General features: G+C 39.6%; 1 protein-coding gene across 2 annotated transcripts; it reads left to right on the top strand.

Annotated features, from left to right (window-relative positions):
* Positions 1–31,680: 31,680 nt before the first annotated feature.
* On the top strand, positions 31,681–66,773 carry NEIL3 (nei like DNA glycosylase 3). 2 transcript variants are annotated; one of them, XM_089526999.1, is made up of 10 exons: positions 31,681–31,939; positions 41,049–41,176; positions 46,558–46,692; positions 47,889–48,102; positions 51,935–52,009; positions 52,988–53,154; positions 55,996–56,165; positions 59,815–60,196; positions 64,078–64,252; positions 66,087–66,773. In XM_089526999.1, exons 1-10 carry the CDS (start codon positions 31,691–31,693, stop codon positions 66,267–66,269), a joined length of 1,878 nt encoding a protein of 625 aa, XP_089383125.1. In that variant the 5' UTR covers positions 31,681–31,690; the 3' UTR covers positions 66,270–66,773. The 2 variants fall into 2 exon arrangements, with proteins under 2 accessions (XP_089383125.1, XP_089383126.1); XM_089527000.1 differs by having other exon boundaries at positions 64,078–64,287; positions 66,087–66,221.
* Positions 66,774–72,089: the final 5,316 nt, after the last annotated feature.

Genomic DNA, 72,089 nt, shown 5'->3' with positions numbered 1-72,089 from the left:
TTAATTTCATTTATTTATCTATCACCATCAGAGTGCTATACATGTACATGTTTACAAATAAGAAGTGTAAATTTAACAATGGAGAGAAAAGGAAAACTCTTAGTGTGTTGAAAAAGATTATTTTATTCTTCAAAACAGCCCAATGTGAATAATAAAAAATGTAACAGGAGACAAGTTACAATTTGCAATATCAATTTTGTATGCATATATCTTGCACCATGTTACATGTAAAAGGTCTCAATTTTAAAAACACCTATTAACCCAAATAAACTTTTACAAACACAAAGTATTACTTACAGTACAACTTTAAAACCACCTGCAGTATTCAAATTTTATACTGTATGCAAAAGTATACAAAATGTATATTGCAAATTGTAACTTGTCTTCTGTTATAACTTTTTATTGTTCATACTTCTAGCTTTTAATGGGTCCTGAAAAAGGCCATTGAACATTTCTAGACCAAAACAGATCGAGCTGTTTTTAAGAATAAAATCATCATTTTCAGTACTCTTGATTTCCTCTCTACATCCGTTCTATTATGTGTTACCAGTGCTCTTTACTTTTAACAATCTAAAAAGACATCATATACAAGGAAAAAGGGACGATAGTGGAGGGGATTTCAATTTTTGTCTGTCTTTCTCTGAACCTAGGCCTCCTGTTCTAAACACACCCAACAAGAAATTCACTCAAAGTTAATTCAGAGCTTGGAAAAGTTACCTTTCTGGGCAACAACACAACACTGTTGGCTTGGAGATTCTGGGAATTGTAATTGTTTGCTACTAATGGCAGGTGTCTGCAGTTTCTAATGAATCCAGGTGAGATCTCTGTTACACAACTCAGTTCAGCTTTCCTTGGTTTGAGTGGAGTAGAACAGATCTGGTGGGCACTAAAAGTTAAGAAAGCTGACTTATGGTCTTGGCTACTGAGTTTTAAGAAACACAAATTACCCAAGCAGCTGCCTGAAGTAAGGGCAAGTTGGAGCATACAGTTCCAGTTAAATAGACCAATGATTGTATAAGGCACCTTCAGATCTTCACCTGGGGCTAAACTAAATGATGTGTGGAGTCGAAGGCTTTCATGGCCGGCATCCATTGTTTTTTTTGTGGGGGTTTTCTCTTCTAGAACATGGCCACATAGCCCAAAAACCCTACAAAAAACTATAAATCATGTGTTTTGTGGGGGGGGGGGGGGAACATGGTCCAGTGGTAGAACACATGCTTTCTACGTTCAGTCTCTGGTGCTTTCACTTGAAGGTTCTCATTTAACAACTATCAAGGAACACTTGTCTGAACCTTTGGAGAGCAGTTGCCGCTCCAGAATAAAGAGTTTGGGCTCAGATAGGTTGTTGTCAAATCAGTGTCTGGAATGTAACCTATTTTACTGAGGACTCTTTTCTGTATAAAGGGCTGTACGAGTCTCATTTTATTTTTATTTTTAAAAAAAGCATCAGAAGTGAGATGAGAAAGGGACCACAAATTTACTCATTTACACATAGCAACTGAACAATAAAGTAGGCAACAGGGAAACATAACACTTGGTTACCTGGCATTTCCATTTTATGTAAATCTCTGATCCCTTTTTTTGGTGATGCATGTGCTCAGTTTTGGCAATGCAGAACAGAATGGACCATGTAGCTTGGAAATTGGATTTGAAAAACAGATTGAAAATGAATACAGATGAGGTTGACGTTAGCATGAAGTGACCCTGGGCTGAAAAAGATTACTTTATTTTACTGCTCTTGAGATTACTATTTCCTTATCAAATATGGTGAAGAGGCAATGACAATTCTGGGACCCAAGTTTGTTCTGCGAAACAGAAACAAGAATATTCAACCTCTCCTAACCCCTTAATAACTAAAACAAACTTATGCTATTCAGAACATAAAATCTTGACTACTGTAACGCATGATATGTAGGGATACCCTTGAACAGTATCTGGAATCCTCAACTACAGCAGAATGTTTCTGCCTCTTTTCTGAATAGTATTGTACGGCTTCATTCCCACTACCTTTTAAACCGGATCGTGATTCGGTACAAACTGGTTTAAAAGGCCCCAGCCTTCTCTCGTCACTGGCCTCGTCATCCTACTTTCGCTACTACTTCTACTTGTCTCTGCTTGCTCCATCTTCCTGGCCTGCCTACTCCGTCCTCTTGGCCTGCCTCCTCCCCGGCCTGCCTCTCCTGGCACAAACATAGAGCGAATCACGCTCTGCTGCTGAACTGAATCATGGATTTGGTTCAGAAACCGATTTATCGGTAAGTGGGAATGAGGGCAAGAGATACTCATATGCAAGCCATTTTGCATCAGTTATGCTATTTTTATATTTCCAGGCCAGTTCAGAATACTGGCTTAAGCACTACTTAATTTTTATAGACAACGCTCCATGTGAGGGGCAGCATAGGTGGACCACGTATTATGTGAGGTATTCATTCCAGGACCCTTCATTTTATCCAAGTTTATGTAAATCTGGAACCCTATTTCTCTTATCTTAAATTAATAACAAAGTGCTCTCTACAGGCATTTTCTAGATCCTCCAGTGGAATTCTATGGTATACCTCCACTGGAAATTGAACATAGGGTTGGTGTGGAGGACCTACAAATGCCTAGAGAGAACACTTCTCTAGACATTTGAAAGTCCTCCAGTGTGCCTCTGAGGAAATCAGCAAAAAATGTATTAAATGCAAAAGTGGCCTGGCAGCTTTCTTGTGTTAATGCTAGAAATACGGCATCACTGCTGCTAGGTAATCTGAGAAGGGGATGTTCAGAGTTTTGAAATCCTACCATATCAAATGAGAAAATTAGGATAAGAAGGTTTACAAGCACCCATTTCTTCCTGAATTTTATGAATGACTGTTCAGGACTAGTCAATCAAGAATTTGTAAAACTCAATAAACCAAATTTTTAAAAAACGTAAGGCGTAAAGTATGAATTAAAATACATTGAAATGCATTAAAATGTTTGTGTGTGGGAGTATATAGGAAGAGAGAGAGAGACAGAGAGAAACTAAATGAGACTCAAAATCATATCAGTGTATAATTCAAGAGGTCTCCATAAGTCAATGGGTGACTTGCAGGCACACATACACACATAATAAAACTGTCCAAATGATAGCATATTATTGCCTGAATAACCATTTGTTTTGTGTTTATTGCACTATATAAGAAAATTGCCAATGTTTTGGTGCCAGGGAAATCTCTATTTTCATGAAAGCAAGTTACTTTTCACCCACTGAGACAATCTACCCAGCAAAGAAGCTGAGAGAAGACATCATAAAATGAGACAACCCCCTCAAAGCCAGGACATTAGGGGCTTTTTCAATTTTGTTCATACCACAAAGTCAAAAACAGTTATCAAAACATTTTTTCTTATAATATCATCTAAAAACAGCTGAAGGAAGTTTTAATGTCTCAGTACAAAGCTTAAACCAAATTACATGGAGTGCATTTAGAATCACCTATTTTAATATTCACATAGGCTTGAATTGATCAACCAGTTGTCTTCTCTATTCTCTGATTAGCACTAGGATTGTCCAAATGGGCCAAATAAAACATCCTTCCCCTGTCCTCTTGGCAGGTAATCTGGACATTGTACAGCCTAATCCCTGGTTCTGGTGCAAACAGTCCAGATGATGTCCAGCCAATTCACCACCAATCCCACCATATACCCCCTTAAAACAATTTTTAAAAACTAATGTTTTGCTCCAGATCTTCCTGGTAGACCTGGAACTCCCTGTTGCAACACCATGCAAGTGTTTACAATATATCATGCTGTGTAGTCTGGTGCAGTTGTAGGCACAATGAGTTGCTTACTCTAAGGTCTGAATGAGGTGCCCAGCCATGTGACTGAAAAGCGAATGACTCAACATCATGGCAGTCATGCCAAGTGGCACAGAGGGAAGTGCATGCAAACATCTCCTTACCATCACAACAGATAATAGGGTGATGTTGGGGCATCTCCGGGGCCACAATATTCCAAGCTGCTCCCAGAGTATTCTGGCTCCTGCAGACACAGCCAGTGATGCTACTTTGATCATATTTACATCGCCACCGGAATTGCTAAGTATATCACTAAGGTGATAATTTGGACACCTTAGAAACACCCTGTTGCCTGATGGTCAATTGCAGCAAACAGCTGCAAGCAAACAAGCAAAGTTTATTAGTGTATTGTGACTGAGTAGCTGTCAAAAGTAATATCCTTTGGCCCTGTCAAAGTAATATCTGTGATGTTTTATATAATGTGGAAATCATATGGAGTATATAAAAATCTGCCTTGCCTGCTTTAATAATTTCCCCATCTCTCTGCCAGGAAATTTTCTGCCAACAAGAGTTGTTTGCTAAATTAAAGAATCCCTGACAATGCAAGAGTAAATGTCCATACCCAGTTTTTTCTCATCCAGTAAATGTCACTATGTATTATACCATTTATTACTTCAGTGGACCACTATACTTGTAATGACTGATTAAGGCTTTTTTTTTCACTGTGGAGAAGCTTCTCCCCCTTAATTACCCATTTAAATATTTTATTTGATATTGCAGCAAGTAATGCTAATATGTTATAAAAAGATTTAGTGTGAAATACAATACAAAGCAAGGATGGCATGCTTCAAAGAGTGTTACAGCTGTTATATAGGAGCTCATTTATTTTATATCCGTAGAAACATATACATTATCCTCTCTGTCCAGCTATCACACAAAAACAGAATCTGCTGAAAACTGCAATTAAATATCCATATCGATGGATTCTGAATCCATGGATTCAATCATCCTTGGCTTGAAAATATTTTTTTTAAAATCCCAAAAGCATTGATTTTGCCATTTTATATAAGGGATACTCTTTTACTATACCACTGTACATAAGGGGACTTGAGCATTTGTGGATTTTGGAATTCATGGGGGGGGGGGAGTTTCCTGGAACTCCAGCGGTTATCCACTGTATCGAAAATTTCTAAGGTGCATTTTATCCTTCTATGGAACATTAAAAAGGTGCATGAGCCAAAGCACATATTTTGTTATATGGGGATCTGCCTAATTTGATTTGGATAATAATGGATCCAGCTAAGAAGTTGACAGATCACATTCTTGTCAAATTGGAGTAAACTTTGTGACTGGTGTATTTTTAATGCTAGTTAAATTTTGTACACATGATATCATGTCTGACCTGATTCTTGTGACCCTTCCATCATAAAGGGGTGCATCTACACTGTAGAAAAAATGCAGTTTGATACAACTTTAACTGCCATGGCTCCATCCTAGAGAATCTTGGGAACTGTAGTTGTCTGAGGCACTACCATTCTTTGGCAGAGAAGGCTAAGACCTCGCAAAACTAGAAATCCCAGGATTCCACAGAATGGAGCTAAGCACTTAAAGCAGTGTCAAACTGCATTATTTCCACAGTCTAGATGCACCCAGGGAGAGGGTTTCTTACATTTATTTTGGAAATGTGTTTTGAAAAGTATCTTACAATATATTAACCAAATGATTGGCTCTGAAATCCCAATGGACAATTAATGGATCGTATAGTACCCTTATCTAGTATCAGTCTGCTTTGAAAGTTTTGTTGAATCTGTTGGCAGTGATTAAGACAGTAATTACCCATTGTTAGAAGAATGCTTTTTTACTCTACAGTTTTATAACATATGGGATATTGCTACAATACTGCCAAAATGCATATTATATGCTAGCCCAGGAAGGATTTACTTTTCCAAATACTTTTCCATGGATCAAACTAGGTATATTAAACATGTAGCATCAAGCTTTAAGAGGGTTTTGTCTGGCTGTATGTGTTTTTACTTGCGAGAAAACAATGTAATATTTACTATACATGTGTTAGAGGATTAGCTCTCTGTTGTTGTTGTTGTTTAAACAAAACAAAACATTATGACAGCCCCCTGCTACCACATATATGTAAAAAAAAAAAAAAAAAAGAGAGAGAGAGAGAGAGAGAGAGAGAGAGAGAGAATTCCATTGGAGTCAATTATTCTGGAATAATGGTATATACAGCAACTGTGCCAGGATTTACAGATTTTCCCCAATTTAATAACACACTCTCTCTCGGTCTCAGGGAAAAGTAATGGCAAACCTCCTCTGAACAAATCTTGTCAAGAAAACCCCATGATGGGTTTGCTTTAGAGTTCCCATAAGCTGGAAATGACTTGTAAGCACACAAAAACAGAGATAAGAATCGACCGTAGTGTTTTGGATGTAATCTTTGTTGTCTTTCTCTCTTGTGACTATTCTATGACTAGAAGAAGAGTCCACTTTAAAAGCCTGTTCTGTTTACGGGAGATGACTTCGGTTAATGAAAGCTCTTTCTGTGAGGGTAGGATTACCTTGCCACTGTTTTTGGGGTTGTTCCCACTTAAGATTTGAAACGATTTAAAATACAACGTTTTTAATAAAATCGATTCAAAATAACACTGTTCTCATCCCGCTATCCGAATCGCTTTGTTCATCGTTCCCATCTGGTTATTTAAATCGAAGTTTTTACCTGCAAGCGTTCCTACTTGGCATGAAATCGGTGTTTAAATAAAGCGATTCTTCTCCTCCATACCTTATTTGGAGCTGTCAATCAATAGTACGTCAGAATGACGTAACGTTAATCCGGAATATTTGGAAGCGATTTATCTTTTGACATCGTTTCCATTTCATTGACAGCCAGGGAGAATCCCTTCAGAGAGCACAGAGATCAATGGGAGAGGCTTCTGGCAAAAAGCGATGCTCTTTCCAGAGGAACTATGGGATAGGTTTTGGAGGGCAGCATCCTGTCTCCCAAGACAGCCAGGGAGAATCCCTTCAGAGAGCACAGAGATCAATGAAGGAGGCTGCTGGAAAAGCAGGGAGGGAGCACTCTTCCCAAAGATTCTCTTTCCAGGGTTGGAGGAGAAGGCAGATTCCATTTGAGAAATGGAGGGAGAAAGGCTCTATTCCCCCCCCCCCCCCATTGATCAGAGCCCTTCCTTGCCTGGGCGAGATCAGATGCCTCCTCGCGAGGAGCTTTCCCTTCCCTGCCTGGGTGAGATCAGATGCCTCCTCGCGAGGAGGCTTCCCTTCCCTGCCTGGGCGAGATCAGATGCCTCCTCGCAAGGAGCCTTCCCTTCCCTGCCTGGGCGAGATCAGTGCCCAAGCGGGCAGGGAATGCCTCTTTGAGAGGAGCCTTCCCTTCCTGCCTCTCCTCTGTTAGAAATGGGCTCTCCCCACACAGAGGGGAGGTTGCAATCCACCGGGGGAAGCCTTGTACTCCTTTGGCAGATGCAGGCGCTTGAGCAGCTGGGACTTCAGGCGCTTAAAGCGCTGAAGAGATTAAGCGCCTGTAAACCATTAAAATAAAAAATAAAAATAATCCTTATCTCTTATTGAAAGACCACAGCGGACAAAGGGGTGAGGGAAGCAAAAATGGCGACAGCCAGACGGATGGGGACAGAAAGGGCAACTCCCCCAAGGACAGCCCCATCGCACTCCGCTCCTCCCATTCATCTAACGCAATTTCAAAGGCTGTCGTTCCTATTTAAATGCTCCGGTTCCTAAATCGAATCAATGGAAAAACGTAGGTCAGACCCTAGTGGTTTTTTAACACGTGTTAAATGAGGAAAACTCGAATCAAAATTTTATTCCGCTCTACAATTCGATTTGTAGTGGAGACGATTGCGGGTTGCTCTAGAACCGTTCTAGGTTTAAATCGGATCCTAATAGGAACGCCACTCCTTGGATTCGATTCAGAACGCGGGGTTTCACCTAGTGAGAACAACCCCTTTGTGGCCTCCAACACACACGCGCGCACACCATTTTGGGTAGGTGGAAATAATGCTCCACTGATCCAGGAGAAAGCTTCCAAAAGCTGTAGATGTTTCTAAAATCTCTCTCCTACTTTAAAATGTCTGATAATAAAACTCTCAGAAATCATAAAGAGGAGTCACTTCCAATAGTGATTTTTCACCAATCTGGCTGAAAAGGGACAAATGTGGCAATTGGCTCCCATTGCAACTGATCACACAGCTACAGTAACGGAGAGAAATCTGGCACCCTAAAACATGCTTTTAATTTTCATTGCTTCATAACTGCAAAATAATAATACACGTGCAACTGCATAATGTATATTTACTTTTTAAAAACAAACTGTAAAAAGTTTTGAAACTTTTTTTGAAGTAAGAATTGAGCCCCACACGTATGTATGTGGTCTGTATCTTACCGCTAAAATTGTCGTAGAGTGAGAGGAAACATGTCTGGTATTCAAATACATACATACATACATTAAATGAGTATAGAAAGTAAGTTAGAGCAGGTATTAGTGTCCAGAGATTGGAAAGAAAGAGCATATAAAGAATAAAGTGAAAGCATGTAAGATAAGGTAGTAAGAACTCTTAAGTCTAAAGTCAGAGGTAGAGTAGAATGTGAAGTACAACATAAATTGTTCAACATATGACATTATAATAATAAAAAGAATGAAACTTCCTTACCAAAATTAAGAATCATTGGAATCTATTTTCCTCTCAGCTAATCCATGACTTGTAGGATGAACACATGCCCAAAGGAAAGAGCAATCTTTTGCATTGTTCTAGAATGCAAGGTCAGCAATCCTCAGCAATTCATAACTTCCCCAACTGAGTACCATTCCTGATGTTACTGGGTCTTTTAAAATTCTGATAAATGTGTTCTAGTTACATCAACTATGAATAACTAGCACCAATGGTATTTTTGAAACATTGGTTCACATATACAGTTCCAGAAAATGATACACGGGGCACACCAGATTGCCATCATTGGTCCACTATCAATGATAAACAGAGCATTAACTGCAGATATGTTCCCCCAGAGGAGTTAATACCAGCAATGGTTTAATACCAGAGAAAAGTTCTGAAAAGTAATTGAGTTTTACCACTTTCAGTCCTGCAGTTCTGCCTTGGACCAAGACATTATTACAGAGATGGTACAATCTTTGTTGAGCCACTGAAGGCAGACATAAAGAGAAGAACAAGTATTAACTACGGGTTGTAAAGGTTCTTTTCATTAGGTCCTAAGTAATAATGAACACTTATAAAAAGAAAATAGCACAGATAAAGTATCTCTACAGATAGGCATTTTACATGGAAGGTTCCGTCATTATTAATGTTTAAATACAGGTCGGGCAGTATCAATTCAAATATGCATCCATAATTCCCTGCATAAAAATGTAATTGTGTCAAATGTTTCCCCCTTTCCTTACTGTGCTATCTGCTGGAGCTCTAAGATCATTTATGACAGTAATGCCATTTCCCCTTTAAAACTGTCTCTGCCTGCCATGTCTCAAGTGGACTACTCATTTGTAAACAAAATGGTGATTCATTATTGAAGCTGAAGGGCATAGTTTTACCTGGATGTAAATTTATCATTTTTTAATGCCTCACAGCTTGATGCCTGAAAATCTCATCAAGGCCTCTGAAAGCTTCTTTGACACAGATTGATGACCCAAACAATTAACTTAATAAAGGAATCAGCAAGCGAAGGCTGGCAGTGAGCACATGAAGCATGGGCCAAAGTGATGCCTAATGCAAGTCCAATGAAATTAAAAGAGTTACATGCAGGATCTGCGTCTTTATTTGCATTTGTAGAGGTGGATAAATTGAGACACTTTTCTTGTCCCTTTACCATGCTCTTTGCAGGATATGGTTGACCTCCATGAATCTATATTTTGCAGACAATGAGCAAAGTGAGATTAATTTATGCGCAGCATGACTGTGTCTGGAAAAGGGTGGCATGGTATTATTTTCAAAAAATGCGTAATTCAACTTCAAAAAGAATGGCTAGAAATACAGTAGTATCTGGTATTCCAGAAGGCCCAAGAGTTCTGATAGAGGGATTTGAAATCCTGAAATCTTTTTCTTCATTTCAGAAAATAAGCCAAGAGGCAATATTGGGGGAAAGGTCTCCTCTTCTAACAGAACTTTCAGCATCCTCCATTCTCACTAGTGGATAGTCAGAAGACAATCAGCTCAAAAATCAGTACTAAGTGTTGAAGTGAAGATCATCACATATGTAAAAAGTTAATAGCGGGGGCTGAAGGTAGCCATTACTGGATTCTGCAGAACAGAGACACACAATAGCTAGGCTGGCATTGGGCACCCTGTCTACTCTCAACCTTTTCTAGGTGAACATTTCTCAAGCAGAATGCTTTGCTTCTGCCTCCTTGGATAAAGTTACTCAGGTCTTTGCTCTCTTGCATTTGTTGGGGTAGTCATATATAGAATTTTGCCTCCATATTGACTACCAGCTTGCCTAGGAGATTATCTTAGGGCTTCTGTAATCAGATATGGGGTTTTCTCTCCTCCCTTTTTTTAATGAATATCTTGAAATAGTAAAGGTATTTTTTTTTATCTTGTTAGCTTACTATGTATACTCAGTGTAGTTCTTTCTGATTTATAGCCAAAAGCTCTCAGTACTAGTCTGCTGTATTATGCCACCATACTGTACTATTTATTCTTAAACACAGGAAACTCCTTATAATGATCTAGCTACTGGTCACCAAGCTGCCTCACAATGGCTCTACATTCATTCATTCAATCAATCAATCAATCAATCAGTCAGTCAGTCAGTCAACTAATCACTTTATTTACACCTGACATTTCCCCAAAAGTGGGGCTCCTGGAAATTTCAGACAGGAAACCTCTCTGGCTTTATCACAACATACAAGCAATCTTCTTCAGCCTAAACCCATGTCTGTCAGGGGTTAAGACACAATTATTTCCTGTCTGAGACACAAAATTCACTCAAAAGTTAAAGAAAGGTGCTTGCTTTTAATATGCTCATGACAAAGGCCTTGCAATTAATCGTGTGGGAAAGTAAAGTCGAGGAGCATATTCCAGAATTGAGATTATTATAGAGTTCCTACAAACATCCAATGTTTGGGGATGTTTAGCCTGGAGGGGAAAGTATAAGGAGAGATAGAACAGATGATTATAAAATTATCTATGGTATAGACAGAGTAGATAGGGATAAGTCCATTTTCCTTTAATAATAACTAGGATCTTACAGTTATCCACTGAAGCTAAATGTTGGGGAGATTCAGGATAGATAAAAGGAAGCATATGAAGCATTCTTCATTCAGCATATATTTAAACTGTGGAATTTGCTGCCCCAAGATGTAGTTACCGTGACAACTTTGATAATTTTTTTAAAAGATTGGATAAATGTATTTATGATGGATAAATTGGTCAATTTATTGATCAATGGGTATAAATCAGAATGGCTATGTATCATCTATATTGATATCAAAGGAAGTATGCCTCAGTTAATGGGAGTGTGAGATGAGAGTTCAATTGAAATCACACACTGCTGCCGGGTCTTTCAGTGATTTTCTGTGTGAACATAATGTAGGATTAGAAAAGTCTTTGGTCTTATGCAACATGGCTCTTAAATCCTTAAAGATAAATTCAGTTAGTTTTAATATTACTGATAATATGACTTTCTGGATATAACATGCAATTAGACCTTTACTGTACTGATGACAATTTAAAGACTGAATAGTGCATATGTACCTTTACCACACAGCCAATTCATGACGGGCTCTTATGTGGATATTATGTAGAACTGAAACCTATAGATTATTCAGGGAGGAGAGAGTTGTATGCATTAAATAAAATTACTCCCTTGGAAGCTGCCATGGCCTGCAGTAAGAAAGAGGACTTTGTCCTGTTTGCAGCCGTTGTATTGCTTTGAATCTAGTAGACTCCATCTTAATATGAAGGCTCCCTTAGTAGTGGGAAGATGACTGAATACATGATTTTAGTAGGGGAAACATGAGTCAATACTGGCAGTCTCCAGTACATTGTGTGAATGGGGGGGGGGGGGGAATGACTGGTCCCCCACAGCAGAGAAATTAAGAGAAAATCAGTGTTGAGAAATCCAGGAAGATGTAGTCCATCAAACTAACTCCATTTTTAATGCAATTAACTTCATTTGACAAACTGGACTGTGTCAATACACTAAAGGAGAGAAAGAGAGAGAGAGAGAGAGAGACCAACCAGCCTCTTGGTGCTTGGCAAGTGGGTGGGTGCAGAGGAAAGACTCAGTCCTTACTTGATCTACCTATACATGCTGCAGAAGGTGCTTGGGCAGCTTCTATCTGAGAGTACTGCAAAACCTACATCATGACTATGTGTGGTTTCATTTCTGATCTGGGAAACATCTACCAACCATTTTTGATCCCTCGCAAGCAGACTGCATCATTGCCACTGTGTGCAATTTTTCATTCTTTCTGACATTTAGGAATACTGCTGGATCCAGAACAGTGAAATGGGTTACAGTTGTAGTTTTTGGAGGCCTCAGAGGTGCATCCTCCCTTTTCAGAGACAATTAGAGACAAGGCCCTCACTGGCTATCTCTACAAAGCTAGCTGCTACAGCAGAATGGTAGGAGAAGCAGAATTCTATAGGGTCTGTCAACAGCAAACAAACAAACAAACAAACAAACAAAACAGATTTACTTAAAATAAAAAAAAACTAATTTACTTAAAATAATTGTCTCTGAAAAGGGAGGATGCACCTCTGAGGCCTCCAAAAACTACTATTCACTATTCACTATTCTGGATCCAGCAGCATTCCTAAATGTCAGAAATAATGAAAAATTGCACACAGTGGCAGTGATGCAGTCTGCTTGTGAGGGACCAAAAATGGTTGGTAGATGTTACCAGTAACTAGATCATCAGTAGCCATAGACTTTTGTAGAAGTTTTCAATAGCCAGACTAGCTATACCACAACCATTGCACTGGGTGAATTGAGTTTGGGGATGATCATATGTTCACACAATGATTAATAATGGGCTTCCAGAAAGCCAGCTATTCCTTTTAGGTAGTGCTCCTCCAATTTTAGCAGTATGCTCAATAGTTGTTGTGTGTCTTGAGGTTGTTTCCAACTTATGGTGGCCCTAAGGCAACCCTATCAGAAGGTTTAATTGGCAAGATTTGTTCAGAAGGAGTTTGCCATTGCCTTCCTTGAGGCTTAGAGAATATGACTGTCCAAGGATACCCATTATAGGCTTTCTTCATTCAGCTGAACAAGGAGACCCATTAGATTTCTTTGATTAAGTAGGAACCTTGTTCCCCCAGAGTTCTAGTCCAACACTCAAACTGCACTATGCTCACTCTTCTATTCAATGGTACTCCACTTGAATGCTTAGAATTCTCATCATCTTGAAAATGCAACCCAACCCTAATTTCTAGATATGTCTTGGGGCTTACTCAGTTTTCCTTTCCATACCTCTCTCTTTCTTCCTTTTTGTAATCATCCTTGCTTTCTCTATATCTGCTATGTTTGGGTCATGGTAGGGTGAGGGTCTTTGTCCTGAAAGAGTGAATAATGGTCTAGGATGGTTTCCTTTGTCCTTCTTATGCTAACCAAAATTTTCAATAAACTTTAGTGTTTTTTTAAAGGACAATGTTATCAGAATCTGTTACACCTGACATTATAATATGCAAGTAGTACTTCAGAGATGGCGCCAACAATATTATTATACAAACAGGTAGTTGCATGTTTCAGAAACTGAGAATCAAAGTGAAACAAGGTAATTTACATAGACCCTATCAGGGAAGAAAACACAGAGCGATAAAAACTTGCCATCTTGCTGATGACACTCAGGAGAGATTCTTCACAGATGTTTCTCTAAGCAAATATATACTTTGTCTATTCTGATTGCACTGATCTTGAGAATTCTTGATTTGCTCTGACACTTAACAATTTTTCACCAGTCTCATTAAAAAAACAACAGCCACTCCAAGCAACTCTTATAAAAACAGGAGCACTGGATTTTCTCCTTCAAAAGTTAATGTAAGTCCATAACACTTTGTGATAAAAGTTTATTACAGTATCCTTGGTATTCTACAAAACTGAACTAGAACTAGAGAGGTTGGCAGTGTCTTTGAAATCAGCAGATAGATCCAAGCCACCCTTTTCTGTCACTATGCAACCCACTTTTGCTGAAGTGACTGGGGACCACCATAAATCATTTTGCACTTGCTATGCTTTATGATAAATTGCTTTTGCACTTATTACCTGAAAAGAGGTTTGATGGCCATTCATTACCCCCTTTTGAATACCTAAAAATGAGATATTCTTGCAAGACAGGTATGTCTGTATGAAGGTTAACAATACTGACAGAGAATAGGAATTCTCAGACTTTGGAAGTTCTCTGACTTTCTGGAAGGAGACAAAATATCAGGCCTCTTACTTTTAAAAACAATTCATTTTACAATGTTTTTCTCTGACCTTTAATTTCACACGGGGACCCACTGTGCCAAGATCTGACAATGCTGTTTCTGTGCCCTGAATATTCATTTAGATGAGGCTGGCATTATGGTCTTATGACTCTCTCCTTGGGAAACTGAATCCTTGAATCTTGGCCAAGATCTTGTGGGGCTGCCCAAGTTTCATGGGGTTTTGGCAGGCTTATATAGGTTTGCCAGCCCCAGAGCTTGGTCATTTTGTGTTGCCTTCTTATTTTAGAAACTTATTTTAGAACCCAATTTTGCTCAAAAGGAATGAGTCATTGTGGTTTATTTTCACCTTCTCTGGTGTTTTCCTGTCCATTCTTTCTTGGTTTTGTGTTTTGCTGGGGATGGGCCACTATAGCATTGTATGTACATGGTAGGCCTCCTCCTTTGGCTCCTTGCCTGCTTGATAAAGCCACGGGGTTAAATAAATGTACACTTGGGTTTTTCCCCTCTTCTCTTTACACTGTTGTAATATTACTACTGTATTGTATATAAACTTGTAACCTACATGTTTCTCTTGTAACTGTGGAGTCTCTCTAGAAAAAAATGTAATTTCTAAAACACAGAAATCATTATTGTACAGGAGAAATAGCGTATCTATAGGCCCATCTTGGACATAACAGACCTGATACAACAACAGACAAATGGTTGCCCTAGAAAGCTTACACACAGAATAACACGCTTCCATTCACAGTTCTCAGCAGCAACTATACCTAGTCCAGAAATTTCAATTAGTTCAAAACATGGTGACCAGGTTAGTCACTGGGAGATCTAGAGGTGACCACATAACACCGATTTTAAAATCTCTTCACTGGCTGCCCATTAGTTTGCGGACACAGTACAAGGTGTTGGTAATGACCCTTAAAGCCCTTCATGGCCTGGGTTCAGTCTACTTGCGGGAGCGCCTTCTTCCATATAATCCGCCCCACACACTTAGGTCCTCTGGGAAAAAATTACTGCAGCCAGCAAAGACTAGGTTGGCTGCGGTTACACAGAGGGCTTTTTCATCTGCTGCTCCCAAATTATGGAATGGTCTGCTGGAAGAGATCTGACATATCACCAGTCTTGGTGGATCTCTTCTGATAGGCCTTTCCCTAATAACCCCCTGAATAACTGACTAATTCACTCCCACTGATATGGGTTGATAAGGATTATTATTATGTTGTTTTAATAATTTTACTATGTACACCGCTTTGATCACTGCGGAAAAGTGGTATAGAAATAAATTTTATTATTATTATTATTATTATTATTATTATTATTCTAGTGGCTACCCCAAGATGTTCTGTTTCCTGTCTCTGACTGTTTTAATTGATTTTAATTGTATTTTAATTGTAACTGTTGTCATGCTAGAATTATGGTCTTGAATTGTTTTAAGGGGGAGGGGATAATGGGACTTATTTTATTGTATTGTATGGTTTTTATCATTGTAAGCCACCTCAATCTTATAGGAGAGGCGGGTAGAAATGATGATGATGATGATGATGATGATGATAATAATAATAATAATAATAATAACTATTATTATTATACAGAAACATAATGAAGGTAGTATAGAGTCATCTTGAATAGTACTGTACCATTGACATCATCCATTAACCAGTTTCCTGTGATGTCCACACTAGCAAATTAAGTTTAAGCAATCCTTACAAAGGAGATATCTATGGTTTTATATTATGTCTTATAAGGAACACTTAAACCAGACTTTTTTAGTTCAGATGTCATATCATTTAACAAAGCAGGAAGTACTGAGTTAAAGAACACATAGGAAGAGCAAAAGCGACTCATTCCAGTTTTATTGGCCCAGAATTGTAACCAGACCAGATAGTCTTACATATATGAACTTTGCAAATCAATGATGGGCATGAACATTTTATGCATTATCATGGATATTACATCTTTTCACACAATTCTTGCTGGAAGCAGAGTATCAAAACCTAGTTGGAAACATGCTGCATGCTCCAGAAATTCTTAAGTTGAAGATATTCCACATATTTTGAATTTAAGCTAAGCACATCTTGTAACATATGAAAGTAATCAACCAATAGTAATCTGTTGAGAAATGATAACAGCTTTTTCAGCAGACTGGATTTTTTTAAACCTTGTATACTGAAGCTATACCCCAACTATGCCCCAGTTTAGGTATTCAGGAAAAGGTTTATCTGAATGAATCAGGAGAAAGACTAAATTAGATTTGCCAACACTTTTTTTGTTGTTTTGTTTTTTGCTGATTGCTATGTGTGGAAGCTTTCCATGAGATCTGGCTCCCTGAGAAAATAAAAATCAAGGCTTCTGATTTTATGAACTGGCTGATTTTATGAAATGCTGTTCCCACCAGACTATCACTTTCCACAAGAAGAGAGGGGTAGGAGGCAGGGCTGGCTGCTGAATGCCTGGATAGGGCTAATAAGAGCTTAGACAAGTGAGATTCTTAATGTTTTTAATATGGATTCATGTGTTGGAATAACGGCTTTGTAGATGCACCAAAAACTAGACAACAACCCTGCCTTTCATTGGCCAAATATATAAATGCTAAATATATACACTCGGGAACAGTAAAATATTTTTGATAAAATACAGTTGTTATACATACACCATTCATTTGCCCTGGCACCAAAGATTCACACATACCTCTGAAGGGTTTCTTCTTTGTCCACATTATGATCAAGGACCACATTATGGTTAAGGATGTGAAATGTGATGATGCTGGACTGAGAGCTCATTATCCCGAATCCTTGGCTATGCTGACTGGGACTTGTGATCTTCTGTAGAAACATGATACCCTATCCTATGAGGGATTTTCTTTCTGCCTGTCTTTCTGTCTATCTAAGAGCCAGAGTGGTGCAGTGGCTTAGGCACTCTGGAGATCAGAGATCAATTCCCTACTTAGCCAGGGAAACCCACTGGATGACCTCAGGTGAGGCACACACTATGAGCCCCAGAAAACCCTGGGATATGGTCACCATAAGACAAATGATCTGAAGGCACATAGCAATTATTTTTCTTCTAGTAATTTTGAATATAACAAGGATAATTAAATCTCACATTTGATTAAAATTATTTGATTAAAAATAAAATCTAACTCTCCAGTATATTTCATAAGATCAATTGCCTCTTTCAACATGCCTCATGTATTGACATTAATAGTCATTTCATTATTTGGATCAAAAATCAAAATAGTGAGTAATTCAAAGTGCTAGCTATGACTTGGGAGAACTGTTGGAAGGTTCTGTGGAGAGTCATGCTCATTAGTCTGATCATCGGGAAAGTTACCACCAATATTAATATGTGATTCAAGAAATGGAAAATTAGGGGGTTTTCCCCCCAAAAAATAATCTTTCTTACACTTTTAAAAGTTTAAAATGCCCTAGCTGCACACTTTGTGAATATAGGAAAGTGGAGCTGGAGCTTTCACATTGGTAAGGATGCACTGATCTCTATGCTTTATATCCTGTAATATCTAGATGGGCATTCAAATATAAGAACAAAGACCAAAGAACAGTATCTTGGCAATGTTATATTGATGGGCAGCACAAAAAAAAAACCCACACCCTAATGTTTGGGCTTCTCCCGATAGCCTAAAACCTACACATTATAAAGATTGCTTTGCCTTCACTCTCTCTATAAATCACTAAATGCCACCTTGTCTTAACATGCCTTAACCTGCTCAAATTGCCAGCATCATTAACTCATTTTATATTATGCTATTCCTCTTGCTGCCCAGCCTGTCACTTCTTTGCTTTTCCCAGCCTCCCTCTTCTTGACAGATGCACTTACTCTAAAACCTCCATCACTTTTCTTCCTTTCCATAGGTTATTCTCAGCCGGTGCTATAATGCCAACTACCTCCTGAGAGCGCTGCTGCATCATCTTGAGAGCTTGTGGTCATAACAAAAGCCACTGTAGTCTTGCAAAACCCAGCGTAAGAAATGTAATATTGCTCACTGCACATACATTCTTGAACGTTAGCTCACTCTGGAGGATGTGGATTTTGGACTTTTATTCGCAGAAACCATTTGTTACTCTGAGCAAAATATAGACATTGCACATTAAAACTGCAATATACCAGATCTCTGTGTCTAGGTGATGAATTTTCTTCCCCTGCCGAGAATGTACTTTTCCTCTCTCTTTTGGTATTAAGCCTCTCACATTATCAGTCAGTGTGTACAAGAGAGTCACATCTTCCATATATTCATGAGCAGGAAGCAGTGTGGAAGCTTTGTTTTCTATCTTAAAGACCACATGAGTCTGGATTTCAGAGCTTCCAAATATGTACAACTCCAGTTGAGACAAATGAGAATGATGCTTATGAAGAAGAAGAAATCCCCACACACTTCAGGGGGCAGGCTGGATTTATTTTTAATGCAAAGCTCCCAATGCTGTTTATTCTTAATAAACAAAACAAAACAAAACAAAAAAACTCCACATTTTTAAAGTCTGTTTTTCTAACATGATATAATTAATGAAGGCTGTGATCCTAAGCATAGTTACCTGGGAATTGGTCTCATGAAATCCAGTGAGCTTGTCTGAGTTTATTTATTTCTCAATAAATATATACAAAGAGTAGATTGAAAAGGGAGGGATACTTGTTGCTCTTGTTTTATTTACTAAAGAATCTGAAAGATGCAAAATGATTCCATCCAAAATATAAAATCAAAAATGATGAGTAGCACAATGGTTACATGGAATGGGGAATGAAATTCCGTAGCTCATGAAAACGTATGCACAATATTTCATCTGCTTTTGTGCACATAAGGAACTTTCCATACCTGGAGCAGTTCCAAAATGTGTCTGTTCCATTTCAAAGAGTAAATTTGGAAACAAAAACACTCAGGAGTATACAGAACAAAGTGCATGTGCAATCCTTGTGGTTGTATGCCTTCATGTTGTTTCCATTTTATGGGGACCTGAAGGTGTCCCTTTCATGGGGTTGTCTTGGCAAGAGTTGTTCCAAGGAGGTTTGCCATTGCCTTCCCCTGAGGATGAGAGCATGTGACTTGCCCAAAGTCTCCCAGTGGATTTCATGGCCGAGCTGCGAATTGAACCTTAGTCTCCCGAGTCATAGTCCAACACTCAAACCCCTACACCACACTGGCTCCTCGCAATCCATGTTGGAATATATTTGTCTTGATAATAAACATATTTGTGAATATTATATGACATTAGACAGAAAGTATTTAAACAGGTTTTAAAATGTTTGAAGCAATAATAATAATAATAATAATAATAATAATGAAAATTATAAATTTGCTAGCTTACTATTTTATGGCCCTGTTTATAACCTGTCTAGACATTTTACCTTGCTATTACTTCTCTGAAGAATATGCCAGTTTAATAAATGCACAGCCTAATCTTTCTTCTAGATCATTAATGAAGATGTTAAATAAGACCATCACTAACACTGCTCCCCCTGGAACTTCGCTAGACATCTTTTTGCAGCTCAATTCATCACCGCTTGAAAATTACTTGGAAGATACAGTTGCTACACAACAAGCCAACCCACCTGCTTAGCTGTATTAACCACAGGGAGCATATTACACCAATTACTTAAAAACTTCACCAACTTCTTATTCATTTCTGGCTTCCACTCAGAATACTCAAACTGTTGACATTGAACAATAGATCTCCTTGAGTTTTTACATCCCATTCACTTAAAAGGCTATGCTCAGCTTTTTCAGCAGAATGCCAGCTTTACCAAGCAATCTGATGAGTGAACTGGACACCTCAGAAACAGGTATAAGCTATGAGATCTTGTAGCACCCTTGAGACTACCTGTGTGAAAGAAGTTGCAGTATAAGCTTTTGTAGATTTTGGGATAGTCTGTATATAAATGTATAATGCAAATTGCTGGGCATCGATGCTTAATTCACTTTCCAATACAAATTTGCATCTGTTTGCCCTCTCTCTGCCACAAAGGTGCAGCCATGCAAAGTGAATGGATGGCCACATGTTAAGTTATGCACATCCATGTGGATACGCTGGTAAAAACCACAAATCCCTTTCCAACAAAATCTATGGAATTTTTTGCAATCCCTGCCCCTGCAAAAAGTTTGAATTCCTCCAAATTGGACTATTTTAATCGTGTAGGCTAGCCCTAGGTCTACTTCCTCAAATATACAGAGAGAAGTGTTGCCCAGGAAGGACTTTTATAAATAATGCAACTACATGAGCATCCATAGAAATGCAATACTGTTTTACAGTGATAAGATGATAGAACTTCACTCCAGCATCACCCAGATTAACTGGGACACAAAAGAAATACCTTGAACAGAAACTAAAAAGTCCCTCTTTTCTTTTCTTTTTTGTTGGATACATTTATCAGATAGATTTAGGGGCTGAACAGACTGCTCCTAAGAGGTGGCTCTGTGCTGTTCCTGGAAGCGCTGGATTGGGGACGCAGCAACCACACACCACTTGTCCAACCTGGTAGTTCCATGGTGCAAAAAGAAGCTGCAAAAACTGGCTCCTTTTTGTGCCATGGAAAGGGTGCACTAGACATTGTTGCCATTGCTTTTCCATGGCTCTTTGGCACAGCACATGTATACAATACACCAAACGGTGAGGCATGTGGCATCACGCCAGCCTTGGGGTGGAATCGGAGTGTATGGCATACGGTTGCCACATTCCCATGCCTTAGTTTATCCTTGGTCTGTTTAGGCCCTTAGTAAATGGGCCACAAATTCAGTGTTTTCTGAAAAACCTACTTTTTTTAACTGCCAAAAAAAGTTGATAAATCTAGGTAAGTTTAATCAAAGCCTTTTAAAGTAGTTAATACTTTTAACAAAATAATTTATACAGTCACATGCTGTCAGATTTCCACCTGCTTGGCAAATAGGCTCTAGGTTTTCTTGGAAATATTTGTTTAGAATTGGTTTGCTTTTGCTTTCCTCTGAAGCTGAGAGAGTATGATTCGCTCAGGGTCAAAGTCCATTACGAGGGAAGCCATCAGCCCCGCAAACCCATCAACAGGTGTGTTTCTTGTCATCAGGAAACAAAACAGAAATGCCATGTAATTTTAATGGCCTGTTAAAAAAGCACACTCTTTCAGTCTTACACCTTTTATAGTAGAGATTTGGCATTGAATAGATGTGGTACAATATACAGTCAGCTCTCAGTATGGCCCTGCCCCATTCTCCTCAATGGCAGTGCATGCAAGCAGCCCCACCAAGACGATCATATGCACATTGCACATCCATTGAAAATAAAGTGATGTCAGGCCCCATGTTTTTGGTATCCATGAGAGGTGGGGGACTGCAGAATGGAAACCCCACTGATATGGAAAGCAGACTGTAATTTATCTGCTGGTGAAAATTAAGATAATTGATTGGCACAGATTAGAAATATGTTGCTCTTCAGATGTTGTTGGATTGCAGTTCCCATCATCCCATGATTAGCTGTTAAGGAGGATGGTTAGGGGTGATGGGTACAATGTTTGGCTAACCATATATTTCCTAAGCCCTGGCCTATGGAAATTGATCACCTTCCTGGATCCTGTTACAATGGTCCGAAACACACTGCAGAAATAATCCAGTCTGGGACTGCTTTAACTTCCTTGGCTCATTGCTAGGAAATCCAGAGAATTGTGGTTTATTGTGGCTCTAGAGCTCTCTGACAGAGAAGGTTAAGTGTCTCACAAAACTACAATTTGCAGAATTCCCTAGCATTGAGCTAGAGTTAAAGTGGTCTCGGACTGGATTATTTCTGTAGTGTGTTTTGGACCAATCATTCTGTTTGATGTCAAACATTTTAAAGGCAACACTGAGAAAAGTTCAGACTTATTACTGATGCAACAGCTGGGCTGGGATATGTCTGTAACAGTTACTTTTGATTATATGAAGACTGTCAGCCTTTTAAGTGTCATTATCAATAATGTAGCTTTGATTCTTTGTTGCTTCCAAGCGCATTCAGGCCCTTTGTTAATTCAAGTCCAGCCTGTGAATACCAATAATTAAAACTATGGAGTGTACATTCTTGTAGAATGTTGCCTATTTATAATGATCACCCATTACATGGGCAGATGGTTAAAATGCTCAGTTTTCCCAGAGCTTTCTAAAATCATTAACAACACTGTGCTACTTAACTAAGCCTATCTTCCTTCACTATGGCAGTCTTGCTAGAAGAATGAATGAGTTCACTCCTCCCTACCATCAATACAGGAAGAAAATAGATGAGTGCTGTACTTGTGCCATTTAAAGTATCCATTAACTTCTATGCATAGATGAGACATGAGACAGAACACATGGTTTCTATATCCCCCAATTTCCCCCTCTGTGGAAGAACCACTCAGGTCACTTACTTGCAACAGGACTCACCGATCACAATATCTTTTATTTCCCAGTCAAGATGCTTAAGTTATCACCATAAAGATCACCAAGGAAAAAAGCCAACACCTGTTGAGTACTAAAAAATGAGCACTCCATAGCTTTAAATATTGGTATTCACAGGCTGGACTTGAATTCAGTACTACTGCGTAGTAGTCAGGAATGAAGTGAGGAAGCCCCATGCTGTAATCTTAGGGACCATATTATTATTATTATTATTATTATTATTATTATTATTTATTCATATAGCGCTGTAGATTTGCACTAATCCTCTTAGTGACTGGCGCTAGTTCAATCTGGGGTTATGTCAGAATATGTACTTTTGGGGATGTTCAGCAAGGAGATATTCATTACCTCTTTGTGAATGTCCCCCATGCCAGCTCAGTAGCTGTATGGCACCAAGCCCTGCTCTGTCTCTCCTTGACCAAGGCTGCATCTTCACTACAGGAATAATGCAGGTTGACAGCGCTTTAACTATCTCGGTAGAGAATTAATTGGGATCAACCCTGCCACATTGAGGCAGTTGTAGAGTATGAAACATCAGAGAGGAAACTGTTACAAGTTTCTGACAATGGCTGCATCTGCTCTGAAGCCACAACAAACTACAATTCTCAGTATTCCATAGCATTGAGCCATGGCAGTTAAAGTGGTGTCAAACCGGATTATTTCTACAGTGCAGATGCAGCCAATGAATACCAAACCTTCCCCAAAGGAAGTTGTTAAGGGTCCCAAAGTGTTAATACAACAGGCAGAAACTTTTTAATTTTCTTCTTTGGTTAATAACCATGTATACTAGGCATTATTCTTTTAACCCCAAAAGCAGTTTCGGTCCATTTATTCCAACTGTTCAGTACATCTAGCAGAGAGGAGATATCAATGAGATTTAAAATAAACAAACAGTTTTTAGTACACTGTCCCACCACATTAATAGCTACAAACAACTTACTTTTTCAATAGGTATGGTGTTGAGAAAATACTATTGGGAAAATAAATCCAACCATCAAAATAATGGCTTCATAAACAACAATATTATCCCAGTATGTACATGTTGCACAAGTATGTCCAAGATAGACAGGCAATGTTTTAAATTTGCCCAATTTTTAATAAACACAAAGATGATTGAAACTCAGATCCAACAAGTCACTGAAAAAAACCCTGATTTCCTTATCTCCCACTTCTTCAGTTTTTCTCCTTGATTGTACTGTTGGCCTCTGACTGCCTAATGCCTTATTCATTCCTCATTTTCTGGGCAGATCACTAGTTTGTGAAGATAATTAGGGACCCCTGCTATTCCATCAGAGACTTGGATCTTGAGGCTAATTAAAATGAAGTGCTGCACATATGCAAGCCGCTGATAAAGGCTTGCAACAAGGCACCTGGAATCCTGGCATTTGGATAGCAGCAGAACGCCAAAGAGAAAATGCTCTCTTAGCAGCAAAAAAAGAGAGAAAAGGCAGAGAAAGCCTTGCTTGCTGAAGGCTTCCAGGGCCACTTCCAGACAGGTGGTTTTTACCACTGCCAATCATTGTTCTTCTATTGTAAGATGCAAAAGGAATTGCAATTAACTTTCCACACTGTAGGGAATATTGCATTTTTCTGTGTAGGCATCCCACTACTGGTTGGCAAGGGGAGGCTGCCAGTTCACCAGAGAAGCCACTTTAAGCTAAGCACGCATTCAGTATAAGCTCTGAGTGTGGCATCGTTCTATCATTTTAAAAAATCAGCCTTTTCATTAGAGCAAAATATTCTAATACAAAAAGAAAAAGGAAAAGGAAAATATGTTTTACATGAAAGAATGTTATTGTATATATTATAGCATACAGGTTAAGTCTCACTTCTGGGGCCAGGAGTGTTTGGGATTTTGGAGTGTTTTGCTCCAAAATACAAAATACATAATACAAAAGATGGGACCCAAGTCTAAACATTACATTCATTTATGTTTTATATACAACTTATACACATAGCCTAATGGTAATTTTATACACAATGTTTTTAATAATTTTGTGCATGAGACAAAGTTTCTGTACATTGAACCATCATAAAAGCAAAGAATGTGGATGATTAGGAATTTTGGAATATTTTGGATTTTTGAATTCAAGATAAAGGAGGCAACTATACGCATTGGCTAACTTATAACAGGACACTCACTAAAGTGCTTTCCATAATGGGGATGTACGAGATCAAATTCTTTAACTCTTTGTAATAGTAATAATAGCATTTTTGGCTATTTCAGTGTTGAAAATTAATCACACCCACCATCATATATATGAGGAATGGGCACGCCACATGCAACCCCCAGCAATCTCCAGGGGTCAAAAAATGGTTTTGAATTTATCCCCCCCCCCCCAAAGGTCCTCTAATGGATATATGAATTTTGAAATTTGACTTTTTAATTTTTTTAAAAAAAAATATGGGGCCTTTCCTTTCTCCTCTCACTGAGCTTCATCCCACTCCTACCATCTCTTAAAGCATTTTAAAGGGAAACAGATGAATGCCACCGTCAGTTTCTGCCAAAAGGTAAGTGTTTGAAGAACAGTGGTGTCACCTGTTGTGGTCCGCACCCCCCTAGTGATGCTACTTGGAATAAAAATAGTGCAGTGGTTTCTATATACTTAAAGATATTCTTAAATTGTGGGAAGTATGTAAATTAAAAGAAAAACAAACAAACCAATAACAACACACCAACAATGGCCTGACTAAGACCCTGTGAGCTTTCAGAACATGCAGAATATGGATGTGTCCCCCCCCCCCCCCACACACACACACACACAGAGAGAGGGTGGAGGGGGAAGCTGGTGTGTGTGTAGAAGGTTGTGTTTGTTCCAGCCTTTAAATGCTTATAATTAAGATTCTGTATTAGGGTTGAAATTTAAACAGGCATACAGTGAGGTTTTAAAAGTCCTTCTTCCTGAACTGTTTGAAGATATTTGATAAGAAAGGGAAGAGCAATTAAAGATTTTCTCCTCTGTATTTTTATACACCCTTCTTTTGCAATAAAGAAAAAAACACAGGTTCAGAAATGGCAGCCTACCCCAGCCCTGGTGCAATGGAGTTTTCTTTGTACGTCTGAGGTTACCTTTACTTCTTCTCCACCAAAAGCCCCTAGTCACTGACATCCACTGATTATCTCAAGATGCCGTTTTCCTGTCTCTTATTGTTTTAATGATCTAAAACTGTATTTTATTATTGTCATGTAGGAATATATTGTATTGTTGTTTAGGGAGGGAGGGGATAGAGGGATTATTTTTTATAATATATGAATTATATGTTATAAATTTTATACATTATACATTATGTGTAATGTAAGCTGCCTCAATCCTATGGGAGAGGCAGAATAGAAATAATGTTGTTGTTGTTGTTATTATTATTATTATTATTATTATTATTAAAAGCCCCCTTTTTGGCTTTTCTATAACCAAAAAGTCTCCTCACTGGATCCCTTGATCCCACTAGTGGATCAGTTGATCACACCACTGGCTCTATTGATCCCACCACTGGATCATTTGATCTCACTTTGCAGTGGAGCCCTTGGTATCTGCTGGGGTTTAGTTCCAGAACCCGGCATAGATACCAAAATCCATGGATGCTCAAGTCCCAATAAATACAGTAGTGCAGTATGGTGACCCTTATAAAAAATGGCAAAATCAAGGTTTACTTTTACAAATTATATAATTTTTAAATATTTTCAAGCCATGGATGGTTGAATCTAAGGATAAAACATCCATGGATATATTGGCTATCTAGTGCTGAACAACACAGGGCAGGAAGCACAGGGCAAAGAGGGGGGAAATGTCTCTTGGTTTTTCCCTTTCCTCCCTTCCAACCTTCTCCCCAAATTGCTCCATAAGCAGAAGCACCATTCTTTTAGGGGTAGAGATACACTATAACATGGTATAGTTGTGGTTTGAGCGTTGGGACTATGACTCTAGAGAACAGGATTGGATTCGCAGTTCGGCCATGAAACAGACTGAGTGACCTTGGGCAAGTCACACTCTCTCACCCTCAGGGGAAGGCACTAGCAAACCTCTTCTGAACAAATCTTGCCAAGAAAACCCCTCAGGATTGCCATAGGTCAGAAATGACTTGAAGGCACACAACAACAGTACAGTACAGTACAAGAACTTTTTCCAGGTCCTAATATATCCCAATGTAATTCTATAAAATAGCCAATCGTTGTTATATTCATATTACAGATGAGCAGCTATCAGTGGTCTAATACCATCTTGCAATTCAGAGTTGAAGTTAGATTTGACCTGGCAACCTGTCACGTCAAAACCATCCCCACTCTCCAAAGGGAATTACTGTACATTACTTTGACTCTCTCCATTGCAGGAAACCCACAGACTTGCTATCCAAGGCTACAAACACAAACGGTCCAGTAAAAAGATATCATCAATTCCAAACCATTTTTATTTTGTTTGAAACAACACAGTAACTACCTCGATAACCACCTCCCCATGGTCTCTCAGTTGTTTCCCACTTTCTCCTCCCTAGTCATCTCTGTTTCTGTTTCCTCTCAGCTCTCTTTTCTGCCCTGGGGAATTTAGCTTTCCCTCTTCAACACTACTCTTTAGATCAAAACAATAAAAAGTTTGATGACCGTTCTACACCACACAGAAATTGCACCAATTTAGATACCCTTTCTCTGGACTCAAGGGACACTGAAGCAATGGCACAATAAAGCCATAGATTTTCATAGGCAGGGGTGAAATAGCAAAACAACAAAAACCAACAAGGTTGGAATGGCCACAGCAAACTATAAAGAGGATGTGATGCCATCCTTTTGTGCTTTGACTCGCAATAAGTAACTAAGATTCAGGGGACCAGATGGTGGTTTTCAGATTACGTTTCTGAACCCATTGCTCACACATGTGGCTTCTTTCAAAAATGCTATAGCTGTGTATTCCTGGCAAGTGGTTGGATTAGATGGCCCTTTCCAACTCAAAGTTGATTCTATGAAAAGAATTAGTTCCAACCCAACTTGCTTTCAAAAAACTTTGTTGTTGTGTGCCTTCAAGTCATTTCCAACTTATGGCGATCCTAGCGTGAACCCATCATAGGGTTTTCTTGGCAAGATTTGTTCAGAGGAAGTTTGCCATTGCCTTCCCCTGAGGCTGAGAGCATGCAACTTGGACAAGATCATAGCCGAGAAGGGAATCAAACCCAGGCCTACAGAATCTTAGGGTCCAACACTCAAACCACTACACCACACTGGCTCAAAAAATCTACTGTTGCCCTTTTTCAGTCATAAAATCATAGAATCATAGAGTTGGAAGAGACCACAAGGGCCATCCAGTCCAACCCCCTGCCATGCAGGAACTCCCAATCAAAGCATCCCTGACAGAAGGCCATCCAGTGTCTGTTTAAAGATCTCCCAAGGAGAGGTTGAACTGCCCTTACTGTCAGGAAGTTCCTCCTAAGGTTCCAGTGGAATCTCTTTTCCTGTAGCTTGCAACCATTGTTCCAGGTCCTGTTCTCTGGAGTAGCAGAAAACAAGCTTGCTTCCTTCTCAACATGACATCCCTTCAAATATTTAAACAGGGCTATCATATCACCTCTTAACCTTCTTTTCTCCAGGCTAAACATCCCCAGCTCCCTAAGTCGTTCCTTATAGGACATTGTTTCCAGACCTTTCACCATTTTAGTCGCCCTCCTTTGGACACACTCCAGTTTCTCAATGTCTTTTTTAAATTGTGGTTCCCAGAACTGGACACAATATTCCAGGTGGGGTCTGACCAAAGCAGAATAGAGTGGCATTATTACTTCCCTTGATCTAGACACTATACTTTTATTGATGCAACCTAAAACAAAACTCAACATGATAGCCAGGGCCACACTGGTCAAAGTGGCAAGGATGGGAGATGGGGAACATTTGCTCTAGCGTACATGCTTCTAGCCAGGTGGATGCAGAGAAGAGCACAAGATGAGCCTCATGCCACCACAACGGGGAAGGAGGAAGCTAACTATATGTAAATACATAGACTTCCATGAAACCCTACACATTACAGCAACAAATCAATTAAACCTTGCAAATTGTATTTGCATCCTTATCTCTCACCTAGAGATGAGCCATGAAAACTGGATATTCCGGACCTGGTGCTGAGATTTGGCAAACCTACCTCTTTCCCTGTATCAGGATCCATATTTGTACTCAAGATCATTTCTAGCATATAAATTGTCTAGTCCCTCTTAGAGCCCTTTCAGACTTGATTGTTGCTGTTGTTTTGTGCCTCAAGTTGTTTAAGCATCACAAGGTTTTCTCAGCAAATTTATTCAGAGAGGGTTTGCCGTTGCCATCATCTGAGGCTGAGAGTGTGTGGCTTGACCAAGGTCACCCTGGGTTTCATGGTGGAACAGGGATTCACACCTTCTTCTCCAGAGTCACAGTTCCAATCTCAAACCACTACACCATGTGGCTTTCCTGACTCCGTTTTAAGTCCCATGGCTGCCTCTTAGGGAAACATGGGTTTTTAGTTTGGCGAGGTATTATAGTTCTGTAGCTAAGAATTCTAAATATCCTTTCCTACACTGCTAATCTGGCATAAAAATCTGTTGGCAAGATTTGTTCAGGGGGTTTTGCCTATGCCTTCCTCTGAGGCTGAGACAGTGTCATTTGTCTAAGGTCACTCAGATGATTTCTACAGCCAAGGAGAGATTTGAACCCTGATCTCCTGGAGATCTAGTCCAACACTCAAACCACTTTGCCATGCTGGCTCCTTTGACAGAACTACTCAACTGTATTTTCCTTGTCAAGCACCGTCAAGACAAGCCTGCAAGCTCAGTTAGGCTGACAAATGTGCCTAATATTACCCACCATGGTACCCACTATTTCTTTCTGAACTATTCTTTGCTTCATCTTCAAGATATTTATTTAAAGAGTAGAAACCATCCTGTAATGGGATTGTTAGGTATGGAGAAGTAACTAACCCAGGGATACAGGTGCTGTAATAGTGTTGTGTAGTGGTTTGAGCATTGGACTAAGACTCTGAGATCAGGATTCGATTCCTCACCCAGCCATGGAAACTCACTGAGTGATGTAGGATGAGTCACATACTCTCAGCCCCAGAAAAAAACATAATGGGTTTGTCTTAGGGTTACCATAAATTAGAAATGACTTGAAGGCACAAACAATAGGCATGAGGGGCATGAAGGTATTGCCCCACCAATGAAATTTTCCTGCACTCCCCTAAATTCCTAGCATCAAAATCCTTTATACCTATAACTTGGGTATTTTCTGTCTTGGCATTCCCTTGGTCACCATGCCTGCCTTTTGTGTGTCTAAACTGCATTTCTAAAAGCTCAACTCATGTTTTAAGTTACTGCAATGCTAAGAATTTGCAAACAGGAGGAAAATTCCAGGCAGAATTATTTGGAAGCAATGTCTTCATTTTGCCCACACTCTACTCATAGCTATACTCCTCTAATCTAATCTATACTAATCCAAGATGGTTATCTTGAATAGCTGTCCATATACAATGGAGGCAGGTAATTTATTGTTTATTGTTGTTGTGTGTCTTAGGGTGATCCTAAGGCAATCCCTAAAGGCAAAGGTTCGCTGTCTTCCTCTGAGTCCTAGTCCAATGCTCAAACCACAGTGCCACACTGCTGTTCGATTTCTTGTTTAGAGAACAGAAAGGAAGAAAAGATGAGCAGTCCTGGGAGGACAAGGACAAGGCGATGTAGGAAGCATTTCATCCCTTAAACCTCCATGTGGAAAAGCAAATGTTTTACGAGATGAAGAGAAGAAATACAACAGGTCTATTTAGCAAACACATCCAAGGGTAGCCATGTTGACCATGAAGCAAAGTACAACAACTTCCAATCTCCCAAATGCCTTTATGGGGACAACCAAAATGCCCAAAATACATGATGAAAGCTTTCAAAGCTCCATTGGCTTCTTCATTAAGCAAAGGTGGATCTCAAAGGGAGGATCTTTTTTGATGTGAATGGAGTTTGGATTTTATTTCCTGGACTTTGATAAGATTCTTTGTTTCCCAAAGACCACACGGCCAAAAGGAATGGTCTCTGCCTGCATGGATATCCCTCCATACCATCTTTACTGCGAACAAGTATATCAACAATATCTTGACAAAATGTAGACCTGTAACTTTTGCATAGGCATATTTTTCTTTCTCCTGCATGATTTTAACACCTTTGTCTGATGAAGAAGCCGGTGGTAATTTGAAAGCTTGCATCATGTATTTGGTGCATTTTGGTTGGGCCCATAAAGGCATCACTGATTTGTGGATTTTGGTGATTGTTATACATATCTATAGCCTTCCAGGTGTTCTGGAAGTCAGCTCCCACAAACCTCAGCTGTCTTGGCCTATAGTATGGATTCTGGGAATTGAAGTCCAAAACACCCAGAAGGCCAGACTTTGGGAATCACTGATTTAGAGGCTAGAGAGCCAGGATGGCATAGTGGTTTGAATGTTGGGACAACTCTGGAGACCAGGGTTTGAATCCTGGGTCCAAAACACACTGCAGAAATAATCCAGTTTGAGACTGCTTTAACTGCCTTGGCTCAGTGCTCAATCCTGGGAACTGTAGTTTTGTGAGACATTGAGCCTTCTCTGTCAGAGGCAGCTTTGGTGCCACAACAAACTACAAATCCCAGAATTCCCTAAGGACTTAAAGACAATTCAAAACTGAAAGTTTCATCCATCCTTAATCTGAGCTATTGATCATTTTGTTTCAGGATATTTTTTTAAAAAAATAAAAATATTTTGGACCTAAAGAACAAAGGTAAGACTTGGGCAAGTCACACTCTCTCAGCCTCAGAGGATGGCAATAGCAAACTCCCTCTGAAGAACCTTGCCAAGGAAACAGACTTGGAGGCACACAAGACACAACACACAACAACAGTGGTTCCCCCAAACAGTGCCCTTTAAGAGATTTTGGACTTCATCTCCCATAATCCCAGGCTATTGGCCAATATGTCTGAGGCTTCTGGGAAATGAAGTCCAAAAAAGATCTCTTAAAGGGCACAGTTTGGGAACCACTGCTCATTAAACTGTGCCCTGGAAGCCTCAGCCATGTTGGCCAATAGCCTGGGAGTCTGGGAGCTGAAGTCCACAATCCCTTAAAGAGCACTGGCCTACTATTGAGGCCCGCCTCCCGCCTCTCAAAGGCTGATGGAAAGCTCCCTTCAGAGGAGGGTTCATTGTGGGAGGAGCCTGGGCGGGCCTGCCGCCCAATCAGAGGAGGAGGCGGGAAATTTGAAAGGAACAGGGCGGAAGATGGTGGAAGGGCCAGGCTGCAGGCTGAATGGCGAGAAGATCCGCGGCCGCGTAGCCCCGGGACAAGCCGTGAGGGGCCTGCGGGGGACCGCGCTTCAGGCGCCCCTTGGAGCCTCCTCCTCCTCCTCCTCCTCCTCGAATGGGGTTAGTTTGGACGCCTCTCATTAGGATCCAAAACTATACATCCCACAGCAGGGCAGATGCAGCCTCAGTACTATGGGATCCTTTAACTATCATGACTCAGTGCTATGGAATCCTGGGATCTGTAGTTTGTTGTGGCACCACAGCTCTCTCTCTCTTTCTCTGGCAGAGAAGGCTAAATGTCTCCCGAAACTACAATTCCCAGATTTTTTTTGTGCAGGGTAGATACCAGTTGATTCAGTGGACTTGCTCTTGATTGTGATTCATTGACTTTTGACTTATGGCAACCCTAATGCAAACCTGTCACAGGGTCTTCATCATGGCAAGTGTTACCATCCTCTGAGGCTGAGAGAGTGTGACTTGCCCCAGGTGGGTTTTTAGGCTCGAACAGGGAATGGAACCCTGATTTCCAGAGTCATGGTCCAGTGCTCAAACCACTACACCATGCTGGCTGTCACTAATGAGGAAAAGGGCACTTTGTGCATGCTCAGAGATGTGTACTTCATTGACCCCTTAGATACAAAGGGACTCTGCTACTATAGGGTTTGGCGCTGAGACCTGGCTGAAACTGAGGTGTTGGTGCCTGGCATAGGACTCTAGTGTGCAAACTCAGGGTTGGTTTATTTTTTTCCTCCTTTCTTTTTAGTCATTTCAGCACTGAGAAAGTGAAACAGGCACCACAGGCCAGGCAGGATAAGGGCAGTGATGGCAGGAAGCCTTAGGCAAGTGATGACAAGGAGGAAGTGCTGCATTGATCTGTTGTTGTTGTTGTGTGCCTTCCAGCCCTTTCAGTCTTATGGCTACCCTAAGGCAAACCTGTCACAGGCTTTTCATGGCAAGTGTCTTCAGCAGGGGCTTGCCAAGTTGCCATTGCCCTCCTCTGAGTCTGAGAGACAGTGACTTGCCCATGCCACCCATTCTTTTTGACACGTGTGCTTTTTCTTAGCCCTGCCTGTGCCTAGTTGCCTCTCCCACATATTATACAGCCACCATTTACAGTTGTTTCCTCCACAAACAGTTATGCCTGCCATAATTTTGTAAGTTCTTTGGTATTGGTTTCCTTTGGTCCATCCTTTACATCCTTTTGTTACAAGTTTTACCCTTGACTAATCCATGGATCATATCAAAATCCATAATTCTGGCCCCAAAACCTGCTCTTGATTTATACATGAGGTTAACTTACAGTCGAGTATATATGGTACTTCCTAATTTATAAATAAGTCAGCCCTACAGTCAGCCCTTCATATCCGTGGAGGTTCCATTTTGGAACCCCCCCCCCCCACAAATGTCAAATATTGTAGGACCTCAAGTCCCATTCCCAATGGCAGTATGACGTGCCTGTGGCTGCATTGGTGCATGTGCTACCAGTGAGGAGAATGAGACAGGGCCACCTGCTGGTGCTTGAATGTGTGGATAGCAAGACTGTGGCTAGAGAGGACTGATGTACAGGCATACCTCAGTTAACAAAGCCTCTGAGAACGAAGCTCCTTTTTACAAGGTCTTTTTATGGGAGCCTTGCCCAACCCACTGTTGATGCAAGAATTGAAATTATTTCTTAATATTAAATTGTTAATACTCAAAGAAACTTTAACTGAGACCAGAAGATTCTCTTTGTCTACTTTTTCAGCTGCTCCTGCAAATACATCCAATATAAGCAACTTATCTAAATTATACATGAAGCACAACTCCTGTATCTGTAGAGGATACATTTCTGGACTTCTCATGAAAATGTAAAACCACAGATAAAAGCAACCTTTATTGAAATGAATTACTTCTGGAGGAAGCTGACCATAGTGTCATGCTGGAAGACCTAGAGATTCCTAAAGAGAACACCTCTCTCGGCATTTTTAGGTCCTCAAGTATAACTCTGTGGTCAAATTTCACCAGGCACATACCATAGAATCTCACTGGAGGACCTAGATAATGCCTAAAGGAACATAATTTTCAGATGTAAGTAAAACTGCAGGTACTGATCCTGCAGACACTGTGTCCTGAACTTAACGTTTCTTTCATGGCTGTGCTGGAGTGATTTTTGCATTTAATGTGCTTTTTAAAGTTGTTGTGCTTTGCAAACTGTAAAATGGAAAAGTGGCATATGAATGCTTATACAAATTCCAGTTTTTGAAATTCTAGTGAGTTGATTCAATGGTATTTGCTCAGCAAGTATGATCCCAAAGGGGCCTTAATTCTGCTTGCATCTGACAGAGTGCATTCAGTTGCAATATTGTGATGTACTATTGAGCGGATCACATCAAAGATTTACACCATCCGTTCTGATGCAGGTGGCCCTGTTCCTGAAGCTTATAAGCTTATTTAAGGGTCTCTGGTTTATAAACATTCCTTGGTCGCCAATGTTGTTCATATGCTTGAATTTTGAAAGACATGACTGATTGGCACACGGTTGGTATGGCTGACCCTGTCATCGCATCTCCTGTCATCATGAGTTTAGACTGTTGGAGAGATTTCTGGCAGCCGTTTGTGGTTACCCCACCTCCTACAAAAGCACTTAAAAAGAAATAACCAGCGCAATCTCTAATATATTCCTGCTATTAACATAATAAATCAACCATAACGAGTCTGATTAATTTGAAGAGTTGGTATAGCTCGGGCAAACATCTAACACATGTAAGAAATAATGAGGAAAGTGTCCTCGAGTCACTTTGCCTAATTAGAAAGATAGCAAATTTTAAAATATAATGTATTATAAGAAAACCTATTATACAATATCTACCATAGAGTAACAGTCATTAGGACAAAAAAATACAGTTTGGGAGAAGATCACGTACAAAAATTGGCTCATAGAAAAGAAATTTTTTAACTGGGTGGACGGGCTTGTTTGTTTGCTTAAAAATGAACTAATGAGGCATGCTGTTGGTGGGATGCGCAGGACATGGGGGTATTTTCTTCTTGTTGTTTTTCATGTACACAGCATGCAATTTCTCTGTAAGTTTTGATCACTTCTGTTGCCAGCATAAAATTACTCTGTTGGGGCTTGTGGAACTTTATAGGGGAAAAGATGCTGGAATACAAATGAGTGGCTTGGGTTAATGAGCTGTGAAGATCCAAGGGCTGCCTTTCTGATTGGTGAGGTGGTTATATGGAAGGCTTTCTTCTCCCCCTCTCCCATCTTTGCTCAAGTACAGCCAAGGAAATTTCATTAGAGGCAACATAATCCTCAAAGTGCTCCAACGTGGGCCCATGGATGATATCCAGTATCTCTAGCTAGAAAATGCACTGACGGTTTCATATTATGATTTTCTAAACTGCTTATATAGTCATGCTTGGCCACAGTATTAAAATATCCACAGCAATATCATCCTTTTTATAGTCTGGCCTTTTAAAGAATAAATTACAGATGTTTTTAACTTAATCTGCCTTTGGAATAGTCTTGTATTGCCTTACCTCTAGGTCCCCAGTGTGTGCCTTGTGGGAACCAATGTGTCAGTGAACACTTTTTAACATGTACTGGAGTCCTTGCCTCTCTGGACAGGGGTGTGTGTGTGTGTGTGTGTGTAAATGATAAAATATAATAAAAATATATAATAAAAATAATTGGTGAGAAAAGCATGTTGCATAGCAAACTGTCAGCCTATATTGCTGTGTTTATTTCCAGTAATGCCACTGGGCCATGCTTTAGAAAATAAAAATGGGAAGGGAATCATTCTACAGCCAGTGTGGCATAGTGGTTTGAGTGTTGGACTAGGAGTCCGGAGACCAGGGTTCAATTCTCAGCTGGAGCATGAAACCTACTGGGTGTCCTTAGGCAAGTCACATGCTCTCAGCTTCAGTGGAACGCAGTGGGAAACCTTCTCTGAACAAAACTTGCCAAGAAAAACCCATGATAGGGTTGCCTTTGGGTCGCCATATGTCGGAAATGAGTTGAAAGCACACAACAATGACAACAAATAAGTCTAGAATGTTGTTTTGAAAAAAGCAAAGGGAATCTGCAGAGTAATAGGGTGTTACCTGGCCAGGGAGCAGAGTGTTTTGCTTTCAATCGCTCTCTTGTGTTTTCTGTTTTTCAGGAAGTTGTTGTCTACTAAGTTGTGTATTCTGTGTGGTGTGGATGCATGCTGCCTAGGGGTTTTGTACATGGTACAATCAGTCCTCCATATCCATGAATTTTTTTATTCACAGATTCAACTATTCATGTCTTGAAAATATTCAAAGAATATATAAATTCCAATAATCAAACCTTGAAATTAATGGGATTTGAGCTGAATCTACTGAATTTTGTAGCCGGAGCGGGGGGGGGGGGGGGGGAGGTCTTGGAACTAAACCCCAGCAGATACCAAGGACCACTGTATGTGTATGTTTTGCCTTTGTGTGTGTGTACGTTGCAGGGTGGGATGGTGTTGGCATACCTTAAATGAGTATTATGCCTGTGTGTCTCTCATCATAAATTTTTCTTCCATGAAATTTAGAGTGACCAAATGAGGGAAACATTTATCAACTAACATTTATATTCTAGTTGAATTAGGCAATTAGGTTTATTCAATTTAAAAAATGATTCATGTTCATTTTCTTTCTTGTAACATATTTATTATTTTATTGGCTACATTGTTATGTCCCAGGCTATTAAAACACAGGTATATGCCAAATTTTAAAAGGGCTCTGCCTCTGACATAAAGGTCCTTTTTATAAAATCTCTGTGCCAACCTCCCCATTCCTTCTTGTTCTTGGTTTAGTTGGAAGTTGTTTTTTTAAAATAGTATTGGCATTCAGAGGGTGACGAGGGGGAACTAGAGAAATGCAGACTTTCACTGGTAGGTTGCAGCAGTGTGTCTTCAGTAAGCAACATAATACAGCTTGAGCTGAGAAAAAAAACAGGATTATACTCTATCCTGTTGTATTGTAGTTGTGTGTGCCTGTTTTCAATAGGCAGTGTACAACAACAGCTGCCTCCAGAATCTCTTACTGAGCCTGTGTGTGTGCCTTCAAGACACCTGTCATCTGTCAAGGGGTACTCAGAGGTGGTTGTGCCAATTCCTTCCACATGAACAGAAAAATAGAAAAAGGAGAACCCTTTCTTACTAGCACTCTCAACATGTTAAAGAAACACATCTTAGTTTTTTGTGGGTTTTTTGGATTATGTGGTCATGTTCTAGAAGAGTTTATTCCTGACGTTTCGCCAGCATCTGTGGCTGGCATCGTCAGAAAATGTGTTAGTTTGGGCATCAAAAATGGAAATCATTAGAAAAGTGAAGGCTGGTAAAAGACCAAGTCATCCCTAGATACATTTTGAGAATGTTTTAAAGTCTCTAGAAGCTTCAAGTGAAACTGTTTGTTAACTTATGCAAGGTTTACCTGCTCTGGTTGTTGATTATTTCACATGTGCAACTGTCATAAAATATTTGGTGAAATGTCCTGAACTGCTTTTTTGTGGCATAGGAACCTATCACAATTCTTTTCATGTTGTTTCCACTTCTCATACTGAATTACGAAGTAATGCCCTGGAACATATCTACTGATTTATAGCTATAAAATAATACTCAGTTTAGAATAAACAAAAGTAAACAGGCTATCTAAACATTGAATTGGTTTGTGGGACACTTGGGACCTTGGCCATTATACATTTCAAAATAGTGTTAATAACATAAATGTAGGACAAGTTTCAATGACTAGGGGCCTTCTGTGGATAAGAGGTAAATGTAACCTAAGGCTTAAAAAAGAGGCTGTCACAGGGGGGACTTGGGTTGTCATCCAAGAGGGTATCAGGCAGCATCTGAAACAAGTCTGGGGACCACTGGTTTAGGTAGTCACTAACTGGAGAATGATGTGCTGTGGGTGGGTTTGCTGTCCAATGATTTTTAGTGGTAGTGGTTCTGGTGGCAGTGTGGCTTTGGTTTTGTTCACACTGTACAACTGTAGCATTTTGATACCATTTAAAGTGTCATAGCTCCATCTTCTGGAATTCTGGGACTTGTAATTTTGTGAGCTATTAAGCATTCTCTGTCAGAGAGCTCATTCCTTGCCAAACTACAATGTACGGTGCATCCTTGGCAGCAAAAGCAGTACTGAAGCAATGCAGTAATGCAATGTGAAATAGACCTATGCTTATCTTGGACAGCAATCCACCATCCCTGTTGCAAAACTGGCAAAGCACAGTGTTCTCATGGTTATAAGCAGCATAATGGATATCCCCAAAATAGGAGGTTCCTAGTTTGGAAGGAAAGCAAGCTTGGACACAGAAGTAGTAGGAGTGAAAATAGGAGGAAGGAATAATAATAATCTAAGATATGCAGATGACACCATAGTACTAGCAGAAAACCTCACAGACCTGGAACACTTTCTAAGGAAGAGCAAAGAAGAAAGTGCAAAGGCAGGCTTAATACTGAACATAAAACAAAAATAATGACCACTGAGGTCCTTCATAAGTTCAGCCTAGACAATGAAGAAATAGAAATAGTAAAAGAATTCCCATATCCGGGATTAAACATTGATAGAAATGGGGACTGCAGTCAGGAAATCCAAGATGGGGAGGGTGGCTATGAAAGAACTAGAAAAGATTCTAAAATGCAAAGATATACAACTGAACACAAACGTTAGAATCATGCAACCCACTGTATTCCCTATTACCTTGCATGGATGTGAGAGCTGGACAGTTAAGAAAGACGATAGGAAGAAAATCAATTCATTTGGGATGTGGTGCTGGAGAAGAGTGTTGAGGATCCCATGGACAACCAAAAGAACAAACAAATGGGTCCTAGAGCAGATAAAGCTGGAAACCTCCCTGGAAGTCAAGATGACCAAACTGAGGCTGTCATACGTTGGACACATCATGAGAAGGAAGGACTCACTGGAAAAGACAATAATGCTGGGAAAGGTAGAAGGAAGAGAGGAAGGCCACATGTCAGATGGGTGGACTCTATTAGGGAGGTCACGGATATGAGGTTGCAGGAATTAAGCAGAGCAGTGGAGGACGAGGGTCTTGGAGCTGTCTCATCCATAGGGTTGCTATGAGTCGAGATTGACTCGAGGGCAGTTAACAACAAAGTTTGCATCCCCCCCCCCCAAAAAAAAAAACCTACTGTCAGTATTTCCCATGTGCCCATTTTAGTAGCAAGCAAGGATTTCTTATGTGGCCATCAACAGCTTTTTGTTGCTTTTGTGACTTGCTGGGACTTTAAAAACAGGAGGTTGAGCTTGCTAGTAACAGTATATGCAGAGCTGGTGTGTAGAGAAACATTTGATACCTTCTATCATCCTTAGTTATGGTGAAGGAATATTGCCTCCAAAGAAGTGAGAACTCCCCAGCCATTGTCTGCTTTCATGTATCTGACAGCAAGTTGCTGTCATGTCTACAATAATCATAATGTACACCGTGACCTTCAGTTTGTAACATGTTTATTTCAGAAAGACATTTAAAAATTCAAAAGTGAATTAGCAATTGAGAAAGCAGCAATCTTAGGCCTTTTAATTATTTACCATAGTGCATGTAGCAGGGAAAAATATTTTATAAACAGTGTCAGCATATTATAGTAGTATGGCAAATGAATAGCTAAATGCCGTGGAATTTTCTGCTTCTACGCTGTCATCAACTGTTTTTGTCTAGATGATTTCTTAAATTCTGTTGCACCAACAGAAGAATTATTTGCTTGTGTCAGCATTTTGTATGTACAGAGTTCTTTACCTCAAAATGTTGTCTTAGGCTTACAGTTAAAATATTAACAACTATAGCCTTAAATTCGGTTGCTAGTCCTGATTAGAGTAAACCCACTGAATTAGTGGGATTTGCCTGTTTACTTATCATTCAGCAATTGATTCAGTATAACAGATTTTAAGTGAGACTAGCCTTTGGATTTAGGGCAGAGGAAGCTGCTTTTTACAGACCACTGGCCCACTAATTATCAATGAGTCTCTAAACTTGCAAGCAGAAGTTGGAGGCCCTCACATGTTCATGGCTGCACTTGGTTTGCAAACAGAAGCTGTGCATAATAAACTACTGTACTGATCCCAAGTATTTTGTGTCCTATGTGGTTTGACTTTCACCACTTACTGTATTTTCCAAACTTTTTCTAATACTTTAGTTCTGTTTGGCATAAGTAAAGAGATTTCTAGTATGTTAAAAAGAATTCCTGTCTGCCAATCTACTTAGCCCACTTTGCAATTCATTTATTCAACTACAGGCATCCCTCAGTTAACGAAGCCTCTGACAAAGTGCCTTCCTTTTACGAAGCCTTTTTATAGTCATGCAGCACCTCTCCACTTGTCCTCTCTCTAGGTGGAAAGTTTTTTTTTTAGCAGCGTTAACATTGGGAGGATGGTGAAGGAAGATGGAGAGACACAGTCTTTTGGTGCTGGGTTGCAGCTGGCAGCCCGAATGAATAAAGAACAATAAAGAGCAGAAATCTGCTCTAGACAAACCTAGTGTAGCTGCGTTTGCCTGCCTACAACAGGCAGGATAAACAGCAGCTTGTTCTAGAATCCCTTACTGAGTATGCATGAACAGCAAAACAAAGAAAAAAGGGGACCAACCTGCCTTATCAGTTATCCCACCATGTTAAAAAAAAAAGCATAGACTTATAAGGCTGTATCTGCACTGCAGAAATAATCCAGCTTGATATCACTTCAACTGCCATGGGTCAATGCAGTGGAATTCTGGGATTTATTGTTTTTTGTGGCACTGGAGTTCTTTGACATAGAAGGCTAAATATCTCACAAAGCTACAAATTCTAGAATTTCATAGCATTAAGCCATGGCAGTTAAAGTGGTGTCAAACAGGATTATTTCTGCAGTGCGGATGCAGTCTAAGTTTGGCCATCAAAATGGAAATCATAAGAAATGTAAAGGCTAGTGGAAGAAAAAAACCCCAACTATCCCTGAATACATTTAGAATAAGCTTTTACTTGGTCTCTTGAAGGCTTGAAATGTTTTTGTTTGCTTAGGCAAGGTGGATGCTTCACTTCAGGTTTGGGTAAAAGGTTTGCTGAAGCATGTCGAACTGCTGCTCTTTTTTTATGGTACAGAAATTTTTTCATGGTATCCCTATTCTTTCCATGTTATTTCATCCTCAGGTACCAAATTTTCTGCTAAAGAGGGAATACCCAGGAACACATCTATTTTGTCAACAAAGAAATACATTTATATTGTTTTTGTTATTAATTTTCAGATCACTCAGAAAACTGGGAACAACATGTCTCATCAAAACTCCTTGAATATGCTTAATGGATGTGTGTACAATGGTGTGGAAACTTTGGGGAAGGAGCTTTTCATGTTCTTTGGAGAGAAAGCTCTGAGGTAAGCAAGAAGAGCACATAAACTGGTAGTTTGTAATTCAGAGGAATTACTGGTTTAACATATTCGTCTGTAATAATCCTCTGTAAAGAAGGCAGTTCTCTTTCTGCCTCCACACGCTCTGAACATTTGCTCATACCAACTACAGTATAATTTTGGGTCAGTGGAAACCAGGTTGTAGCCAAGTTCTTGATAGGTTATACTGGAGCAGGAGCTGTTTTCAGATTTCCCCAATCTCAATTAAACCCACTTAAATCTAAATATTAGCCATGAGGCTGGAGATTTCCTTCTTTAGACTATCCAGACTCTGGAAAATCTTTACTTTGCGGTAAAGAAAGCATTTGTCCTGAAGACATTCTTCCAGGTCTGTAAGGAATACTTACCATGCCTTTTCTGTATCCTTATCTGAAGACTGAAGTCTGAGCCTATTGTGCTGGACTTGAATTTACATTAAATAGAAGCGTATTAGAGACAAGGCATTGCAGTAGCATATTCACGTGTATATTCTGGATCTGGACAACAGTTGTCTAGCAGTACTTGGTGATATAGGTCTACAGAAACATCCAACTGATCTTTGTTAATATTATTATTCATTGAATGCTACTGAAGTAGAGGTAGAGTTGGCCTTGCTTCAATTCTCCATAAATGTTCCTCTGGGTTCCACTGAAAGACAGTATTTCAGAATACGCTTTGTGTGAGTACAGAGACAGATTCTTTAAATGGCCACTTGCCTTCTCTGGACTCTAGTTGCAGCCATATTGATCTAATCACATATCCAAAAATACTTCTCTTTTTGCAGAGAAAAAAAGTCCTTTAAGTTCTCGGGACCTTGTTATTTCCCCCCTTTCTCCAGAAACTTTGAATGGGGGGGGAGGCGTGATGAGAATGATGGAGCAGTTCATACACAAGGCCTTATTCTATGGCATGGTTTTAAATCCTAGTTGCTGTTAAAATGTGCAAACTTAAATGCCACTGCTAACATAAACACACCAGAACACCAGACAGTGTCCCAGAAAGCTCTCTTTTTTCCATTCCCTGAAAGCTTTTCTTTACAGTCTTTCAGAGACTTCTGATGGTGCTCAAACATCCACTGGCAAAGCAGGAAAGGTAATCAGGATGAGGACAGATAGCAAATGGCATATATAAACTAACTCAGTTAAAACTTCCCCAAACTGAACAATACCAAATAAAACAAATGAGGCAGGGCTTAGAAATGCCATGCAAAATAAAACAGTGTGGCAAAATAAGAACTTTTTAAAAAAAACTCATTAGAAGGGTTTAAAACCTCAATAGAAGGGGGGAAATCCAAAGCTCTTCAGATCATACCCTATTGTGCTGCCATCATTTTCAACTATGTCACCCAGAAAATTAGAAAGGATGCTATTGTACCTGTGTCCCAGTTCTGGCATCTGATTAACTGCTGTACTCTAGCATGGCTTCTCCTCTATCCAGTGTATATCCATCTTAGCTCCACTGGAAATGACACTAAGGGCGCTTCTGCACTTATGGAAAAAATCAGCCTCACCTTGGATTTTTCTGGTCCGCAGAGACCCCAAAGTGGCCCATTAAGACCACAGACAAAAAACACTTTGAAATGAAACCAGCACAACCAGCCACACATTTCCCTGGCAAACTTGCTGTTTTTCTTCTTCCCAGGATGCATCAACCTAGCAGTCAGTAGTCCTTACCATGCACTACTATGTTTCTTCATCCAGTTCCTTTTCTCCCTTTGTGACGGTAAGAGAGGAAGGGAGAGAATTGTAAATAGAATAATAATAGAATCATAGAGTTGGAAGAGACCACAAGGGCCATCCAGTCCAACCCCCTGCCATGCAGGAACTCGCAAACAAAGCATCCTCGACAGATGGCCATCTAGCCTCTGCTTAAAAACCTCCAAAGAAGGAGACTCCACCATAGTCTGAGTGAGTGCAGTCCACTGTTGAACAGCTCTTACTGTCAGGAAGTTCCTCCTAATGTTAAGATGGAATCTCTTTTCCTGTAACTTGCATCCATTGTTCCGTGTTCTAGTCTCTGGAGCAGCAGAAAACAAGCTTGCTCCATTCTCAATGTGACATCTCTTCAAATACTTAAATAGGACTATCATATCACCTCTTAACCGTCTCTTTTCCAGGCTAAACATAGCCAGCTCCCTAAGTCTTTCTTCATAAAGCATGGTTTCCAGACCCTTCACCATTTTGGTGGCCCTCCTTTGGACATGCTCCAGCTTCTCTACATCCTTTTTGAACTGTGATGCCCAGAAATGGACACAGTATTCCAGGTCAGGCCTAACCAAGGCAGAATAGAGTGGCACTGTTACTTCCCTGGATTTAGACACTATACTTCTGTTGATTCAGCCTAAAATAGGATTGGCCTTTTTAGTTGCTGCATCACACTGTTGAGTCATGTTCAACTTGTGGTTTACTAGGACTCCTAGATCCCTTTCACATGTAGTCTCTTTAAACCAGGTGTCCCCCATCCAATATCTATGCATTTCATTTTTTCTAACTAAGTGCAACATCTTACATTTATCCCCGTTGAAGTTCATTTTGTTAGGTTTGGCTCAGCTTTCTGATCTATTAAGGTCATTTTGAATTTTGATCCTGTCCTCTGGGGTATTAGCTACTCCTCCTAGTTTGGTGTCATCTGCAAATTTGATAAGCATGCCCTCTGTTCCTTCATCCCCGTCATTGATAAAGATGATGAATAGCATTGGGCCCAGGACAAAACCCTGTGGCACCCTACTAGTCGCTTCTTTCCAAGATGAAGAGGAAATATTTTTGAGCACCCTTTGGTTTCCGCCAGTCAACCAATTACAAATCCACCTAACAGTCACATTGTCTAGCCCACATTTTACCAGCGCATCTACAAGAATATCATGGGGCACCTTGTCAAAGGCCTTACTGAAATCAAGATATGCCAGGAATAGGCACAGTTGGTGCACAAATTTTAGCTGTGCAAAGGCACTTCTGTTCACCCTTGATATCTAGGCTTCCAGGCTCAGTGCTGAATCCAGAGGTATCCCCAAACTTTATAAACACAATAGGATTCATCTAAGTGCTGACTCTTGCCATTGAAGAATTCTGGGGTATTAGCTACTCCTCCTAATTTGGTGTTATCTGCAAATTGGATAAGTATGCCCTTTATTCCTTCATCCATGTCACTGATAAAATATACACACACTCACACAGACACAAATAGAGAAAGGAAAAAAATAAAAGTGCATTTTATTTATTTTCATTTGTTAAGCTGTCCATGAGAGCAGTGGCGAAGGGCTAGATCAGGTTAGCCCTCTTTTTTCTTCCCCCTGCCTGAGTGTTATGCTTGTTTTACTGTTTGTACTCTTCTTCCTCCATCTTCTCCCCACTTGATCAATGTTGTGTTGTATTTGTTTTTACTTTAGTGATGAGCCTGCACATTCCCTCTTCCCCCAGCAATCATTAATTCATTCATTCACTCACCCCATTCTCCCATACATACATTGAAAATCTCCACAAGAGTGAGAGAATGGTGGGAGTGTGATTGCATGAGTGAGTGAGTGAATGAATGCACGGGCAGAGGAGAGTATGCATGCTCTTCAGTCACTGATGTTTAAATAAATATGACACAATGCTGATCAGGTGTGGGAGGATGAGGAAAGAAGACAACTCTTAGAGGAAGGGAGGAAGGGGAAGGAGGTTGCCTGATCTAACACTTCACTGCTGATCACATGGCTGGATAGACAATGCCATAGAAAAACATGACAATACACACCAGGCTTGTTGGACCTAACCACTCTGGCAACCACACACTTCTCCTGGTCCTACACTGACATTGCTGTGATGCACAGTACACATCCATGGGAATATCCAGATTTTCCAATCAAATATAAAGTAAATGGCAACATTTTTCCCCTCTGGTATAAAGCCCTGAGGTACTGAAAAGGCCTGAATTTGGGCCAAATGCTCCTGTAAGATGTCTGGACTGCTCATAGTAAAAACAAGTTGAAACCATTTCATTTAGCCTGTGCAGATAAACCATAAGTCTTTCAAAACTGATTCTGTTTTGAAACTGATTCCAGGGCAAGCAAATTTTACTTCCATATGAATACTAAAGTAACTGATCATCTTTTAGTAGTGATGTCAAGAATATCGTGTGTGCCATCATTGTTCAGTAATTATCCTTGTTATGGTTGGAATCATGAGGGCATATTTATTCTACAGAAGTGTGATGAGCAACAGCTGTCTGATGGGCCATACCATATTTTTGGCTAAAAATAAGCTAAGTTTACTTCAATTTCCAGTTACTGGGCTTGCGGGGGTCGACTGGTGCAGAAATTTAAGCAGTTTGTCATTTTGAGATGTGGAGTCAAGTGGTATTAAAAGGCAAATTGACATGTTTGGGGTCATTTTAGGGCATTTTTAAACCCCCCCAAAAGATTTTCAAGAATGGGAGAAGTCAAGGGCTTAGTGGGCTGACAAAAATGTTGGGGTTCCATATGACCTGCAGGCTGCACTTCTCCCAACTTGGCACAGAGTGTTATGTCAGGTTTTATTAAATAAATTTGAGTTGTATATCCCCTCCTTTGTGTTCTGGATTTTTGTTCATGAATTATCTCTGCCAATGCACATCACACTTAGAACCTTTGACGTCAGTGGGAGTTTAAACCATGACTAATTTTTTTTCATTTTTTTGTCACATTCATTTTAATGGGATCTAGGTTCCATTGAGCCAGCATGTTGTAGTGGTTTGCCAGTTGGACTGGGACTCTGGGATCCCCTCTCAGCCATGGAAATCCTCTGGGTAGCCTTGGGCAAGTTGCCCTCTTTCAGCCTAAGAGGATGGCAATGACAAGCCTCCTTTGAATTAAATCATGCCAAGAAAATCCTAGGATAGGTCCGCTATAATTCAGAGTCAACATATAATGACTATGAGGTTGAATTACATTATTCTGGATTTAACCCATTAGTTTGTGGGCAATTAAAAATCAGAATTATGGAGCATTCTGCATTATTGCTCATTGTCCCTGATGCTAATCTTGTTTTTTTGAAACCTTTTATGAAACCTTAGCCATTCACCTCGTGCAAATAGTTTAAATGATCCCGTTTACTATTACGGTCCTCCCCTCTGTTCTCGCGGTTTTGGAAACTGTGTCCTTCGCTTATGTTTGAGGGATGAACGGAGGGGGAAATAATGGGCTGCATGCCGCAGCCATGCACCTATATTCAAGCCAGTGGTGCTTGAATATATGTGAAACTCCGTTTTCACGAGGTGGTAGTGGTGGTGATCCAGAATGGATCCCCACAAAAACAGAGGATTGACTGTACATTATATTAGCTGCTATTAGCTTGTAATTATTCTGAACTGCATCTTTGATAAATACTTTGAGAAATGTGTTTCTTTTCTAGGATCCACTTTGGCATGAATGGCTCTCTGCGTATAAATGTAGATGCAAGTGAGAACAGAAATGGAGCAGCAGCAGTTCTGGAAATACAACTTACTGCTGATTTGGTTTGTTTTTACGATGCAACAGTAGAGCTTAGGTAAAGCAACGTATGTTTCCCTGGGAAATGTTTCCCAACATTCTTAAAGAGAAAAACATTGTTGCTCCAAGACTCTAATGATATGAAGTGCCTTAATTCAACTGGATTCTTATTTAAATTCAAGTAATTCACCATATTTCATTTTTGTAAAATTGATGATAGATGTTGAAAGGGACAAAAGGGATTTTGAAAATGTACATCATTACTGCCACGATATAAATCAGGGTGAGGAATGAATGAATATATATATATATATATATATAGAGAGAGAGAGAGAGAGGGAGAGAGAGAGCTGCAAACACTCAGAAACATTCTTGGGGTGCTTAAGATGCTCCCCTATAATGTTAGGAACATCTGAAACTTTCTTTTTGAAAAATAATTCAGAATGTGCCCTGCACCATCTAGAGTAAGTAAGCAGATTTAGGTTAAGGGGTGACACTTCTACAAACTGGAGGTGGCATAGAGTTTATTTCCTGGATTGAAAATGTCCATTTCTGGGCATAAAACATCCTATGAGAGCCAAAAACATGGTTTTGATGAATTGAAATAGTCTAGAGGAAGACAACCAAGATGTTAAAATATTTGGAGGAATGGTTGAGAGAACTAGTTATGTTTATCTGGGAAAAGAGAAGACTGATAGGCGATATGCTATCTCTAAATATCCTGAAAGGATGTCTATAGATAATGGAATGAGCTTGTTTTCTACTGCTACCAAGGGTAGAGGCTGAAACAATGAATTCAAATTACAAGAAGGAGATTCCAATAAGCATTAAAAAATCTCTGCAAGAAGAGGGGGAATACAAGATTTAAATGCAATCACTGTGTCATGCTAATGTCTAGCATTTTAAGAAACTTCTGTTGCATCCCTCCTGGCAATCTCTTTGTCAACTTTGCCCCTTAAACTGAAAGTTGTACATTTTAGTTTTTCTTTTCTGTGGAAAATGCTGCAGTATTTTGGCCACTGAAACATCTTTTATGTACCTTTTCTGCAATATTATTTGCATAATGGAATTGCTAAAACAAATTAGTTGTTTAGGGTTAGATTTTGCTTTTTCTTAACTCCAGTCTGGTTTTCTGCAGCTTTGATAATTTTTCTCTGACAGCTTCTTAATATTTTAATTGCATAACATGATGTATTTATTACTAACCTATAATCACTGAGATGCTTGGATTTATTTGTTTTTTAAACAATGCAGGAATGCTGCCGAAAGTGAAAGGAAAATTCGAATGCTGGAAGACTTGGATGTATGCTCTTCAAAATTTAGTTTCCTCAAAGCAGAAAGTGAGATAAAGAAGCAGAAGGACCGAATGTTGTGTGATGTGTTGCTTGATCAGACAGTCTTACCTGGAGTGGGAAACATCATAAAAAATGAAGCACTTTTTGACAGTCATCTTCATCCTGTTGTCAAAGTATGTGAAATGTTTTTAGCTTCTTCCACTTGTATTATGGAATTACATATATACACTTTAAGGAGATGAATGTGAATCTCCCTATACCTTTCATAGAATTTAGGCCTAGACTTTAGGAACCTGTCCATATTGATCTCTAAAACACGATTCTTTGAATATCTAATAAAAATCTATAGGTGTGCAGTGATGACAATTGCATTTCTTTAGCTATAATAAATGGGTGTGTAGGTCTGCCTCTACCATGCTGAAACACTGTGAAACCTAGACAGGTGAGATTTGTCATGCATACAAGGAAGACTACAGGCAATTAAATAAAGTCACTCAGACTGATTCATATCCCATTCCCAGGTCCGAAGATTTAATTGAGAGGATGGGGAGAGCCCATTTTATTACCACCCTAGACTTGGCAAAAGGATACTTGCAAATTCCAGTGAGCCAGGAGGATCAACCCAATACAGCATTAATAATCCATGTGGGGCTTTATGAGTTCACTGTTTTACCTTTTGGGTTAAAGAATGTGCTATGTATGTTTCAGCGTTTGGTAGACAAAATGTTAACGGGATCAAAACATTTTGCAGTAGTATACATACATGACATTGGGATATTTAGCAATTCCTGGGATGAGCATATGCAACATTTAACATTAGTACTGGAGAGAATTAAGGAGAATGGTTTGATAATCAAAGGTTCAAAATGCCAGACTGGGAAAAGGGAGGGTAAATATTTTGGGTATATATTAGGGAGTAGAAATATCAAACCTGAAATATCTGAGGTAGAAGCAATAAACCAAAAGCCAATCCCAAACTCAAAAAAAGAAAGCAAGAGCAATTTTAGGTCAGGCGGCTTATTATAGAAAATTTATCCCTAACTTTAGGGCTGTAGCAGCCCCTTTGTCAGATTTACCAAGGAAAAAGCAACCAGACGAAGTACAGTGGTCATCTAAGTGTGATGGAGCTTTTGGAGAATTAAAAAGGCTCATCACATCAGCCCCAGCAGTGATAGCTCCCGATTATCCCAAAACCTTTACAGTAACCACAAGTGCATCAAATGTAGGGTGTAGTACAGTGTTAAGCTGGATAGGAATGGATGGACAGATGCATCCTGTCATTTCTACACAAGAAACTATTCCTTCGGGAACAGCAGTTAGCAACTATTGAAAAATAATGCCTAACCATGTTGTGGGCTTTGAATAAGCTAAAACACTACCTATGGGGCAGAAAGTTCACATTAAGAATAGACCATTCACCACTGTATTGGTTGAATCATACAAAAGGAAATGATGGTAAGCTACTGAGATGGAGTCTCTTACTCCAAGACTTTGGTTTTACCTGTGATAGGTTTGCCTTAGGGTTGCCATAAGCCAGGAATTATTTGAAGACACAGCAACAATAGTATAGCCTGCAGCACCACATTAAACGACTGCAAGGTGACAGATAGTGGGGTCCTCAGAAATTAGAGAGTTCTTCTAGAGTAGGTAACTTCAAGAACAAGAAGTCTTGAGGTGCAGTTCAAATACTTGCAGCTGGTTTCCAATGGGGTAAGAACCATGCTCCTTACACATGGCCTCCCAACTTATTGCAGTACAGGGAACAATGCAAGGTGAATCTTGGCTATTCTTGACTCAAAATATTTATGCACATATGTCATGGCTTGAAAAGGTTATTTTTTGGCTTGAAAAGGTTATTTTTTGGACGATAGTTCTCAGAATCTCTCAGACAATGCTGCCAATTTTGAGAAATTCAGGGAGATGTAGTCCAACAAACTAACATCCATATTTTTAGTGTGGCTTCCTCGATTTGATGAATTAGAATGTGTCACCACTAACACACACAGAGAGATGAACACACAGCAACTGATTTCTTGGTGCCTGGTAAAGAAGGGTGGGGTTGGGTGGAGTGGGAGAAGAGACCACCTATAAACACAGCTCTTGCCACAGAAGGTGCTTAAAGAGCATCTGTCTAAGAGATCCACAAAACCTAGATGATGGTTAACGTATGGACCGTTTCTGATCTGGGAATGCAATGCCCTGGCTGGCTTGAGTTACAATGATAACTGCTAGGATGACTGCTAGGAAAAATAAAATTTCCATGGGGCCCTGCCAACATCAGAAAGAAAGAAAAACATAAGCTAATTTCTTTCAAATGATTGTCTCCAAAAAGGAAATATGTACTTCTGAGGTATCCAGAAACTACAATTGTCCACCATTACAATATTCTGAATCCTGCAGCATCTCTAAAACAATGAAAAATGCACATAATGGCAATGATGCAGTCTGTGTGCAGTTTGGGGAGGGGCCATGAAATGGTCTTTGGACCATCTGTGACGTGTTGAATTATCTGGAGATGTTGCTCTTTTGTACTATGCAATTATTTTTCTTATAATTGTATGCCACTTATTGTATGCTCTGGCACATTGGGACAACTCTGAAAGAGAGACTGACAGACTACTAGTGGCTGGGAGGTACAGGGAGATGAACTAGATTAAAAAGGCTGAAAAAGAATGGGGACAGGGATGGAAGGAAAGAAAGAAAGAAAAAGCAAGCAAGCAAGAAAAAGAGTGTTTGGGTGACGTGAACAGAAGTGAACTCAACAATCTTTTCATGATACATAACAATGTGATAAAATAGTCTCCTATTGAAGATCCCTTAAGCATGGATGCTTGAAATGTACTGAGATAATTTTATCACACTGCACTGTGTCAAAGATTTTTTGTGGGTTCTGACTACTATTTTTTGCTGGTGAGTTGTAGTCTTACTGATAATTCAAAAATTAACAGACTGACCCACATGGGTCACCTTCGGTAAATTAGATGAAAGATTAGGCAGGTGAAAGATTAGTTCACATTATTTGATCAGGGTTGGTATGATTTAAATTATCATTTGAATTTCTTCTTTTAGTTTTAAGGATTTAAATCAGTTTAAATCACTAGCAAGGAAGCTTCTATTTAGTCATCATTTTCTACCAGAAATCAAACACAGTTTACCATAGTATGGAAGGGGGGAACCTTGACTTAATCAAGTGCCCTCCCTTACCTAAAAGTGTTCCTTGGATGTATATCAGTGTGTTTATAGAGCCCTTTCCCATGCTGGCTGATGGTGTGAATGGTTGTGGCCACAGCGTACATTGGAGTGAGACTAGGGTGATCCTCCTCATCTCCACGACACCTCGTGTTTTCAATTTGTGTGGGGCTGGCTTGAACCTGCATTCTTATCAGACATCCTAATTGTAACTATATTTTCTTGGAAGTTCCATCAGGTTCATCTAAGCCAGAACTACTCAAAGTTGTACTCTGAATAGGTGTTGATACATTAGTCATTGGTGACCAGTCTATAGAGAGTTTCCAAGAGCGAAAGAAAGAAACAGTGTAGCCAAGGGGAATAAATATGATATTTCTGGCACACTGGGGAAAATAATTGCAAGTCAGCCATATCAAATAGCTTGAGAAGCACTGATCTAAGCATTTGATCTAAAGAGGCTGGTAGAGAAGAGTCAGCTTAGTTAAAACCAATATTGTTAGAAGTACTGGGGCCTTTTACCTGACAAATGACACAAAGGCTATAGGTGCTGGCTGTTTGCCAAATGTATAGCACAGTTATCTGCATGCTTATGTAGAAGTTAATTCTAATGAGTTTAACAGAGCTTACTTCTAGGTGAGTATGGATAAAATGGCAGATTTAAAAAGCTATTGTCCTTGCTGTTCCTGTCAATGTCACTTTTGAAGGTGGTTTCCTGTCCAAGGATTTTTTTTGCTCAAAGTATGCTATAATAAGGCGGTGAATCCAAGTTTGAAGCATGTCTCGTGGTTGTTTTTTAATCTCTGTTCCAAATTACAGCCTTGTCAGTTAACAGATGAGCAAGTGCATCACTTGGTGAAAATGACTCGAGATTTCACGCTGCTGTTTTATAAGGTAGGGAAGAAAATGGTTTCCTGAGCAGTCTGGGTGGAAAAAAAGATTAAAATGTAAATGGTGACAGTGTATCCTTACAGTAAAATGTGTTTAAAACTTGGATTATAACAATAAAGACAATTTTTTCTCTCCTTGGTTGATTGGAAACCAGGAAGAAAATGTGCCTGAACCTTTTTAATTTTTCTTGGACATCAGGTTTCTTATTAGAGTTAAGGAGAAAAGAGAAATATGCTTGTTAGTACTCTGTTACTATACAGTCTGGGTAAAGATTAGAATGAAATAGAATTAAATGATTCTATAGTCTCAGGAATCAGGTATTTCCTGATTGAAGAAAGCACATTTAGAAAAAGAGTTCTGATTTGCACATCAGCATATTCTCTGAAATGATACGCACTCACATACTTATATGTGTGTATTTATATTTGATTCATCCACTGATATTATGAACCGGTTTGGCCCTAGAATGGCTGCATCATGTGCTTTTTCTATCACATTTGAGTGGGTCCTAATTGTAGTCACCCCTTAACCACCCATTCATTTCAATGTGCGAAAGAACTAGTAACTAGCCCATAATCTATTGAACATTGCATAAAATATGGCAATGTATCTGAATTATACTCTGAGAACTACAGTGCTTGCTTAATTATAAGCCAAAATATTCAAACAGGGCAGGTAGGCATGATGAGATTGGGCTGTAGTTACTATTATGTCATGTCAGCTGTAGCTGGTGGGAGCTGGAACCCAACAACATTTGGATTGCATATGTTTTCTCAAGCTTAATACAGAGCTTTCTTTCAAGTTTAGGGAATTTGTTAGCACAACTGGCAAAATACACAAATATATACATTGTTTAAAACTTCCTCCTTTCTTTCTTCTGTTTCCTTTGTTTGTTTTGTCTCCAGTCAACAATAAAAATTGTTTGAGAGTAGCTGCATCTTTGGCTTTGTGAATTACATGAATAATAATTCTCTGTTCTAGTGTCGCAAGACAGGATCAGCATTATATAAACATTACAAAGTGTACAAACGGCCCAACTGTGGCCAGTGCAGAGCAAAGATCACAGTGTGCCGTTTAGGAGAGAATAACAGAATGACATACTTTTGCCCTCAGTGTCAAAAGGACAACCCACAACTTGTGGATCTCAGGTAGAATATTTACCTTTATAAAATCAACTCAGTATATTGAGATGAGCTGATTCTTGGGTTTGCTAAGGGATCCTAGTACAAGCACACCATCAAACAAACAAAATGTTGATTTTATATATTCCTGCAATGCATCCTCCTTTGACCCATTCTACATTCATCCATTCCAGATGGCGAAAATAAGGGAGTTTAATTGCACAGTGTACTCTACACTAGGACTTTGTTCAATAGAACTTTGACAGCTATAAAGAAAATGCCCACATCGAATTACTCCTCTTTTTAGTCTCATGCACACTTACAGGCTAGTGGGACTTGCTTCTGAGAAGCCATGCATGGCATTTTGCTGTAAATTCCCCAATACTTTATTTATTTTTAAAACATGCCTTTTTTCCTCATTTGGACATGGTGGTTACTTTTAAAGTGATGTTTGGATCCCCCCCAGGCTAAAATACTAGGGTGGATGAACACATTTGCTACAGGAGTAACACAAGCATCTTATTTTATTGTTCTTGTTTCTCTTATGTAAAATAATGTGGGCAGCAGAATTTCAGCTTGTTAAACTGCAGAAGAAGGGTGTCTACTGAGATCACCTGGGAAGAAGCTTTTATTGAAAATATTTTCTCTCAGTTTTAGAGAGAAAGAAATGTGTTGCCTTATAGCCAGACAGTGTTTACTCATGAACACTGAAAAGAGAAAGGATTTCAGTAAAATGCCATTTTACATGCCAGGCTAGATCACACCAAAGGCCTATCTTGTCCAGTTTCTTGTTTCATGCGATAACTGACTTGTTTTACACAGTAGCTTTGTGGGATGTCCACAAAGCCCGACAGGAGGAAAAGAGCTATTCACACTGCTCTCCAATAACTGGACATATCACCAGTGAGCCCTCTTGTCATGACAAAATTGACACATTGGGCATGTGCGCTGCAAGATCTGCAGAATTTGGCACATGGTATCTCCACTTTTATCTCAAACTAAGCTTGTTATGCTAGCAGACAACTGATAATTAAGGATTGCCAGTATTACAATAAATACGAGTTGCATTGTAAGATGGGCACATAAAGCAAAATATAGCTAATGTCCCTACACACTTTTCTTAGCTCAGGTGTGCAAATTGTCTGGCCATCCAGATGTTGTTGAACTGTATCCCAGAATTCCTCACTACTGACTGAGCTAGTGAGAGCTTCTGGGAGCTGCAGTTCAACAACAGTTGGATGGCTGCACAATTGTAAATGCCAGCTGAATGAGGAGCTATGTGAACAAACCACTGCTGTGCACATAATTCTCTAGCTTGATCCACCTGTCGCCATGTTTCCCACCAGCAGACCCTGTGATTTTCAATCTAGCATTGTGTAGGTGTGTTTAAGATTGCTGGGATGACAAAACACTGAGATGGGAGAATAAGCACATTTTTAAAAAAATATATGAGCTGAAAGAAACATATAAAGAAATGGTTTCCTTCCACAACCATCTCCAATGATTTCCCAAGTTCTGAATCAATGATGATGAACCTACAATCTACAGGGACGATCCAATTTGTGGAGCTTCCCCACTCAGTTTATGGAAATTTTTGACAAAAGTTTTCCCCAAGCCTTGTCCTCTGGGATGCTAGCAGAGAGAACTAATGTGCTACATTATTTAGAAAGAATGCTGTTGCCTCTGATAGCAGTAACAGCAAAGATTCCCTCTATATCAGGCATCATCCTAATAGAAGTGATCAGTGGGGTGAAAACTAGCTGTGTATTCAACTGATGCTTCCAGGGGCAGATTGAATTCATGGATGGGGTTTAGTCAGAAGCTCTGTTTGGATGTAATCTGCTGTTCCTCCTCCTCATTCATGTAGGGAACAGTGGGAAATAATAATAATAATAATAATAATAATAATAATAATAATAATAATAATAGTTTTTATTTATATTTCCCGCCTCTCCCATGGATCGAGGCAGGATTACATCAGTAAAATAATACAATACAAATACAGAATATAGGCAATAAAATACTAATACTGAAATACAAACGTTCCTATTAGTTCTATAAAATGGCAGAGTCATCTGATAATCAAACAATCGTAGTCAGGAGTGGAGCATTTCGTCATGATCTCTTATATAGAATCCAGTGGATAAGCCCGCCAGAAGAGATCCGTCTTAAGTGCCTTTAATTGTTTGTTTTGTATGCATGCACAAATATGTAGCCATGAAGCCAGCATGCATATGCAATGCCCAAGTCTGAAAGATTTGGTTGATATGACATGGATATTTGATCACCAAAGGATTTGAAAATATAATCTATACAATCATCATAAAACTTTGAAGGTTTTTGACCAGTGTGACAATTGCCCTTTTTTGAATCCTATTTCACTCCACTCCCACTTGTCCCCTTCCCAGATGTGTAACTTGTGTGGAGATATACCTAAGGCTTGAATATTGAACTCCATCAGTACATTTTAGGAAGAAGATTGTAATCCATAAATGCTGCTGCTGAAATAAATGAAAGGTTCCATGATACTCATTCCCTTGTTTTCTGCCCCTACTTTTTAAATCATAGTTAATTACTCACATGAGGTCATATTAGCAAATATACCATATGTACTTTACTGTTTTGAAAAAATAGGAACATTTCCATCGTGATTTAATAGAGAAGCTCATAGACTTGACAAATGGGTGAGATGGACAAGCCCTTAAGGCAAAACAGGAACCTCTGAGCTAACAACCCCAGCAGCATCACTCTTCCTACTGATGTCCAAGTCATTATAGTCCAGTCTCCATAAAGCTTTGGCAGAACACAACGTTCAGAGCAAGCCTCTCAGAATGTTAACAACAATTTCCCCTTTCCTTCATTGCACAGCAAACTGCCAGGAAGAAATCGTTTAATTGGCTGGGCGTACGGCAGGGGGTCATGTTCTAAAGAGCAAGTTGCTCAGAAATCGGAAGAGGAGTGGGTCTGTATTCTCTGCACTCTAATAAACAAGCCTTCTGTCAAAACCTGTGATGCGTGCTTGACTCCAAGGCCTGAAGGTAAGTAATGACTGGATGTGTATGATTGCCTGTATGGCATTGTAATGTAACACAACTATGCAGGTGGCCTGGAACCTACTTTTATTTTCCACTCTTGAACACAATATACAGATAACATACATTGTTTATATTAAGACTCTGATCCTATATATTCTGTGCTGCTCTGAATTAAATACTGTTTGCTACAAAGTTTCTGCCTGAAACCAGTGCTGCTGTTTTATCTTTTTAAAAATGGTGTTTACAACTGTTTCCTACTTTGTGGCACAGTGAGTGCCACAGTGGCCTCATCTAGCATACTGCTAGCGTAACAGATTTTTCTCACCTCCTTGCACTGCCTGAAAACCAGCTTCAGTCTCCCAGCCCTGTGGAGCTTGTTTTGAGGGTTTGAACGAGGGAATGGTCACCTTCTCAATTCTGCTGATGGATCCAACCCACTGAAGTCTAACTATTACTCCCCTGTGGCTTCCTGGCATGTGTTTGCTGGATATTTTCTTGATGTGCTATTTACTGCTGCAAGCTTTAGTCAAACACTGGTGCAGTTGTAGCACCATCAGTGAATGTGATGTTCTGCATATTAAAAATAAAAAACAGACAGGGCAGTGCCTTGGCAGCTTACAAGAGACAGCTGTATAAGTAGGAAGTAGGGACAATCTTTCCTTTAGTTTAGGTCAGAAAATTTGGAGGAAATGCTCTTTTAAGAAAACTAAGATGGGGAGTGGTTATGAAATAGCCCTTGAGCAGATGCATGCGTTCTTACAATCTGAATTATAAACCCAGAAGCTTGTCATTTTAGGGAACAACTGTTTGTGCTATAATGGCATGCTCCTTTTGTATCTCAAATATATACTTTCACAGCTGTTAGCCCATCCTATGCTTCATGAATTATTCAGTTGAACCTTTGTACTTTTTGCAGATTTCAGCAACTTCCTGAATTGTCAAACCAAATGTTTCATAAATGGAAATGGAATATATTTGTAAAGAGTAAAATAAATAAATAAAATAAATTATTTTATAGCTGGAAGGGACAAAGGCTGTCCTCCATGCTGTCAGTATTTCGAAGACAGTGGAAGTCTGTGTGCCTGAGAGCTATTTAAATGTTTTAATAAAAATGGTGATTTTTATTGAGATTTGTAAAACCAAAGTTTAGACAAATATTTACAAAACCTTTTTGCTGGTTGTGACAAACCCCATTCCCTCAGCAGTGCAGGGTCTTTATTCCCAAAACTGTATTTTCCAGGAGTGCCAAAATTCAAATTGACAAAGCATTTTGTTTTTCTGCCTTGATTATTCCTCTCCCTCTCTACTTTTTGCCCTCTCTGTTCTTTCCTTCCTCTTGTTTTTGTGCTTTCTAATCAGCTGCTCCCTGTACTTCAAACAGTTTCTCTTCTGTAATCAACAATCCACTTCCAGTTGAGATCAGATGAATCTCATTTTTCCTGTGTATCCAGTCGCACTGACACCTCCCTCCATCTGTTGATACTATGAACTGTAAATCTAGATCTTGGAAAAAATCTTTTCAGACTACAACTCCCAGAATCCCCCTGCCAGTATCCAAAAAGTAACTTTTCTAAGTTCTGTGTAAATTCCTGTTTTGTTCCCATTGCCCTTTTCCTGTGTACATGTAATATAGTTATCTTCAAACGTCAACAACAGAAGCTTTGTTTGCACATGGATTGTCAGTTGCAAGTCTTTTAAGGAATGGTAAAATCTGGATGTGGGTTTAAGTTGACAGTATAGCACTTTTCCTAAGCTATAGCAGAATATGGCTCTGGACCTGCATGTGGCCTTTTATGTCTATCTTCAAAGTTCTTCAACCCTTAAGTCAACCAGGCTGCCCTTTTTCTTGCCTCAAAAGAAAGAAGTAAACTTTCTTTCCTTGAAACAACCAGGAGCAGAAATTGTTCTTTTAAACAGGGTATAGCATCCCCTGCACTGTTTAACATTTTTTAAAAAAAATTAGAAGTAGACTTCTGGCAATACATGTGACCCCCAGAAGATTCCCAGGGGCAGAAAATTGGCCCTCAGACCCACTGCAGCTGCCTACCCCTTCTAGGGATAGTAAAATCTCTCCATCTAAGTCATTTCTGCAGGGAAAGGAGTCTTCCACAGTGTGGGGCTTGATTGAAAGTCTGAGTGAATTCTGAAGAGATATGCTGACCTACACTAGAAATCGGGGCCAGACGTTTTGGCTACCAACTATCTCAACAGTCAGTATGCATTTCTGTTGTCTGCCAAACTTGTTCTTGGCTGATTGTCTTCCGCTAAAAAGCTAACCCCAGGAACCTGAGGATTTAGTCTGTTCAGAAAGTCAGATTTGCCAATTAACTTCTCTCCTGGAATTTATGCACCCAGCTGGTTACCTAGAAGTTGAAGCAGACCCTATATCACAAAGGCAGAATAGCGTAGGGATTTAGAACAAAATCATGATAATGCGCTTTCTCTTTCTCTGCACCTCTCATTCCAGTTGTGAAGCTTTCAAGCTATTATCAAAGTCCAATGCCTGCCATCTGAAGGCTTCTTTAAAATATGTTTAAATAATAGTAACTTTATCCTCCAAATCTTCATTTTAAAAAATAAAATTCATTTTTTTAAAAAAGTTGCAAGTCTTTTGTCCCTAAGTAGATAATTAATACACTTTTGTCCTTTTTTTTTTTTTTTTTTTTTTTGCTAATCTTCTTCTAGCTTTCTCTTAACTCATTTATTAATTAATGCTTGTGAGATTAAGCTTTGTCTTGGAAAAATAACACTCCCTCCCCAGAGTAATGCATGTTTTCCACTCATTCTGAGCATGTTACCAATTTGTATGAACACCAGTGCCTTGCTACAGTGCTCATCTGAGACATGTTGAATTGGCTGGGTGGATCTTTTGATTCAACTGGAGATATGCACTGATATTCAGAGTGCTCAGTTGCTATGTGGGACTAAAGTTCCGTTTAGTCAGTTCTCTAAATATATGAAGTCTCTAAGTGGGCAGAAGTACAAAAGATCCACCTACTGTGTCTAAAATCCTGCCCCCTCTCTCACCCTCCAGCCTCTCCATGCTGAGTAAGGATTGCTATAGAAGCAGTTTATTCATTGTTCACTTCAGGAGTGGTAGAACCCTACAAACCATCAGTGTTGCTTTGTCACATGCAGGACTCTAGCTCTGTTCAAGGACCATGGGTTCATCTGTATTATAGAAATAATGCAGTTTGACATCACTTTAAGTGCTGTTGTTCCATCCTAGGAAATACTGGGATATGTAGTCTTACAGGGTCTTTAATCTTTCCTGCCAAAGAGTGTTGGTGTCTCACAAAACTACAAATCCCAGAATCCGGTAGGATGGAGCTATGGCAAATAAAATGGTGTTGGACTGCATTATTTCTACAGTGTAGATGCACCCCATGAGCAGAACATGGGCCATATTTGCCCACCTCTCTGCCCATGTACAGCCCCATTCTTTGTGGAAAATGCCTGGATGCTAAACTTTAAATTTTATACCATTCTTTATGGCAAATGACATTGCCATTGCAGATTTTATGCCATCAATATCTGTGATAATAGCAAACTTGTCTATAAATATATTATTAAAGTATTGTAGAAATTGCAGAGCAAAGAACAAATTGGTACAAAAAAGATGCTAACCAGAATATCTTCCCTTTCTTTTAAGTTCCAAAGAGGCAAAACAATGAAGATTTAGCAGCCTTTAACAGCAGTTTGGTCAAGTACCCATGCAACAACTTTGAAAAACCAAGAACAGAGATAAAGATCAACAGGAAAACTGCCTTTGGTCTAACAACTCTGGTACTGACAGATTTTGCAACTATATCTACTCAACCAAAAAGACATAATGGAAATGAAAATCTTACTTCAGATGGAAGCTGCCTGCATGGTTCTTCACAAAATGATTATAATGCTACCTACCACTGCAGAGTAAATGAACCAGGGCCCTTCCATTATCAATATAAATCTTTAAAGCCAGCACAGAAGAAACAGAAGATTGATTACTCACTTTCATCTGTTGGGCCTATGAATGAGAATTTAACAAGCAGGTTTGTTGTTTCCAGATCTACCAAGACTTGTAGTGTATGGATCACAAATACAGTCTAGAATTGATATGAAATATGGTACTTATAAGAAAGTTTTTAGTTCTTGAAGTAGTTCAGTATAAATATCTATTCTGTCAAATAGATATGGTATGTGTACCGGTGCACAGAACGACTTAACCTGCTCCTGCAACATCATGTGGCCTGTGGCTCAGCTTACTAGATCATAATGAATTATTAAATTTCCTGCCCAAGTTGGTAACCATAATAGTAGGATGAAGTGTTATGAAGACCCCTCTTTCATTCCACTTTGTTCTTCTGGAAGAAAAATTACAAACTCCACTCCTTCCCCTGCTTAGCTCTCCATGCATTAATTAAAACATTCTCACTCACAATAAGCTTTTACCAATTAATAGATAGCATCCTTCAAACTGTGAATTCTTTAAACACCATTGTTTTGTAGTTGTCTCTAGGACTGTAAAAAATTTTGTGGTTCTTTCAGAGCAAGTAGTTATACCAAGGTGTGCTCTTTAAAAAATGGAATTGAGACTCAAGGTGAAGCAGTTTTCCATATGACCCTTGCCTCCAACATTCCAGAATAGAGGACAAAGTTGGATGGCAATCACCGGCCACTTAGCTTCCTCTATTTATATTATTTAAAAGCATTGAAGGACTTTCAGGAACTCAGAGGGAATACAGACTGGCAAGAAATGGCGGCTTTGGGGTGGCATAGGGGCGTGGCATACGCATGGCACATACCCCGAAGCTGCCCTCCAAGCTGGCGACACTCCACCTTGATGACCACACAGTGGGCAGTGTCATGGCATTTCTGCGGTGTAGCACTTAGACGCGCCACATCGCAGAAACAGAAAAGCCACAGCCACCACGGAAAGGGTGTTGTTTTCCAGCTCGAGAAGGCGTGGCATTTTGCTGCTTCTTTTTGGGCTGGAAAAATGTCTGATCGGTGCTGTGGTGTGCAGTTGCCACAGCCCCGATCCGTCACTCAAAGGGGCAGCATGACGCAGTTCCTTTAGGGCCTTCTGTTTTGGCCCTCAGTCTAGAAAGATGTCCATTTGGTTTATCTAAATTGTGATGCACAGAACTGAGGAGCAAGTGCATTTCAAATAAATCCAAACACATACTATATAGAGTTGTAATTCCTGGAATAGAATTCTGGAGAAGCAGCCACCAATATGGTTGTAGCTGTTTCAACAAAAGCTTTAGAGATTCTGGAACTCTTTAAAAATGACCCAGTTTTGTTAAGCTTCTGTGAACCAGAGCCCAGTGTATCAAGTGCACAAAGTGTATGCACACATGCTGAATACAAAGAGGAGAACTGGGAGATAGGTGAAAGTGAAGCTAAAAGACAATAGCAGAGGCATCACATGAATGTGAACAAATAAATAAGATATCTAGCATGAATTATGTGACTCACTCTTGACTGGTACTCACATATGACAAACAGGTATGGCAAAATTAACCATACACCTAAAGAGTGACCGTTCCTTTCAGTCTTGAGAAAGGCATTTGCAGAATCCACTGGATTAGATTTTCATAATGTCAGACTTGCTCATGCTTTCCAGATTAGTAGCTTGCACAGTTAATTTATTCTGAAAAGACTGTGTTGATTTGTTTAAATATTGTGACCTTCAGGTCACCTGCAGAATTCCAGGAAGATTACAGCGTTCATCCACTGATTTCATTGTGTCATCCTTTTTAATGCCTGGTTTCTGTTCATTTATTCTCATGAAAAGTCTGAACTGACCTATTCAGCCTGTGTAAATGGCAGAAGAATGGTGTTGTCAGATAGCATAAATCTTGCTAGAAAATGTGCACATGAAGCAGTTGTTAGTGTATGAATGTACTACAGAGAGGGAGGAGGGGAAGGAAATTGCCGAACTTATCTCCAAAATATGACTTCTCTTATTCTAATAGTGTAGAAAGATAAAAGAGCAGCTGTAAAAATTCACTACACTCGTCCCTCCACATTTGCTGGGGTTAGGGGCACAGGACCCCCATGAGTGTGGAAAAACCGCAAATAACAAAAACACTATGTTTTTGCCTGAGAGAACACCTCTCTTGGAAGCTCTAGGTCCTCCAGTGCAACTCTGGTCAACATCTGCCAGACAGTGATCATAGAATTGCACTGGAGGAGCTACAAATGCCTATTGGAGTGTTCTCTACGAATCTCTAGGGCTTTCAGTGCGACCTTTGGTTAAAGTTGACCATAGAGTTGCACTGGAAGACCTAGATATTGTTAGAGAGAACATATTAATAACATCTGGATAATCAAATCCACAAAAGTCAAAGCTGCAAATATGGAGAGACGAGTGTATAATTTACACTGCAGAACAGGTTACATGTAAAGACAGTATTTGCAGCATGACATAGTACTGGAGTGCATTGGGCCTTCATGAGCAAGAGAAGCAAGAAACCTATGAACTTTTTGATGTGACAAGCAGACCTGTATACATGCTGTGCTCTCTTGTTCTGTTTGTTCCTCATTTTGGTGGGCTGGAAACAAAACAACATCAGCAGCAGCAAAGAAAGAAAGAAAAAACGAAAAGAAAAAGTAGAGGGTGTCATACGTCAATTACTATATATACTTGTGTACAAATTGACCTCATGTATAAGTTGAGGGAAGGTTTTAGGGCCAAAATCATGAATTTTTATATGGCCTGTGGAGTTGAGGGTAGAATTTAAGAGACAAGAGGTTTTAGGATCAGGTTGGAAGTGGAGGGGGGAAAAGAAGCTTGGTTGCCAGAGGAGATGCAAGGAGGAGGCGAAGCAAAGGTTTTAAGATCGAGTTAAAGTGGAGGGGAAATGGAGGGAAGGAGAAGGAAAGATTTGAGATCAGACACAAACACATGCTTCGCAGCTCTCAGAAATCATTGCTGAGTCACGGGGAATGGGACATTGGAGGTGCTTTTTAAAGGACCTTTATGAGCAATGTTACTGGTTGTTATTGTTGTTTACTACCCTCCAGTCAATCTCAATCCATGGCAACTGTTGACCTGTATATATGTCGACCCTAGATTTTAGGGTCAAATTTTGGGCATAAATTTCTTGACTTTTAGTCGAGTATATATGGTAGATGCTGTCACTCTGCTTTTTGAACTTGATTTGTATCATGCTTGCCAAAAAAGATTGGCTGCTGCTAAAACAAAGTAACAAAAGCAACCTAACTATATTGAAAAATTCACCACCAAAGAAGATGTCTCTCTGAAGCATAAACTGAAAGTTACTTTCCAACTCTTCTGGTGATGACTAACAGCAGAAAAAAGTGAAGCTTCCCTGCCACCTTCATAAAATACACTTTTCTGCCTTGCCAGTCAAACATACTCCTTGCTGGAATATGATTGGGGTCATTAAAGTAGCTTTGATCAAAGAGCATGGAAAATGGTCTCTGAAGCAGACAAGTAGGTACAGATCCCCATGGCCTGGTCTAAGATACTCATCATAGCTTTCCAGAGGGGGAGAATATAATTGGAGGGAATTGAACCTCTAGTACATCTAGCTACTGCCAATTCAGGATGACTCTTAAGCTACATGAAGGCACGGGATTTATGTTAGCAAGGCTGGAAAGGTGCAGTTTATAAAAATAAGAGGCAAGGCAATTTGGGAAACTTTAAATTTGCCTCTTCCATTTCATGTCAGCTGCCTGGATATTCAGGAATAAATCCCTCAGTTTTGTTTTAACCGAAAACATGCAAGGTAGCTAGAGTTTTGCGTTTTGTTCACAAAATGAAGATAAATTATTGAAAGGGAAGAGTTTGTGTGGCTTGGAAGAAGGCAGAGGGACTGATGCTCTGAGTGAAGCTGCTGATTCTGTGGCAACTAATATCTTTAACTTTGTTGCTGGTTTATTTTATAACCTGTCATTACAGAGCACCTCCAGATAATATGACAGATGGCTCTTGTCCATTAAACGCTATCAGTCCTCGCTGCAGTAAACACAAACGCTTCTGTGTTCTCCGCGTCGTGAGGAAGGATGGAGAAAACAAGGGCAGGCAATTTTATGCTTGCCCTTTACCCAGAGAAGCCCGTTGTGACTATTTTGAAGTACGTAAGATTATACCTTGCCAGCACCTGGAAAGGTACAAATCCATGATTGCTCATGGATTTTACTCATTCTTTTATCATTAACATAATGGAAAATGAATTACTGTGATGATGGCTTTGTTTAAAGAGGTACTCAGTACAGTCTGGGATGGATAAGTAGCCACTGTGAAATGATTTTCTGTATGAACCAGATGGAGCCATGGACTTTTCATTTGTGGTTTGCAGCAATACACTTTCCTTTATTTACCACAATATAGAAAATAAGTTATAGACTTAGTGACACTTCTCATCTCCATGGTCAGTAAGGTAGTCTCTCTTCAAGTCATACAGAACTGCTGCCCCTGTGACTTAGTTGGAGAGCTGAAAGATGGGGTAGGAGTTGTAGGAATGTTTTTATCCATTTATCCACATTTAGTTCTTTACCCAAGCATCTATAATATATCTGGGGAATCTTTGGAGACTTCCAGATGATTTGAACTAACATCCTTTACCATGACCTACACTGTCTGGGGCTTTTGACAGTTGAAGTCTAAAACAATTGGTCATCCAAAGGCCTTGCACTTTTGATCTATGGAATTTCAAGAGATGAGTTTCTTAGAATTATCATTCTGTGGAGAAAAGGCCAGCATGAGACACCCTTCACAAGAGGTACTAATTCCTCCAGCCTTTGTTTATACACACCTTTGTGCTGGACAGAATGCTTTCTCTCTACTCATCCATTCTTCTTCCTCTTTTTCCGATACAGCAGGAACAAGTGAGTCTCCAGATGTTTTGGACCTGAACCCTCACAATCCTTTACCATTGGTTATATTGAAGAGTATTGTAGGCAAAAACAAAACAAAAACCCTCAAAAACAAAACAAAAGACAAGAGAAAACCAACTGGAAAGACACAGTTGCCTCTGCTATAGAGACTTTGCTCTATTTAATAGCTAAAACCAGTGTACCTTTCCATGCAATTGAGGTCAAATGATAGAAGTGCCTGCAGCCATTGCTTTTCATTTTGCTGGATGTTTATAAGCAAGTGGCTTCTGCAAAAAGAAAGGCAGTAGCAGCTGTATAAATTCCTTCCATGAGATAAGATACATGTACAAAGGGAGCAGGACTACCTCATGGCATTAATGCCTCTGAAAGGTCTGAAAAGAGGTATTTAGCAGTGTAGTGAGTGCATCTAGAATACCATGTGGCCAGGATTCCAGACTGTGTACAACTCCTATGTACATACTGTACTGGCTTCCTTTTCTATCTTCTGGTTAATGTGGTCCTGGGGTTATAACTGTGGAGCCTGATACCATTGATAGAGAGTCCATCCCCTGCCTTCATGCTTAATCTACAGGTAGAGATAACTTCTGAAAGTGGCTGGAGTGCTTCTCATACCTTGCTAAATATGGGCTGGAGCCTACATACCAGGAGCAGGGACTATTTCCATATGCTTTTGTTTTCTGTTAGCTCACCTTTGACAATGTCTCGGCTGTGCAGTGTGGTAACTAGTGCGATAATATTGTTTTGACCTTCAGATTATAAAAGAAGGAGCATTAGAGCTTTAGGGAAGTGGGATCTATTGTTTTGGAGCCATGGGCCATCAGAACTTTACCGGGATAAATTAGTTGCTTCCAAAGTCAGATAAGACTCTTTAAAACTGTCCTTTCACAAAGTCAAACCAGTGGAGTTCAGGCAGCGAAACAAGCTGTATTTTAAGGAAAGTAGTTGAGCTTTATTATTACCGTATTGGTTGCACCTACCTGACAGAATTAAAGGAGAGTTTCTTGTCCCCAGTCTAACTGAGGAAGTTGGCTACAACGTCTGGTGTTAAAGGAAAATGTTTTCTCCCTACAGTGGGCAGACCTGCATTTTCCCTTCTGCAATCATGGGAAGCGCTGCATTATGAGGACAGTGTTGAAGATTGGCCCTAATAATGGAAAGAATTTCTTTGTGTGCCCTCTGGGCAAGGATAAGCAGTGTGACTTCTTTCAGTGGGCAGAAAATGGTCCAGCAATGAAGATTATCCCAGGATGCTGAGCTATTCATCTGTGATACACTATCTGACATTAATCTTCTCAAACTGTGTGTGCTATACTGTTCTTCTCTGGGAGATGTTTTAAGAGGGTTATGATCAAGTGCATTTTGTGATTGCAAATCCATCTAGATTGTACTTTATATTTGAACATTCCTTCTTTTGTCCTTCCTTTAAACAACTTCTGCTGTTTTCTAGTGTTTTATCTAACACTATAACCTCTCAGGTGGCAATGTTACTAGACCTAAATAGACATTAACAAAATATATTTTGCTATCTTGGTTCTTCGCCTTGACCCAAATCTTTAAGACTAATAGGAATGGGTCTTAGAGAACTGCCTGACTCGGTTGTCTATCACTATGTAGTGCAATCTATCAGGAAAATATAGAAATCTACCCATGTCATTTGTCCTTCAACTTTTTTTTAATGCTCTCAGTTGTGTTTTCCATAAAAGTTTTATTGCAATGCATTTAAGATGAATGGATTTTAATACACTTTGTAATCAGTTATGAAAGATTAATACATGCAATAAAATGTTTCAAACAATGACGAGACTTTGTTTGTTCTTAAGGATAGCTCTGCATAAGCTCACAGAGTGCAAAGAGAAACAATTTCTATGTACTTACCTACCAAGTTTTGTTGTCTGTGATGGATCTGTAGGTGACCTTGTTGTGATGGTTGTTGATCTTGTTTTTCTTCAGAATGGAACCTGTACTAAGAATTGCACATTTGGAAATGAATAGGTTTTCTTCATCTTAATAGTATCATTTTGATCCTATGCAGAATTAAGCATATTGAGCCGTTTGGTTTCAGTGCAGGTAGATGCACTGAATTTAGTATAATAAATAATAATAAAAGAATAAAAATTATTTTTATCCCGCCCCCTGTGTAACACAACCGGGGCAGCTTACAGCAATTAAAACATTCATTCCAAAATCCCACCCCCCTTAAAATACAATAGAATGAGGCCACATGTGTTTTAAGGATTTGGGAAATGCACTGCCCTCAGGTTGCTGGATTGGAGTTTCCATTATGCCTCATGATTGGCTATGTGGACTAGAGTTTATGGGAGTTGCAGGTAACATCTTGAGTGCCACAAATTACTCATCTGGTCTGTAGGACACAAGGGCATTGGCAAATAGCTATGTTTTCAGGTAATGTTTTATCCTGCCTTATTCAGAGAATCTTGCTGAGGCCCCAGATAGCATATGTTAAATGGAACCTTTCCATATTTCCTTACTGCTTTTCCCACCTTTTTTTCTTCATGGGGAAAAAATTGTTATTATTATTTATTTCATTTGTATGCCATGTTTCTCCCAGGAGAGACCCAAGGCAGCTCACAGTTAAAAAATATTTTAAAAATTTGATAAAATTCAAAACAATTAAAATAATAATAATAATAATAATAATAATTTGTTTTTTTATATACCGCTATTCCAAAGATCATAGCGGTGAACAGCAAGTAAGCTAATTAGCAAGTAAGCTAATTTGCCCCCAACAGTCTGGGTACTCATTTTAGCGACCTCGGAAGGATGCAAGCCTGAGTCGAGCTTGGGCCCTTTTGCTGGTCTTGAACTCGCAACAACCTTGTGGTTTTGAGTGAATGGCCGCAGTACAGGCATTTAACCACTGTGCCACCAGGGCTCCTTCATAATCTACAACAGTGGTCCCCCAACTCTGCAAACTATTGGCCAACATGGCTGAGGCTTCTGGGAGCTGAAGTCCAAAATCTCTAGAAGGGCACAGCTTGGGCACTACTGATCTACAACAATATAAAAGGAGGAAAAGGCAGAATACATGTACAGTGTCTTTTCACTGGTAGTTCAAACATGATTGGAAAGAGCCCTGGCATTGTAGAGTAGACCCAGATGATCTAACCCTATCTTCTCAGTTACCTATGTAAATATATGAGGCCTTCAAACTGCAACCCATCCCTACTTGAGACTAAGTCCTATTGAACTTAGTAGGACTTTCTTCTGAGTAGACGTGCATGGTATTGTAATGTTTGCAGTACTTGATTCAGTTCCAGTAATTTCCACTGGTTTTTGTTTGTTTGCTTGTTTGCAATTGCTCACTGAAGACGAAATTCTGTCCCTCTCTCTAAAATTGAATTTGTTCTCTACTTTATATGGAATCTGTTAGAATTAGCTTCTCCCATCACCCTTATTTTGTTAGCTCACCTATTAACAGCTTAATTAGATCATTTGCAACTCTTAAATAGCTTACATATATCAGTGAAATACCAGTGAAATGATAACCTGAAGTGGGGACAGAAAATATGTGTGACTCTGGAAAATCGGATTATGACTCCCACTGACTATGCTGACCAAGGCTGATGGGAACTGATACCATCTGGAGTGCCACATGTTTTATGCCCTGACATAAAAAAAGTCTTCTCATGACTAGTGGTGAATGTACACGACTTTGAATGGACACCTGACCACAGGCAAAGAGACATGTATTGAGCCCCCTGTAAACTCACCAGAGCAATTACAGGAGGAAGCATATTCTGTACCTCATCTGAGAAAAGTATTTTCCCCCTCTAAATCCTCCTAAAGTACTTGTCACAGTTTGCTTTCCTAAGCAAAGTTTATAATCCAGAGTTGATCTTGTAGCTCCTGTTTTCTAGCCTCTGTAAAGTTAGGATAATGTTGAAGATTGACCTGCTGACATGCACAGCAGAGAACTCTCCTCTTGTCAAAAGCATAATTGTTTTAGTACAGCAACAACACAGTTCCACATACTGCCAAATGATTTCTCAGTAGTTTATATGTGTCAAATACACATTTTAAATTGGTGTTGAATGACATCCAATTAAAACAAACAAACAAACAAAAAACCTGTCACATCTGCCTTCAGTATTTGGTATGCTCAGACAATGTAGGCTTTCAGCTTGTGTAAACCAAATGTTCGACTGGTAATGTTTTGTCTATAACATGCCACCTGTTGTATTTCTGCCTCATCCATTTGCTAAAGATGATCTGTCAAGAGTAAAAAGATGACTATCCAAAGTACAAATATTGCAAAACAAAATGTACAGAATTCTCTCTGAAACCAATTATGCCTGAGCTGCACATTTGATAGTGTTTGGGGATATATGCAAGAACAAAATCTTGTGGATGCTGAAAGCTGAAATTCAGGTGAACCTAAGTGCTATACTGCCATCAGTGTTTCTTAGATAGTTTTGTTTAATTAGTCCCTTCCACCACATTTTAAATGTGTTTTAACATGTTCCATGATCAACAATGTTATTGATAGACCTGAAGAGGAACTTTTGTCAAAGTTAAGAGTTTTGCTATTGTTGAAAAAAGAGGATGTGGTACTCATGTAAGGCAATAGTTTAATTCTTTTATAAAAGTTTTTACATTTATCTTTATGTTGCAGATGAAAAGCACTATAAACAAAGCTAAAGAGAATGCAAAACTCTAAAGATTCATCACATTATTTCATCCCTTTAATAACTGTTTTTCAACATATTTCTGGATTTGGGTAAGTGGAAAAAATGAATTACATTTAATCTCATTGAAGTAAATAGGAACATTCTTCTGAACAATCAAGTGTTGTGCTGCATATTTCTAGAACTAAGTGTAAATGTATGTGTAGGCTTTGATTAAATCTTTCAGGTGTGCTTTAACACCAGACAGAAATTGCTTTAAGCATCTCTGTTCTGTACGAAATACAAGAAACAAAAGCATACAAGAGGCAAATGCATTATAGAGGAATGCAAAAGTTTGGTTTCAACAGCAAACTGAAGGTACTTTCATAACTAAGTCCCGTTACAAATGGGCCTTAAAGTGCGCGCTCCGTGCGTGCTAGGGTTAGAAAGGGGCGTCCTTTTCGGACACCCCCAACCCTAGCACGCGTGGAGCGCACACAAAATGGCTATACGGGGCGGCGTGGATGTGACGTCATCATGCCGCGCCAAGGCGAATAGTGCACCCCTTCCCCGGCTGCAAAAGGAGCTCCGAAACGGAGCTCCTTTTCTGTTTGCGCCGCTGGGCGCAGCCTTCATATGGCTGCACCCAGAGATGCAGAGGAGAAAGGGGCCAAGCGGTCCCTTTCTCCTCCTCCCCGCCGCCGCGGGGTGTCCTTGGGGCTTGAAGCCCCAAGGACACCCCTTTCCAGGCTGTGGGGAAGGGGCCTTTTGCAGCTTCCTCGCAGCCTGGAAAGCGGCGGATTGGGGCCTCAGAGGCTGCCGCTCTGGCCATTGAGGCCCCGATCCAGCTGGGAAAGGGGCGGGTGCAGGCCGCCGCTTTTCGGTGGTCTGTAACCCGCCATAGTAAGAATTATAGATAGAAATAGATGTTCAACAACTAATGCCGAGGGACCACACAGTGTACCATCTAGAAGTTTGTTTTTGTAGGATTTGGGTGGCCATTCTACTACAAGTTGTCTTTTTTAAAATAAGAGGCTTATAACTATGTGTGTGCGTGCGTGCGTGCACATATGTGCTGTTAAGTCACCTGTCAACCATTTACAGGCTATATAAAGGGAAGCAGATGAACAGCCATGTTGTATTGGGATTCTCCCTGGAGTCAGTTAAAAAGGGATAATGGAAAGCCAAGGCTATAGCAATGTGATAAAGCATGTTTGAACACTGAAGTCTGTTTAAACAGACAGAGGCCTTTGAAATAATAGGTTTCAAGTACAGGTAACATTAATGGAAGGTAACTGGGTAACCAGACATTCAAGCAACCCTGATCTATGCAACTATATTCGACTATACAAGGATCTGTAATTGAAAGAGACATTTGGAATACATCTCATGTCGGGGGAGGGGGGGGGGAGGAAAGCATCTGTACTTTTCTCTAAATAAACCCTGGGATCCTGTTATGTTTGCTGTCTTAGACACACACTTTACTGTGAAAAGGAAAGATACACAGCTGCTGAAGGACTGTTAAAGACTAGCTGTGATAGAAGGAAACAGACTTGATAGCTTGCTGACTGCAATCTCCTCATATTAGCAGAGAAAGAACAGAAGAAACCCCTTAGGCACTCTTTCTAGGACCAACACAGTCTAGAAAGATACACAAACTGCTTGCCACAACCTGAGAAAAGATTAGTTGGATTTACATTCCCTATGGACTTTTCCCCATCAGTGCCAGTGGAATGGGATGCATTTTGCTTGGATAGTTTATAGTCCTGGGGCTTGTGTATTTCAGAAATAAAAATGAGAAAAGTCGTATATACATTTTAAAAAATAAATGTACATTTTAAAAATGCATACAAACAAAAAAGCTTACAAAAGCATACATTCTGAAGTGGGAAGCAGCACAAATTTCTGTGTGTAATAGAGCTGTGATATGGAACCGAATAAGAATATCAGTGAGATTCTGAGATATGTAGTGAGAACAAACTGTTAGGCTTTATCAACCTAAAAAATATAGGTTCTTTTGAAACTAAACCAACAGACTTGAACATCTGGATTTTCAGCTGAGGTACAACCATTGGCAAAAAAACCTCACAACCATTACTTACAAGCAACCTGGCTTCTATCCTACACATGCCATTAGATGGAGGCCTGTTACAGACAGCCAAAATAAAGCTGCTTCGAGTCACAGTGGAGCTATGCTGTTTCAATGATGCATGCGTCCTAAGAGTCCAGAAGCCGCACCAAAGCCACGCTCCAGTCTGGAGCGTGGCTTTGGTGCGACTTCTGGACTCTTAGGACGCATGCATCATTGAAACAGCATAGCTCCACTGTGACTCGAAGCAGCTTTATTTTGGCTGTCTGTAACAGGCCGGAGTGAGTTTGTATTGTTACCTACCATTGACCTAAATAGATCTCTTTTGTCTGCAGTCTTGCCGCCACATCCTTTTTCCTA

This window comes from Sceloporus occidentalis, unplaced genomic scaffold (genome assembly GCF_023333645.1).
Source record: "Sceloporus occidentalis isolate IW3139 unplaced genomic scaffold, rSceOcc1.0.p SCAF_5, whole genome shotgun sequence".
Lineage (NCBI taxonomy): Eukaryota > Metazoa > Chordata > Lepidosauria > Squamata > Phrynosomatidae > Sceloporus > Sceloporus occidentalis.
Note: the sequence above shows the minus strand (reverse complement) of the source record. Positions and strands in the feature narration are given on the sequence as shown.

Excerpts from the sequence above, each read along its gene's own strand:
- NEIL3 (XM_089526999.1), top strand. The coding sequence starts at position 31,691 with ATGGAAAGCTCCCTTCAGAGGAGGGTTCATTGTGGGAGGAGCCTGGGC. Across the intron at positions 56,166-59,814 it reads CTTGACTCCAAGGCCTGAAG|TTCCAAAGAGGCAAAACAAT; the intron begins GTAAGTAATGAC and ends CTTTCTTTTAAG. Across the intron at positions 60,197-64,077 it reads AATGAGAATTTAACAAGCAG|AGCACCTCCAGATAATATGA; the intron begins GTTTGTTGTTTC and ends CTGTCATTACAG.